Source organism: Triticum aestivum, chromosome 2A (genome assembly GCF_018294505.1).
Source record: "Triticum aestivum cultivar Chinese Spring chromosome 2A, IWGSC CS RefSeq v2.1, whole genome shotgun sequence".
NCBI classification, from domain to species: Eukaryota; Viridiplantae; Streptophyta; class Magnoliopsida; order Poales; family Poaceae; genus Triticum; species Triticum aestivum.
Genome location: NC_057797.1, coordinates 149,945,623 through 150,017,711, shown reverse-complemented (window position 1 = coordinate 150,017,711; position 72,089 = coordinate 149,945,623).

Here is a 72,089-nt window from a genome sequence, read left to right as displayed (position 1 = left end):
TAAGGGCATTCACTTGACTCCTCCTAGGCACATGCCTAGATACATACTTAATCCTTTTCCCTTATGGGGTGGTGAGATAAATCGACTTACTAGCACAGTCAATGCTTCCTACAAATTTTGACATCCAGTCCATACCCAATATCACATCCAATCCTTGTGACTCCAAGATAATTAGGTCGGACGGAAAAACATGTGTACCAGTGGTTAAGGGTATCTGGTCACACCATCGACTAGCCATATACTCTGCTCCGGGTGAACTCACTAAAAGAGGGGTCCTAAGGGTTTGGGTTGGTAGTTTAAACTTATCCACGAATCCCCTTGATATGTATGAATGCGGTGCACCAGTATCGAAAAGAACAAGAGTGGTAAATGACTTAACCAAAAACTTACCTATTACCGCGTCCGGCTGCTCTTCAACCTCCTCCATGTTAACATGGTTCACTTGTCCTTTGTTGAATGGGTTTGGCTTCTTCCCAGCGCTCCCATTTCCATTTCCATTCTTTCCTTCAGGGCACTCCATGGCGTAGTGTCCAGTCTTCCCGCACTTGAAACGAGTAACATGACTTAAGTCCCTTTTGGCGGGTGTGGCTGGGTTGGGGCGGTTATGATTATTGTTGGTTCCGTTCCCATTCACATTCTTAGATCCATTGTGGTTATGCGATCCTCCTCCAGTGTGGTTGTGACCTCCATGGTTATGAACAAGTCCTCCCGAGTTCGGGGTTAGGCGAGGTTTCTGCTGAGCTCCTGAGGTATACTTTCCTTGTCCATACTTCCTCTTGCGGCTCTCAATCTACTGCTGCTTCCCTTCAATCATAAGAGCCTTATCTACCAACTCCTGGTAGTTGTTGAAGGTTGCTACCATCAACTGCATACTCATCTCATCATTCAGCCCTTCCATAAACTTCTCCTGCTTCGCGGCATCTGTGGCCACATCATCAGGGGCGTAGCGAGATAACTTGCTAAACTCATCCATGTACTGAGACATAGTACGGTTCCCCTGGCGTAGGTTGCGGAACTCCCGCTTCTTCATTTACATAGCTCCAGTGGAGACATGGGCTGTGCGGAAAGCTTGCTGAAACTGGTCCCAAGTGACATTGGCTATAGGAGAAGTGGTTGTGTAATTCTCCCACCACGAGGCTGCTGGTCCATCCAATTGATGTGCGGCAAAGTGCACTCTCTCAGCATCTGTGCAACCTGCGGTGGTCAACTCCCTTCCAATACGGCGTAGCCAATCGTCCGCAACTATGGGCTCGGTGCTACTGGTAAAGACCGGTGGCTATAACCTTAGAAAACGGGCTAGGTTGTCCACAGGAGGCGGGTTGTTGTTGTTGTTGCCCTGATTCTGAACTAGCAATTGCATCAACATATTCTGCTGTTGGATCAACTGGGTGAGCTCCGGTGGGAAGGTAAAACCGGTGTCACGTCTCGGAGGCATCTGAGGGTTTAGATGGAAGAGATTAGAATAGAGAAGGGGTCTAATGAGAGAACACTACCAATATGCACATGAGACAAACACAATCATTTCACTCAATCAATCAAGCAAGGGCATACAAACGATCTAGAACTATCACACAAGTGCTCAACTACTACTAAATACATGGGGGAATACTAGTGATATATGGTAGTCATCTAGAAATTTTGATCGGTGGAAGACTCCATGATGTCTGCTCCAGCTTCGTCTTCATAGTCATCATCACTAGGATCGGAATCGGCATCGTCGATGATGATGTAGTCCTCAGGGCGTATCTCCTTGGGTTCTTCTTCTTCTTCTATTGGTGCTGGTCCTCCCATGAATACTCCGATCTTCTTGACTTGGTCATCATTCTTCTCCAGTAGTGTCTTGATTTCCTCCTCATATCCATCGCGTACAAACTTGAGTTCTTCCTCCAGCTCGAGGATTCTAGTCTTCGCCTTCTTTAAGTCCATCATGTCCGCGCACATCTGGTTTTCCTGACGTCGGATGTGTTGGTTTAACTCCTGGATGAAAGTTGCAATGGATCTATCCTTCCTGGTGCTGATTACTTCCCATTGCTCATCTCGGCGCCCACATATTTGGTAAATAGTGTCCTTAAGCTCCCTATTGTAAACTTCTCCAATGCGTCCAATGGTAATGTGGGCTGCCATGCTCTTGCCTAGACTCCAGGTGGGTGCTTCTAAAGAAAACTCTATGGGTTTAGAAGTTGGCGAGAACGTCCTTCCTGGAACTTGTACTTGAACCCTCCAGCGCTCCTCTTCAGGTAAAGTGGCGTTGTATGTCCTGGTGAAGCTTGGTATTCCAATGTTCAAGTACCTAGTGACTTCCTTCAAGTCGCGTTCAAAAGGTGTGTCTTCATCCGGTTGTGCAAACTTGTTCTTCATCTCCGTCATCCTAAAGAGTAGAAAATGGAGAGGAGTCAGAAATGAGAAGAGAAATGTGACCTAGGGTTTATCTTAGTGGTCGTGTCCTACACTCAGCGTGTACTCTGATACCATCTTGTAGCGACCCAACCTCAGATGGTCAAGTCTCTGTGCTTCAGTGTCATCCCTAGATCGGTAATGCCGACACACACAGTACTCGAAGAATTTATAACAGAGTAGCAATCACACACTTATTGCATCGAACGTCTCAAGAGAGAACTTATTACAATAATATGGCTTAAGGCCATCTAATACGATAACAGCGGAAGGCTTGGAAGATAAAGTGAGTCCATCAACTCCAACGGCATAGCTGAACTGCACGGCAACGACCTAACAAACCTTACTCCTCGTCTGAAAAGTCTGCAACATAATACGTTGCAGCCCGAAAACGGGTCAGCACATGGAATATGCCGGCAAAGTAACACAGTAGAGCAAGAACAGAATAATGCTATCACTACATGCATATTTGGCTGGTGGAAAGCTCTATGGTTACAGTTTTGCGAAAAGCCAATTTTCCCTACAACAAAGGAATAGACTTTAATTTAACTATCATGGTAGTTGAAACATCATTGAGAAGGTTCCTCCAACTCAATCCCAATTAAAGTGATTAACAACCCAACAATATTAGTTAAACATGATGAGATACTTTTGATAACCCAAGTACTAGATACTCAAGAATTGTCCATAACTGGGGACACGGCTAACCATGATTAGATTGTACACTCTGCAGAGGTTTATGCACTTTTCCCCACAAGACTCGATCTCCTCCGTTGGATTTCTCGCACTACAGGGTGTTTGAGAAACGGATGACCGAGACACAGTCTTTCAGAAAGATTAACTCTCTACTCCGGACAGACCATACCAAACCTACATCCCACTACCTGCTGATCTGCCTCTTTAAGAGCTTCACGTAACTTACTCAACTATGCTAGAGCCCATAATAGCTTGTGGCTGCACACGGAAGTTTCTAGCATGAATCACCTCAGTTCCCTTTGAGCCTGGGTGGCGGTCCATAGGAAGATCACACGGGTACTCCGGGATTTCCAAAAAAATACAGGCAACACTGGGTACTCCAGGTGCCTCAATCCACCCAGTTGTTTGATTAAGTTGCCACCTTAAGTTGAACCATTAATTTAACAAGCTCACATCTGTCATGTATTTCACTCAAACCCAAACCACGTCTACGAGCATAACATATCATAGTATATAAGCAACGCGTAGAGTAACTCCCAAGGGTTTGAATGTAACAGGGCAATAGGTTCTACCTCATCAACTACTTCCCAACCCACAAGTTAATGACATCCTAATCATGCAATGTTTGAGGATTGGAACTAATGCATAAAAACTGGGTGATAAAAGGGTATGATCAAAGTGTTACTTGCCTTGCTGACGATCTGCGAAACCTAGGGACTCGTAGTAGCACGCTTCGCACTCCGGATGTTCTATCGCAAGCAAACAATAGCATACATAAGTAACAAGCAACGATGCACAAGCAAAACTAAAATAAAATAGGTTGACCAGAAAGTTCAAATTAAGAATTACGGTTCGCAAAAAGAATCAAATCAAACGGAGCAACGAAACTCAAACAGCGAAAGAAAGAAGCTTCGTTTACTAATCTGAAACTAGGTCAAATTTTACAGTAGAGAAAACTTGTTTGAGTTGGTTAAACGGAAAGAGGGTTTCGAGACGAACCTCTAGGCGCTTGAATCGCCTGATTCCAACTAACCAGCGAAAAGATAAACAGAAACTAAGACCAGATCAGAAATCGCGATCAGAGAAATTCATGGAATAAATCTGATAAAAGAAAACTGACGAACAGACTAACGAACGAGCGTTCGTTAGCTGTATCTAACGGGTGAAGAACCGTTCATTAAAACGAACGTCCGGACGAACGTCCGCTAACTAGAAGAACCGAGAAAAACCGGCGAATCCGAAAAAAAAAACGGATCTAGGGTTTCAAAAAAACCGAATGGTCTTTATAAAAAAAACGGCGGCGAGGCGCGACGGCTACCTCCGGCAAGAGGTCCAGCGAGGTGAGGCAGCGGCGGGGCGGCGGCTTGCGGGCCGGCGGCGCGGGCTACGGCGGTGGCGGCGGTGACAACGGCAAGCAGCGCGACGGCTAGGCAGCGCAGGCGGCGGGGCTAGGCGGCGCGGGCGGTGGTGGTGCGGTGGGGTGTTGGGGCGGCGGGGCGGCGGTATATAAAGGGCGGGGCGGGGCGGCTTGGAGGAGGGGGCAAGGCGCGGCAGCGGAGAGGAGTCCGGCTCGGACTCCTAGTCCGAGTCGGCGGCGGCGGCGCTCGCGGGGAAGGCGGCGGCGGTGGCCTGGCTCGGCTGGGCCTTAGGCCCAGTCGGCGCGGGAACCCTTTTTTTAAAATAGTTTCACCGACCGAAATAAAATCCTAGATAAATAAATAAAAATCTAAAAATGCCAAAATAAATTTTCACCGTCTAAATAAAATATTTAGAACGAGATGAACATTTTCTTGGCCCTAAAATGCAATTTTGAAAAACGTGCAATTTTTCTAATGCAAACAAAATTGCAATAAAAAAATCCAATAAAACAAATATTTGATTTTAATATTTTTCCTCCAATATTTCAATTATCTTGGAGAAGTCATATTATCTCCTCTCATATATTTTTGTATGAAATATTTTTTTGGATAGAAAATAATTAAAATCAAAAATCCTCGCTTCAAAATTTGATAAAGATCAAATTTGAAAACCGGGAAATCCCCAACTCTCTCCGAAGGTCCTTGAGTTGCTTAGGATTTTGAGGATTGCGAGACGAAATGCGAATAAAATATGATATGCATGGATGACTATGTATAACATTCCAAATTAAAAATTTGGGATGTTACAAGGATGCAGAAAACAGTCCATCCGATAAACGCCAATCATTGAAGGCAAGCCAAGATATTTGTCGGATAAAGTTCCTATCATGATATCCATAATTTGGCATACATGTGATTTCATCTCAAAACGTGTATTAGTACTGAAATAAATGGATGATCTGGCCACACTCGCCAATTGTCCCGAGGCTGCACGATAAGCATGTAATATCCTCTTCAGAGACACAACATTTGTAGTGTCTGCCTTCATTAAGATCAAAGAGTAATCATCAAATAATAGGTGGGAATTTTTTGGAGAGTCTCCGCAAACCTGGACTCCCATCAATCCCCCCTGATTCTCTTCATGTTCGATTAAAGAAGTTAGTCCTTTGGTACAAAGAAGAAATTATAATGTTAAGAGATTGCACTAGTGAAAGTATGAACACCAGGCCTTGTTTCTAGGCATTGATACATCATTTTCACACACTTTTGTTACTTGCTACCTTGCTGTTTTTATTTGTTCAAAATATAAAAAGCTATTTCTGCCATTCATATTACACATCTATCATCACCTCTTCGCCGAACTAGTGCACCTATACATATGACAATTGTATTGGGTGTGTTAACGTTGGGGACACAAGAGACTACTTTTATTTGCTCGCAGGATTGTCTAAGAGAGAATCATCTTCATCCTACACATCCCACAGACTGATAAACCTTAGGTCATCCACTTGAGGGAAATTTGCTATAGTCCTACAAAACTCTGCCTTGGAGGCCCAACCAAGTCTATAAGAATAAAGTTGCATAGTAGACATCAGATTCTTGCCTTTTTCCCTAGAGGTGGCCCTGACTTATCGAACCCACGAGTGGCTGGTGCCCTTTAAGCTAGGGTTTCAAACAAGCTTTTGGAAGAGAATAAATTCTAGCTTTTGACCGGATCGTATATATGGCTGACACTGAAAACACTTATAATAAAAAATAGGCATGAGCATGAGGTCTTATGCTTACAACCATATATTTGTGCCGGCATCATCATGATCTTAATTTGTGCTCTGGAAGTCACCCATCAATATGTGCTTGCTGCGTATCAAAGTGGGTGGGTGTCCAAATTACGTCTTGACCGGCACAAATCCTCCATCAAGAGTCTATTGTCAATCGGAAGCCCTATCCATTGCACGGGGTTTGCCCCACCATCGGTCATTGAACAAAAGGAGTTTTCTTCATGTCTATGTTTTACCGAAACTACCGGGTCACAAGCTTAAGGGAATCACGATCATTGTGCTAAGCTAACGGATGGGTCATGTCAATCATATCATTCTCTAATGATGTGATCCCGTTTATCAAATGACAACTCATGTCTATGGTTAGGAAACTTAACCATCTTTGATTAACGAGCTAGTCAATGTAGAGGCATACTAGTGACACTCTGTTTGTCTATGTATTCACACATGTACTAAGTTTCTGGTTAATACAATTCTAGCATGAATAATAAACATTTATCATGATATAAGGAAATATAAATAACAACTTTATTATTGCCTCTAGGGCATATTTCTTTCAAAAACTTGATACATGTGTGAATACATAGACAAAACAAAGTGTCCCTAGTGTGCCTCTACTTGACTAGCTTGTTAATCAAAGATGGTTAAGTTTCCTAACCAATGAAATGTGTTGTCATTTGATGAACGGGATCACATCATTAGGAGGAGGATGTGATGGACAAGACCCATCCGTTAGCTTAGCATAATGATCATTAAGTTTATTGCTATTGCTTTCTTCATGACTTATACATATTCCTCTGACTATGAGATTATGCAACTTCCGAATACCGGAGGAACACCTTGTGTGCTATCACACATCACAACATAACTGGGTGATTATGAAGATGTTCTACAGGTGTCTCCGAAGGTGTTTGTTGGGTTGGCATAGATCGAGATTAGGATTTGTCACTCTGAGTATCGGAGAGGTGTCTCTGGGCCCTCTCGTTAATGCACATCACTATAAGCCTGGCAAGCAATGTGACTAATGAGTTATTTACGGGATGATGCATTACGGAAGGAGTAAAGATACTTGCCGGTAATGAGATTGAACTAGGTATGATGACACCGACGATCGAATCTCGGGCAAATAACATACCGATGACAAAGGGAATAACGTATTGTTGTTATTGCGGTTTGACCGATAAAGATCTTTGTAGAATATGTTGGAACCAATATGAGCATCTAGGTTCCGCTATTGGTTATTGACCGGAGATGTGTCTCAGTCATGTCTACATAGTTCTCGAACCCATAGGGTCCGCACGTTTAACGTTCGATGATGATTTGTATTATGAGTTATGTGTTTTTGTGACGGAAGATTGTTCGGAGTCCCGGATGAGATCACAGACATGACGGAGAGTCTCGAAATGGTCGAGATGTAAAGATTGATATATTGGACGATAGTATTCGGACACCGGAATGGTTTGGGGACGTTTTGGATATTTATCGGAGTACCGAGGGGTTACCGAAACCCCCCGGGGAAGTAACGGGCCTTCATGGGCCATAGGGGAGAAAGAGAGGGGAGCCTGCAGGGTGCCCCCCCAAGGGTGTCTGAATTGGACAAGGGGGAGGGGGCACGGCCCCCTTTCCTCTTTCCCTCTCCCTCTCCCTCTCCTTCCCTTTTCCCTTCCGATGAGAACGAAAAACAAGGGGGCGAATCCTACTAGGAGTGGAGTCCTAGTAGGACTCTGATACGTCTCCGTCGTATCTACTTTTCCAAACACTTTTGCTCTTGTTTTGGACTCTAACTTGCATGATTTGAATGGAACTAACCCGGACTGACGCTGTTTTAGCAGAATTGCCATGGTGTTATTTTTGTGTAGAAATAAAAGTTCTCGGAATGACATGAAAATCAACGGAGATAATTTTTGGAATATATAATAAATACTGGAAGAAAGTCCATGTCAGGGGGCCCACACCCTGTCCACGAGGGTGGGGGCGTGCCCTACCCCCTGGGCGCGCCCCCTACCTCGTGGGCCCCCTGATGCTCCACCGACGTCCACCTTGACTCCATATATTCACTTTCAGGGAGAGAAAAATCAGAGAGAAGGATTCATCGCGTTTTATGATACGGAGTCGCCACCAAGCCCTAAACTCTCTCAGGAGGGCCAATCCGGAGTCCATTCGGTGCTCCAAAGAGGGGAATCCGTCGCCATCATCATCATCAACCTTCCTCCATCACCAATTTCATGATGCTCACCTCCGTGTGTGAGTAATTCCATCGCAGGCTTGCTGGACGGTAATGGGTTGGATGAGATTTATCATGTAATCGAGTTAGTTTTGTTAGGGTTTGAACCCTAGTATCCACTATGTCCTGAGATTGATGTTGCTATGACTTTGCTATGCTTAATGCTTGTCACTAGGGCCCGAGTGCCATGATTTCAGATTTGAACCTATTATTTTTTCATGAATATATGTGAGTTCGTGATCCTATCTTGCAAGTCTATAGTCACCTATTATGTGTTATGATCCGTTAACCCCGAAGTGACAATAATCGAGATACTTCCCGATGATTACCATAGTTTGAGGAGGTCATGTATTCACTATGTGTTAATGCTTTGGTCCGGTACTCTATTAAAAGGAGGCCTTAATATCCCTTAGTTTCCAATAAGACCCCGCTGCCACGGGAGGGTAGGACAAAAGATGTCATGCAAGTTCTTTTCCATAAGCACGTATGACTATATTCGGAATACATGCCTACATTACATTGATGAACTGGAGCTAGTTCTGTGTCACCTTAGGTTATGACTGTTACATGATCGATCGCATCTGGCATAATTCTCCATCACCGATCCAATGCCTACGAGCTTTTCATATACTGTTCTTCGCTTATTTACTTTTCCGCTGCTACTGTTACAATCACTACAAAACCCAAAAATATTACTTTTGCTACCGTTACCTTTTGCCACCGTTACCACTACTATCATATTACTTTGCTACTAAATACCTTGCTGCAGATATTAAGTTTCTAGGTGTGGTTGAATTGACAACTCAATTGCTAATACTTGAGAATATTCTTTGGCTCCCCTTGTGTCGAATCAATAAATTTGGGTTGAATACTCTACCCTCGAAAACTATTGCGATCCCCTATACTTGTGGGTATCAAGAACATTTTCTGGCGCCGTTGCCGGGGAGCATAGCTCTATTCTTTGAGTCACTTGGGATTTGTATCTGCTTATCATTATGAAGAATTTGAAAGATCAAAGAACCAAGATTTTTCCCTCAACTACGAGGGGAGGTAAGGAACTGCCATCTAGCTCTGCACTTGATTCACCTTCTGTTTTGAGTAAGCTTGCGACACCTAAACCTGCTTCTGCTATTAATTCTGATATGTCGCAATGTTATTGATGATGCCACTTCTGCTATGCATGATACTTATGATGAAACTACTTCTATGCTTGATACTACTGTGCCACTAGGTGAATTTCTTAATGAACAACTTGCTAGGGCTAGAGAGAATGAAATTATTGAAACTGATAATATTAATGAAAGTGATGACGAAGATTCTCCCCTAGATATGAATTGCCTGTTGTTCCTGAGGGTTATGTTATGGATGAAGAAACTGCTAGAGACTTTCTTGCGTGCAATGATAGAAGTGATCTTAAGAAACTATTAGCTAAGCTGAAAGAAAAATCTCTGAATGCTAGAATGAAATATAATCCTGCTTATGCTACTTCACCTATCTTTATTACTGATAAGGATTATGATTTCTCTATTGATCCTGAGATAATTACTTTGGTTGAATCTGATCCTTTTTATGGCTATGAATCTGAAACTGTTGTGGCACATCTTACTAAATTAAACGATATAGCTACCCTGTTCACTAATGATGAGAAAACTCGCTACTATTATATCCTTCAATTATTTTCGTTCTCATTAAAGGGTGATGCTAAGATATGGTTTAATTCTCTTGATCCTGGTTGTGTGCGTAGTCCCCATGATATGATTTACTACTTCTCTGCTAAATATTTCCCCGCTCATAAGAAACAAGCTGCTTTAAGGGAAATATATAATTTTGTGCAAATTGAAGAAGAGAGTCTCCCACAAGCTTGGGGGAGGCTTCTCCAATTACTTAATGCTTTGCCTGATCATCCTCTCAAGAAAAATGAAATACTTGATATCTTATAATAGACTAACCGATGCTTCCAGAGACCACCTGGATAGTTGTGCTGGTTGTGTTTTCAGGGAAAGAACAGTTGATCAAGCTGAAATTCTATTGAATAATATGTTGACCAATGAAAATAATTGGACACTTCCTGAACCAACTCCTAAGCCAACTCCGAAGAAAAGGGGTATTCTACTTATCAGTCCTGAAGATATGCAAGAGGCAAAGAAATCTATGAAAGAAAAAGGTATAAAAGCTAAAGATGTTAAGAATTTACCTCCTATTGAAGAAATACATGGTCTTAATTCACCACCTATTGAAGAAATATCCGGTCAAGATAACCCGACACGGGTAGTAAAGGTAAACTCTCTCAATAGATATGATAAAGCTGAAATCCCTCCTGCTAAGTTTGCTAGCCAATGTTTGGATGAATTTGATAACTTTATGGTTAAACAAGAAAACTTCAATGCTTATGTTGGTAGACAATTGAAACATAATGCTTATATGATTGAACACTTGAGCGATTATATGGCTAGTGTTAAAGGTGAACTTAAACTTATTAGTAAACATGCTTCTATGGTTACCACTCAAGTAGAACAAGTACTTAAAGCTCAGAATGATTTGCTCAATGAATTGAGTAGTAAGAATAATGAATTTTCTGTTAGAGTTGCAACTAGAGGAGGTAAAGTGACTCAGGAACCTTTGTATCCTGAAGGCCACCCTAAGAGAATTGAGAAAGATTCTCAGAGAAATAACATTGATGCACCTAGTCCTTCTAAGAGGAAGAAAAAGAAAAATGATAGGACTTTGCCTGCTTCTAGTGAACCTGTTGTAGACACACCTGAGAATCCCAATGATATTTCTATTTCTGATGCTGAAACACAATCTGGTAATGAACATGAACCTAGTGATAATGTTAATAATGATGTTCACGTTGATGCTCAACCTAGCAATAATAATGATGTAGAAATTGAACCTGTTGTTGGTCTTGATAACCCACAATCAAAGAATCAATGTTATGATAAGAGAGACTTTGTTGCTAGGAAGCACGATAAAGAAAGAGAACCATGGGTTCAGAAACCCATGCCTTTTCCTCCTAAACCATCCAAGAAAAAGGATGATGAGGATTTTGAGCGCTTTGCTGAAATGGTTAGACCTATCTTTTTGCATATGCGTTTGACTGATATGCTTAAAATGGATCCTTATGCTAAGTATATGAAGGATATTGTTACTAATAAAAGAAAGATACCGGAAGCTGAACTTCCACCATGCTTGCTAATTACACTTTTAAGGGTGGAATACCAAAGAAACTAGGAGATCCAGGAGTACCAACTATACCATGCTCCATTAAAAGAAACTATGTTAAAACTGCTTTATGTGATCTTGGAGCCGGCGTTAGTGTTATGCCTCTCTCTTTATATCGTAGACTTGATTTGAATAAGTTGACACCTACTGAAATATCTTTGCAAATGGCTGATAAATCAACTGCTATACCTATCGGTATTTGTGAGGATGTGCATGTTGTGGTTGCAAACGTTACTATTTTAACGAACTTTATTATTCTTAATATTCCCGAGGACGATAGTATGTCTATTATTCTTGATAGTATGTCTATTATACTGCAGGGGCTATTATTGATTGCAACAAAGGCAATGCCACTTTTCATGTTAATGGTAATGAGCATATGGTATACTTTTCGAGGAAACAACCTCAAGTCCATAGTATCAATTCTATTGGAAAAATTCCATTGATTACTATTGGAGGTTTTAAATTTCCTCTTCCTATTGTCAAGAAGAAATATGATATTCTTATTGTTGGGGATGTGCATATCCCCGTTGAGGTAACCTAGTGTTATTCGAAAATTCTCCGGTTTCATGTTATTCGAAATGAGTTTGTTAACAAGACCTGATCAACCTTGTTAGTGGATTCCTTTTTATGAGCATGAGATGGATGAATTTAGAAAACACAACTCTCTGTACCCTCTTTTTACTTTCTGTTATTTATATTAAATAAAGCAAAAATAGTATTTTCTGTCTGTTTTCCGAATTATCCGTGCAATAAAAAATACCTCGAAAATAAAATTTCTTCAAATGCCCTAAAAATTAAATATGATTTTTTCTAGAATATTTGAGAATATCTGGCACTGAGAACTCATCAGGGGGAGCAAGCACCTGGCCACAAGGGTCCAGGGCGCGCCCACCCCCTGGGTGCGCCCCCTGCCTCGTGGGCCCATGGTGGCTCCCCTCCACTTATTACATCCACCACACACTCCTTCTGCCTCCCAAAAAATCACCAACCAGCTCAAGCATGAGTTCTAGCTCATCTTGCTGCCATTTTCGATCTCCTAGCTCAGAGCTCCATCCACAAAACTACTTTGGGGGATTGTTCTTTGGTATGTGACTCCTCCAATGGTCCAATTAGTTTTTGTTCTAGTGCTTTATTAGTTGCAATTTTTTGCTGCTTAGGTGACCCTGTTCTTGATCTTGCATGTCAAATTTATATGGTCAAAAGTAGCTTTAATGCATGATATTGCCTCTAGGCACTTGTAGGAGTAGTTGCTATCAATTTTGTTGAGTTTGGTTCACTTTTATTTTGAGTTGCTAAAAATTTCAGAAAATTTCAAAAAAAGATGAAGAGATTTTTGAGGGGCTCATTGATACGTCTCCAACGTATCTATAATTTTTGTTTGTTCCATGCTATATTATATTCCGTTTTGGACATTAATGGGCTTTATTATACACTTTTATATTATTTTTGGGTCTAACCTATTAACCGGAGCCCTAGCCCAGAATTGCTGTTTTTTTTGCCTATTTTAGGGTTTCGCAGAAAAAGAATATCAAACGAGTCCAAATGGAATGAAATCTTCGGGAACGTGATTTTCGGAACGAACATGATCCAGAGGACTTGGACCCTATGTCCAGCAATCAACGAGGAAGGCACGAGGTAGGGGGGCGTGCCTACGCCCCAGGCGCGCCCTCCACCCTCGTGGGCCCCCTGTTGCTCCACCGACGTACTCCTTCCTCCTATATATACCTACGTACCCCCAAACTACCAGATACGGAGCCAAAACCCTAATTCCACCACCGTAACTTTTTGTATCCACGAGATCCCATCTTGGGGCCTGTTCCGGAGCTCCGCCGGAGGGGGCATCGATCACGGAGGGCTTCTACATCAACACCATAGCCTCTCCGATGAAGTGTGAGTAGTTTACCTCAGACCTTCGGGTCCATAGTTATTAGCTAGATGGCTTCTTCTCTCTTTTTGGATCTCAATACAATGTTCTCCCTGAGGGAGTCCTGGATTAGGGGGTGTCCGGATAGCCGGACTATACCTTCGGCCGGACTCCTGGACTATGAAGATACAATATTGAAGACTTCGTCCCATGTCCGGTAGGGACTTTCCTTGGCGTGGAAGGCAAGCTTGGCGGTACGGATATGTAGATCTCCTACCATTGTAACTGACTCTGTGTAACCCTAGCCCTCTCCGGTGTTTATATAAACTGGAGGGTTTTAGTCCATAGGGACAACAATCATACCATAGGCTAGCTTGTAGGGTTTAGCATCCTTGATCTCGTGGTAGATCTACTCTTGTACTACCCATATCATCAATATTAATCAAGCAGGAGTAGGGTTTTACCTCCATCGAGAGGGCCCGAACCTGGGTAAAAACATCGTGTCCCTTGTCTCCTGTTACCATCCGCCTAGACGCACAGATCGGGACCCCCTACCCGAGATTCGCCGGTTTTGACACCGACATTGGTGCTTTCATTGAGAGTTCCTCTGTGCCGTCGCCATCAGGAAGGATGCCTCACCCCGTCTTTAAAGACGGCACCGTTGCTAAGGGAGCTTTGGCTGTCGGCCAAACTCTCCGGCTAGGTGGTTTCCTTATGACCGCCTGTTCGGCTGCTCTGCCGACGATGACCTCTCGGGTCATTGAAAGCAATCTTCACGTCAGCTCGGAATTCGCCGAGCAGCTAGACCCAATGGAGCTCTCTTCCCTAAACGAGCTCTTGGATCGCATCGCCGCCCTAGGAGTCGCTACGGATTACGACCAGATTGGGCCTAAACCCGATCTGAGAGAGATTAACTCTCCCCAGGTCACCCATCACGTTGCCGTGGTAGAGGCACAGTGCGGCGACCCTTCATCTATCTTAAGGACTAGCTATGTCTGGATTCCCGATCCCTCCAAGCCGGATATCCGCGGAGGGGAGGACATCACCCAAGACCTGAACTTAAAGTCAGGCGACGGGCTAGATTCATTGGACAGCATCCAAGAATCCAAACTTCTAAGTTCGGAAACTCCTTGGCCTCTGGGTCTCAGATTGGGTGAGGTTTCGGATTTGATTCCACCCACCCACCCGTACATAAGCGATCTAACCCAAATTAGGCAAGAGCCCGAAGAAACAGTACATCATTACTGGGCTAGATTCCTCCTGGTTATGAATAGGATAAAGGACTGCCGCGAGGAAGACGCAATTTCATTCTTCTGCAATAATTGAACGGACAAGGGAATCCTCAACGCCATAAGTCGCCGTGATATTACACGCTTCGCTGACTTGGCGTCCATAGTACGAAAGTACTGTGTGATGGAAAGCGCCTGGAAAACCGGAATAAAATTTTGGGACAATCCGGCCCTGAATACAAACCCAGTCCGAAATAAAAGGGTGCATCATCGCCAGACACTCGGGTTCAATACCAAGAAGCAAAAGCCCTCTACAGGGCACGGAACCGTACTGGAAGGATGGCTTAATGGACCCTGTAAAATTCACAGTGCAGAGGGCGCCACACCAACTCACAGCCTTAGAGCATGTTGGATACTCCGGCAGGTGGCAAAAATTGGCGAAGATCTTCTAATTCCAGAAGCCACAGAAAGCCACCCTAGAGACACCAGTACGGTATTAACAGTCTTCGAGACTTTCGCATCAAATAATATGCGAAAAAGAACACTCCACAGCCTTGCCGAAGTCTACCAAGTAGCAACAATAAACCCATGGAGTGACACGACTATTACTTTTAATGCCAGTGATGAACCTAAATTCCGAACAGCCCGAGCACCAGCCGCATTGGTCCTCAGTCCAATAGTGGATGGCTTTCGTCTTACCAAGGTACTCATGGATGGCGGCAGCGGATTGAACCTCATTTATGAGGAAACCCTTCAAAAATGGAAATAGACTGGAACCGCATTGAGCGAAGCAGCACAACCTTTAGAGGAATAATCCCCAGTCAGGAAGCGCGCTATACAGGAAAAATCACACTAGATGTGGTGTTCGGCACGCCGGATAATTACAGGTCCGAAGAGGTCACGTTCCAAGTGGCCCCGTTCAGTAGCGGATATCACGCTCTGCTAGGGCGGGAAGCGTTTACAATCTTCCAAGCAATACCCCATTACGGGTACATGAAGCTGAAGATGCCCGGGCCTAACGGAATCACCACTCTCGCTAGTGATCCGCACATAGCACTTCGCGCCAAAAACAAGACAGCCGCACTGGCCCTCGAGGCGCTATCCGAAGCCCTAGCGGCTGAGGAACTGACTGCACTGCGCTCCACAGTGAATAGGGACGATGTGATACTCGACAAAAGATCCAAGTCCACCTCCTTTAAACCAGCGGACGAAATAGTCAAATTCTAGGTCCATCCAACGGACCCCAATAAAACAGCTTCCATCGGGGCGCAATTAAACCCTGATGTAGACGCCGCATTGCGAGAGTTCCTACGAGAGAACCGGGACATTTTCGCCTGGCACCCTTCAGACATGCCAGGAATCCCACGCATGCTGGCCGAACACAGCTTAAATATCCTAAAAGGATTCAAGCCAGTCAAACAGGCTCTTCGGCGTTTTTCCGAACCTAAGAGACAGGCCATGGGAGAGGAACTAGCCAAGCTATTGGAGGCCGGATTCATCAAAGATATAAAACACCCGGACTGGCTAGCAAACCTGGTGATGGTACCAAAGAAGGACAAATCCTGGCGCCTGTGCGTTGATTTTAAAGACCTTAACAAGGCTTGCCCAAAGGATCCCTTCCCTCTCCCCTGCATCGATCAAATTATCGACGCTACCGCAGGACACGATTCGTTGTGTTTCCTCGACGCATACTCCGGCTACCATCAAATAAAGATGGCAGAGTCAGACCAAGCCGCAATGGCATTCATCACACCATACATCCCATTCTGCTTCAACACAATGCCCTTCGGGCTCAAAAACGCCGGCACAACATATCAGCGCATGATTCAGACATGTCTGGCAAACCAGATCGGCAAAAAAGTGGAGGCATACATAGATGATGTGGTCATTAAAACAAGACATGTCGAATCTCTAGTAGACAACTTGAGGCTAACATTCGATAACCTCCGAACATACGACATCAAGCTCAACCCGGAAAAATGCATTTTCGGTGTTCCAGCCGGAAAGCTCTTGGGCTTCATTATATCCGGTAGAGGAATTGAAGCAAATCCATCCAAGATCCGAGCTCTGTCACAATTGGATATCCCGAAGGACCTCAAACAAATACAAAAATTAACCGGATGCATGGCGGCTCTAAGCCGCTTTATCTCCTGCTTGGGAGAAAAGGCCCTACCCCTTTACCGCCTCCTTCGGTGCAACGAACACTTCGAGTGGACGGATGCAGCCACGGCCGAACTCGATGAAATAAAAGCCATCTTGGCAACAAACCCAGTCCTGGCCGCGCCAAACATTGGCGAACCAATGCTATTATACTTGCAGCAACCCATCAGGTCGTAAGCGCAGTGCTCGTCGTCAAACGAGAAACGGACGGACACAAATTCCCCCTTCAAAAGCCGGTATACTATGTGTCCACTGTCCTTATTCCGTGCAAGTCACGGTACCCGCATTATCAAAAGATTGTGTACGTGGTATTTATGGCATCCCGAAAGCTGTGACACTACTTTCAAGAGTGTTCAATAACAGTAGCCACGGAAGTGCCACTTAACGATATTATAAACAACCGCGACGCGACGGGCCGGATTGCAAAATGGACCATTGAGCTCCTCCAGTTCGACATAACTTACAAGCCACAGCGAGCTTTCAAGTCGCAAGTTTTGGCCGACTTCGTCGCAGAATGGACGGAGGCCGAACTCCCTAAAGAGTACGACACATATTCAAACTGGGTCATGCACTTCGACGGCTCCAAAATGTTGGCCGGTCTAGGGGCTGGCGTCGTTTTGACGTCCCCCACAGGAGACACAGTTCAATACGTACTCCAGATAAGGTACACATACTCCAACAATGCAGCCGAATATGAGGCCCTTTTACATGGTCTCCGGATGGTAGTATCCATGGCCATTCAACGCCTAGAGGTGCGCGGGGACTCGAACCTCGCAATATCCCAAATAAATGGAGACTTTGATGCCAAGGATCCAAAAATGGCAGCTTATCGCAATGCCGTCCTAAAAATGTCAGCTCGGTTCGAAGGGCTCGAATTTCCCATATAGCCTAGGAAAATAATCAGGCGGCAGATGTCCTAGCACGCATCGGCGCAAAACGCGATGTAGTCCCCCCCAACATCTTCTTGGAATGGCTGTTCAAGCCATCCGTAGTATGGGAAGGGGAACCCGGCAATAACAGCCCGGACCCAACCGCACTGCCCGACACCGAACACTCTGACATAATTGGAGGCTCTGCCAATGAAATAACACCTTCAGCCCACGTAATAATGGTCGTCATCGCCCCGTGGACAGAACCATTCCTCGCCTACCTTACTAGGCAGGAACTCCCCGAGGACCAAAATGAGGCATGCTGCATAGTACGGCGATCTAAATCCTATAAAGTCCATGAAGGAGAGCTTTATAAGAAAAGCACTACCGGAGTCCTTCAAAGGTGCATCTCCGAAGAGGAAGGGCGGAACCTCCTGGCTGAAATTCATGCCGGACTCGGCGGTCATCACGCTGCAGCTCGGTCCCTTGTAAGCAAGGCCTTCCGTACAGGCTTTTATTGGCCGACGGCCCGGGCAGACCCCCAGGACTTAGTCCAACGATGCGTCGGTTGCCAGCCTTTTGCAAACCAAAGCCATATGCCACCCACCGCCCTCCAAACTATCCCCATCACTTGGCCCTTCACGGCCTGGGGGCTTGACATGGTTGGACCCCTTAAAGGCGGAACCCACAAGAAAAAATACTTACTGGTCATGGTGGATAAGTTCACCAAATGGATAGAAGCCAAGCCTGTTAAGACGGCCGAATCCGGACTGGTGATAGACTTTATATCCGGGGTTGTACACCATTACGGCGTCCCCCACAGCATCATCACTGATAACGGCACGAACTTTACGGCCGACGAGGTAAAACTCTGGTGCAAAAACATGGGCATCAAGCTCGATTATGCTTCCGTCTATCACCCACAAACTAACGGCCAGGTCGAACGTGCAAATGGTCTTATCATGAGCGGCATCAAACCCAGAGTAGTGTGGTCCCTTAAGGAATCTAATACGCACTGGGTAGAGGAGCTCGACTCCGTACTCTGGGGGCTGCGGACCACGCCGAATCGCACCACCGGATACACACCATTCTTCATGGTGTATGGCGCAGAGGCAGTTTTGCCCTGTGACATAATTCATGACTCACCTCGAGTGCGCATGTACGAAGAAAGAGAAGCCGAGCTCGATCGGCAGGACAGTTTGGACGCCTTGGAGGAAGAGCGTGACGTGGCAAAAGCCCGTTCCGCATTCTATCAACAACAGGCTTGAAGATACCAAAGCAGAGAAGTACGGGCCAAAAATTACAATGTTGGCGAATTAGTTCTACGCCTGTCGGACAAGAAAAAGGACAAACTCAAGCCCAAGTGGGAAGGTCCCTTCATAATTGACCAAGTCCTGACTGGTGGAGCGTACCGCCTGCGAGATGCATCGGATAACCGACTCGAGCCAAACCCATGGAACGCAGCCCGTCTCCGAAGATTCTATGCCTAACGCCGGACTCTGTGTTCGTCTCCTTCCTCTGTCCATTTTTTATATACTTTCTGTCGTACATTTCTCTCCTTCTCCCCCTCTCTCTCTCTCTCTTATAGCCTTTAAAGGCTCATAAAGTGACACGCTATCCGCGCTCATTAAACCTGAGGGCTTCTTTAAACAAAAGCTTATTTATACGGGCTTCATGCCCAACACATGTGTCACACTTCCGCATGTACCTTTTATTCACCATTATATGCATCGATATGACTTAAGTTTTAGCCAAGCTGGGTTGCCTGGCTCCTGTTCTTACCCCTACGTTCCTGATTGTTTGGCTAGGTGGTAAAGGGAGCACCTCTGCGATTGTTACTACCGGGTCAGCCGGATGTGTACCTCAGACTGGGTGAAGCCGAAAGCTAGCGTTCTTAAGGGAATATTCGGTCGGTGAACTAAAGATGATCTTTTTTCACTTGTTTATCTATACGCCCCCAGATGTTTTTCCTGCGTCTCTTTTCGCAGAATGGACATGCACTTTAGGGCATTCCTCCCAGGGAAAGGAACCCCTAACGGAACTATTCTCCCTAGAAGATGTTTCTTACTAACCATGTAATATAAAATAACTAGTTGGGCACTTGTCTGTTCAAGCACTAATGACCCCTACGCCTGGTCTCCATGCATACCCCGGTTCTTATATAACCGCGAGGGACCGCCAGGTCCCGAGGTTGAAGCGAAAAGGTCGGCCATGACAAACGATCTACAATCCGTCTAGAAGGCATTACACATGTCAATTAAAATTACATAGTCAACCTGACTGATTGTATTCCTCTTCAATACCATCTAACAGGCTGTCTAGCTTACAGTCCTATTGGGAATACTTTGCGGCCAATTCTACTTGGCCGTATACTAAGCTCACAGGGATCTCCTTCCCATCAGGCCCCACGGGTCCGACCTCGGCCATGTGGTTTGGGTCAGCCTTCGTGTACCGCGTCTTCACCATGGCCCAGGCCTCCCTAGCGCCTTGATGGCAGGCCGACATCTTCCACAATCGGAAGCGCTGCTGCGCTCCCTTCAGCTTCTCTACAAGCTCTCCAAGGCCTTCGGGCTTGGAGACGGATGGCCACAAGGCCTGGGCGACGCCTTGCATCACCTGCCGAACTCGCTCGTGCAGTTGTGAGAGCTCGGGAAGAAGGTCACCCGTAGAACCGGGCATTTCCTCTGCAGGCCGACCTATTAGCATACCTACAGACATTACTCAGTTAGTCGACTTCCTCGCCGAACTCCTTTTTCAAAGTTCGTTTAAGCACTTACTAAATATGCCACGTCGAAGCCGCTGATTCTCCTTAACGGAGCCCAACAGCTGGGCACGAACATCCTTCAGTTCAACGCCCAGCTTGGTGTTGGCATCTTGGAGATCGTTCTTCTCCCGCCTCACCTTTGTCAGCACACTCTCACCAGCCTTCAGCTGGCGTAGGAGTTGTTGCTTTTCCGGATTTAATCCGGCGCCATCTGCAATTTCATTTGTCAGATTTGCACCCACGCCGCACTTCGCAAAATACTTATCTTTCGAAGCGTATATTACCAGAGGGGGTCTCCTTGGGCTCCCCTGCCGCGGCTAGTGCGGCCTCAAGTTGGGCTTTGCACTCTTCTAGCTCCTGGGACAGTAGAGTATTCTTTTATGTAAGAATCTGCATAACAAATGATCCTTAAATCAGTTATTCTAACTGTTTCAAGTCTCGGGGGCTACTGGTATATATATATAATTACCAAAATTTTCTTACCCGTATGTCTTTTACATATTGCTCCGTGGCTCTGGCTAGACCATTTTGAGCGGCATGGAGGTACGCATCTCCCGAATTGAAGGCATCCAATGCCTCTTGGAAGAAATAAGCGTCGCGAAGAACTATCCGGCGACGCCTGTGGTTCATGGCACTCTCCACCTCGGAATTGGTGGCAGACAACCTGTCCGCATCCTCTATTGGAGGAGCGTCCGGTGCGCGCCTTGTGTTCGCCTCCGCTTCTGGACCAGGCTTTGGAGCCTGGCTGGTGGAGGCGCGATTGGCAACCTCTCCGGATATAGTCCGGCGAGGTCTCTTCATCCTGAAGAGAGCACGAGCGTTAATATGCATTGAAAGAATAACACCTGGGAATAAGATGGCGTGCTATACCTTTGCGCCGGCGTCTCAGTCTGGACGGCACTTCTTTTCAGCCCGCGGGGCCTTGCCGCCCCTCGTTGGCTAGTCGCCGCAGGCTCGGCCTCCCGTCTCAAGGACCTTCCCTGCAAAACACGCAAGGATAGATCCCTTTTCAAAGTGCTGGGACTTCGGTCTCAGTTACCTGTGAGGCTGGGAGTAGCCCTGGGTAATCGGCCGTAATGGCCACCAAGGCGTTGTCCTTGCTCAATTGATGAAACACCCCATCAATCAGCTCCACAGATAAGTCCGGATCCTCTTGAGAGGCTGGGTCGAGGGACCGTCCTGGATCCTTGGGTTGTGGAGGAGGGCTGTTTATTTCTTTAACAGCCTGGCGCAGTTCCTGCGTTGAAGTCGTTAGACTGAATATTAACGATGGGAATATAAAACAGATGGGCAAGTAAAAGTGTCCACTTACCCAACTTGGGGGATTGTACATAGAAAATCCACCCTGTGGGTTGACGCGGAGAAATTCCTCCTCTTCTCCCTTGTACAAAGCGGACAAGATCTTTATTAGAGCGGCAGACGAATCCGACCCCTTACGACCGTGGCTGGTGGCGCCGTCCTCCCCGTTGAAGTCCCACATGGGGTGGCCTCTATACTGGAGCGTATGCACCCCTCGCATGATGCATGCGGCCATGACCCCGATCATGGTCAGTCCGGAATGAGCTAACAATCTTATCCGGCCCATCAGGTAAAGAACGTCCTTGTCGCTTTCCCTCTGAGGGCTCCGTGGACGCCAGCTTAGGCGCTTCTTTAGGGGAGCACTGTCGAACTCAGGGAGGCCGATCCGGACAGGATCCAGCAGCGGGACATCCTCTATATAAAACCATTCTGAAGGCCAGTCCTCGGACGCTTTCTTTGGGGTTCCGGATAGATATCCGGTCCCGGCGATGTGCCACACTTCGGCTCCGCCCACTCGATATATTGACCCCTTCTGAGAACGGGGCACAAGGCAGAATAGCCTTTTCCACAGCGTGAAATGAGCTTCGCAGCCCAAAAACAGCTCGCAAAGGGCTACAAAGCCCGCGATATGCAATATGGAGGCAGGCGTGAGGTTGTGCAGCTGGAGGCCATAGAACTCCAGGAGCCCCCGGAGAAACGGATGAATTGGAAATCCGAGCCCTCTTATTAAGTAAGGGACAAGGCATACCCGCTCTCCTTTGGAGGGATTGGGGGTGCTCTCCGCTTGCTCTCCGCCATTATAGGTGGCAAGTCCGGCTCGAACCGGGACCATATAGGCCGGGGGGAGAAATCCCTTGGTCTGGAGCGTCACTAGCTCGCTGTGCAGGATGGAGCATCTCTCCCAATCTCTAGGCTGAGGGCTGGAAGGGCGAGAGGAGGAGCTGCGGCGGTCGGCCATGATAGAATGGACCTCTGTCGGATACGCTCTGATGAATACTCGCGGAGGGGAGAAGGTGTGGTTTGGATCTAAATCCTCGTCCCCTTAAATAGGCGGCTCATTCACGCAGCTAGGGGTGTAAATATAAAAACACCCTGACTTTTCGTATTCGTTTGACACATGGAAGACGGCCATTATTGGGCGTAGAAGCCAAGGAGCGCTACATTTACAAGAAACCGGACATTATTCAACAGGTACACAGAATTTGGAGGAACCCGCCTTGCAATGCCGAAGACGATCTGCGCGCCGGACTCGTCGTCATTGAAGCCTGGTTCGGGGGCTACTGAGGGAGTCCTGGATTAGGGGGTGTCCGGATAGCCGGACTATACCTTCGGCCGGACTCCTGGACTATGAAGATACAAGATTGAAGACTTCGTCCCTTGTCCGGAAGGGACTTTCCTTGGCGTGGAAGGCAAGCTTGGCGGTACGGATATGTAGATCTCCTACCATTGTAACCGACTCTGTGTAACCCTAGCCCTCTCCGGTGTCTATATAAACCGGAGGGTTTTAGTCCGTAGGGACAACAATCATACCATAGGCTAGCTTCTAGGGATTAGCCTCCTTGATCTCGTGGTAGATCTACTCTTGTACTACCCATATCATCAATATTAATCAAGCAGGAGTAGGGTTTTACCTCCATCGAGAGGGCCCGAACTTGGGTAAAAACATCATGTCCCTTGTCTCCTGTTTCCATCCGCCTAGACGCACAGATCGGGACCCCCTACCCGAGATCCGCCGGTTTTGACATCGACACTCCCCCTCTCTCATGGAGATCTATTCGATGTAATATTCTTTTGCGGTGTGTTTGTTGAGATCGATGAATTGTGGGTTTATGATCAAGTTTATCTATGAACAATATTTGAATCTTCTCTGAATTCTTTTATGTATGATTGGTTATCTTTGCAAATCTCTTCAAATTATCAGTTTGGTTTGGCCTACTAGATTGATCTTTCTTGCAATGGGAGAAGTGCTTAGCTTTGGGTTCAATCTTGCGGTGTCCTTTCCTAGTGACAGTAGGGGCAGCAATGCACATATTGTATTGTTGCCATCAAGGATAACAAGATGGGGTTTATATCATATTGCATGAGTTTATCCCTCTACATCAGGTCATCTTGCTTAAAGTGTTGCTCTGTTCTTATGAACTTAATACTCTAGATGCATGTTGGATAGCGGTCGATGTGTGGAGTAATAGTAGTAGATGCATGCAGGAGTCGGTCTACTTGTCTCGGACGTGATGCCTATATACATGATCATACCTAGATATTCTCATAACTATGCTCAATTTTGTCAATTGCTCAACAGTAATTTGTTCACCCACCGTAAATACTTATGCTCTTGAGAGAAGCCACTAGTGAAACCTATGGCCCCCGAGTCTATCTTCCATCATATTAATCTTCCAATACTTAGTTATTTCCTTTGCCATTTATTTTACTTTGCATCTTTATCATAAAAATACCAAAAAAATTATCTTATCATATCTATCAGATCTCACTCTCGTAAGTGACCATGTAGGGATTGACAACCCCTTATCGCGTTGGTTGAGAGGATTTATTTGTTTGTGTAGGCGTGAGGGACTCATGCGTGGCCTCCTACTAGATTGATACCTTGGTTCTCAAAAACTGAGGGAAATACTTATGCTACTTTGTTGCATCACCCTTTCCTCTTCAAGGGAAAACCAATGCAAGTGCTTAAGAGGTAGTAAGAAGGATTTCTGGCCCCATTGCCGGGGAGGTCTACGCAAAAGTCAACACACCAAGTACCCATCACAAATCCTTATCTCCCGCATTACATTATTTGCCATTTGCCTCTCGTTTTCCTCTCCCCCACTTCACCCTTGCCGTTTTATTCGCCCTCTCTCTCTCCATCCTCCCTCTCTTTCTCTATTTGCCTCTTTTTTGCCCGTCTATTGTTTGCTCGTGTGTTGGATTGCTTGCTTGTCACGATGGCTCAAGATAATACTAAATTGTGTGACTTTACCAATACCAACAACAATGATTTCCTTAGCACTCCGATTGCTCCTCTTATCGATACTGAATCTTGTGAAATCAATGCTGCTTTGTTGAATCTTGTCCTGAAAGATCAATTCGCCGGCCTTCCTAGTGAAGATGCTGTTACCCATCTAAATAGCTTCGTTGATTCGTGTGACACACAAAAGAAGAAAAATTTGGATAATGATATTGTTAAATTGAAGCTATTTCCTTTTTCGCTTAGAGATCGTGCTAAAGCTTGGTTTTCGTCTTTGCCTAAAAATAGTATTGATTCTTGGAATAAGTGCAAAGATGCTTTTATCTCTAAGTATTTTCCTCCCGCTAAGATTATCTCCCTTAGAAACGATATTATGAATTTTAAGCAACTTGATCATTAACATGTTGCACAAGCTTGGGAGAGGATGAAATTAATGATACATAATTGCCCTACGCATGGTTTGAATTTGTGGATGATTATACAAAAAAATTTGCCGGATTGAATTTTGCTTCTATAAATCTTTTAGATTCGGCCACGGGAGGCACTTTTATGGAAATCACTTTAGGAGAAGCTACTAAACTCCTAGATAATATTATGGTTAATTATTCTCAATGGCACACTGAAAGATCTACTAATAAGAAAGTGCATGTGATAGAAGAAATTAATGTTTTGAGTGGAAAGATGGATGAACTTATGAAATTATTTGCTAATAAAAGTGTTTCTTCTAATCCTAATGATATGCCTTTGTCTACTTTGATTGAGAATAATAATGAATCTATGGATGTGAATTTTGTTGGTAGGAATAATTTTGGTAACAACGTGTATAGAGGAAACTTTAATCCTAGGCCGTATCGTAGTAATTCCTCTAATTATGGTAATTACTACAACAATTCTTATGGAAATTATAATAAGATGCCATCTGATTTTGAATCTAATATTAAAGAATTTATTACTTCGCAAAAGAATTTCAATGCTTTGATTGAATAAAAATTGCTTAAGATTGATGAGTTGGCTAGGAACGTTGATAGAATTACTCTTGATGTTGATTATTTGAAACTTAGATCTATTCCACCTAAGCATGATATCAATGAGTCTCTCAAATCCATGAGAATTTCCATTGATGAGTGCAAAGAAAGAACCGCTAGGATGCGTGCTAAGAAAGGTTGCTTTATAAAAGCGTGTTCTTCTAGTTTCCATGATAATAAAGATGAAGATCTGAAAGTTATTGATGTGTCCCCTATAAAATCTTTGTTTTGCAATATGAATCTTGATAATGATGGGACTGAATATGATCCACCTTTACCTAGACGGCGTTCCAAAAATTCGGAGTCTTTAGATCTTGATGCTAAAATTGTTAAAAGTGGGATTGAAGAGATCAAAACTTTAAATATTAATGAACTCACTATTTTGGATTTCAAGGATTTAATTATGATAATTTCTCTTTGATAGATTGTATTTCCTTGTTGCAATCCGTGCTAAATTCTCCTTATGCTAATAGTCAAAATAAAGCTTTTACTAAACATATCGTTGATGCTTTGATGCAATCTTATGAAGATAAACTTGAGTTGGAAGTTTCTATCCCTAGAAAACTTTATGATGAGTGGGAACCTACTACTAAAATTAAAATTAAATATCATGAATGCTATGCTTTGTGTTATTTGGGTGCTAGTGTTTCCACGATTCCAAAGACTTTGTGTGATTTGCTAGGTTTCCGTGATTTTGATGATTGCTCTCTTTAAACTTGCAACTTGCGGATTCCACTATTAAGAAACCTATGGGAAGAATTAATGATGTTCTTATTTTTGCAAATAGGAATTATGTGCCCGTAGATTTTATTGTTCTTGACATAGATTGCAATCCTTCATGTCCTATTATTCTGGTAGACCTTTCCTCAGAACGATTGGTGCAATTATCGATATGAAGAAGGGAATATTAGATTCTAGTTTCCGTTAAGGAAAGACATGTAAAACTTCCCTAGAAAGAAAATCAAATTACCTTATGATTCTATTATGAGAGCCACTTATGGATTGCCTACCAAAGATGGCAATACCTAGATCTATCCTTGATTTTTTATGCCTAGCTAGGGGCGTTAAACGATAGCGCTTGTTGGGAGGCAACCCAATTTTATTTTTATTCCTTGCTTTTTTCTACTGTTTAGTAATAAATAATTTATATAGCCTCTTTTTTGGTTGTTTTTTTGTATAATTAGTGTTTGTGCCAAGTAGAACCGTTGGGAAGACTTGGGGAAAGTCTTTTTAATCTTGCTGTAAAAAACAGAAACTTTAGCGTTCACGAGAATTGCTGCCATTTTTATTTTAAAAGTGCTATCTAGTTAATTCTTTTTAAATATGATTAATAGATAAATTCCTCACGTCCACCAATTTATTTTATAATTTTTGGGGTTCCAGATCTTGCGTTAGTTACAGATTACTACAGACTGTTCTGTTTTTGACAGATTCTGTTTTTCGTGTGTTGTTTGCTTATTTTGATGAATCTATGGCTAGTAAAATAGTTTATAAACCATAGAGAAGTTGGAATAAAGTAGGTTTAACACCAATATAAATAAATAATTAGTTCATTATATTACCTTGAAGTGGTGTTTTGTTTTCTTTTGCTAATGAAGCTCACGAGATTTTCTGTTAAGTTTTGTGTTGTGAAGTTTTCAAGTTTTGGGTGAAAGATTTGATGGATTATGGAACAAGGAGTGGCAAGAGCCTAATATTGGGGATGCCCATGGCACCCCAAGATAATCTAAGGACACCTAAAGACAAATCTTGGGGATGCCCCGGAAGGCATCCCCTCTTTCGTCTACTTCCATCGGTAACTTTCCTTGGAGCTATATTTTTATTCACCACATGATATGTGTTTTGTTTGGAGAGTCTTGTATGATTTGAGCCTTTGATTTTTAGTTTACCACAATCATCCTTGCTGTACAAACCTTTTGAGAGAGACACACATGATTCGTAAATTATTAGAATACTCTATGTGCTTCACTTATATCTTTTGAGTTATATAGTTTTTGCTCTAGTACTTCACTTATATCTTTTAGAGCACGGTGGTGGTTTTGTTTTATAGAAACTATTATTCTCTCATGCTTCACTTAGATTATTTTGAGAGATTTAAATAGCATGGTAATTTACTTAAATAATCCTAATATACTAGGTATTCAAGACTAGTAAAAACTTTCTTATGAGTGTGTTGAATACTAAGAGAAGTTTGATACTTGATGATTGTTTTGAGACATGGAGGTAGTGATATGAAAGTTGTGATAGTTGAGTAGTTGTGAATTTGAAAAATACTTGTGTTGAAGTTTGCAAGTCCCGTAGCATGCACGTATGGTAAACGTTATGTAACAAATTAGAAACATGAGGTGTCCTTTGATTGTCCTCCTTATGAGTGGCGGTCGGGGACGAGCGATGGTCTTTTCCTACCAATCTATCCCCCTAGGAGCATGCACGTAGTGCTTGGTTTTTGATGACTTATAGATTTTTGCAATAAGTATGCGAGTTCTTTATGACTAATGTTGAGTCCATGGATTATACGCACTCTCACCTTTCCATCATTGCTAGCCTCTTCGGTACCGTGCATTGCCCTTTCTCACATTGAGAGTTGGTGCAAACTTCGCCGGTGCATCCAAACCCCGTGATATGATACACTCTTTCACACATAAACCTCCTTATATCTTCCTCAAAACAGCCACCATACCTACCTATTATGGCATTCCCATAGCCATTCCGAGATATATTGCCATGCAACTTTCCACCGTTCCATTTATCATGACACGTTCATCATTGTCATATTGCTTTGCATGATCATGTAGTTGACATAGTATTTGTGGCAAAGCCACCATTCATAATCCTTTCATACATGTCACTCTTGGTTCATTGCATATCCCGATACACTGCCGGAGGCATTCATATAGAGTCATACCTTGTTCTAGTATCGAGTTGTAATCATTGAGTTGTAAATAAATAGAAGTGTGATGATCATCATTTTCTAGAGCATTGTCCCAAGTGAGGAAAAATAAAAAAAAAGTGAGAGAAAGGCCATAAAAAAGAGAGAAGGCCCAAAAAAAGAGAGAAAAGGAGAGAAGGGACAATGTTACTATCTTTTTACCACACTTGTGCTTCAAAGTAGCACCATAATCTTCATGATAGAGAGTGATGACCCACAAGTATAGGGGATCTATCGTTGTCCTTTCGATAAGTAAGAGTGTCGAACCCAACGAGGAGCAGAAGGAAATGATAAGCGGTTTCCAGCAAGGTATTCTCTGCAAGTACTGAAATAAGTGGTAACAGATAGTTTTGTGATAGGATAAGTTGTAACGAGCAACAAGTAACAAAAGTAAATAAAGTGCAGCAAGGCGGCCCAATCCTTTTTGTAGTAAAGTACAACCCTGGACAAACTCTTATATAGAGAAAAGCGCTCCCGAGGACACATGGGAATATCGTCAAGCAAGTTTTCATCACGTTCATATGATTCGCGTTCGGTACTTTGATAATTTGGTATGTGGGTGGACTGGTGCTTGGGTATTGTCCTTACTTGGACAAGCATCCCACTTATGATTAACCTCTATTGCAAGCATCGGCAACTACAACAAAAGTATTAAGGTAAACCTAACCATAGCATGAAACATATGGATCCAAATCAGCCCCTTACGAAGCAACGGATAAACAAGGGTTTAAGCCTCTGTCACTCTAGCAACTCATCATCTACTTATTACTTCCCAATTCCTTCCTCTAAGCCCAAATAATGGTGAAGTGTCATGTAGTCGACGTTCACATAACACCACTAGAGGAGAGACAACATACATATCATCAAAATATCAAACGAATACCAAATTCATGACTACTCATAGCAAGACTTCTCCCATGTCCTCAGGAACAAACGTAACTACTCACAAAGCATATTCATGTTCATAATCAGAGGGGTATTAATGTGCATATAGGATCTGAACATATGATCTTCCACCAAATAAACCAACAAGCATCAACTACAAGGAGTAATTAACACTACTAGCAACCCACAGGTACCAATCCCGGACTTGGAGACAAGCATTGGATATAAGAGATGAACTAGGGTTTTGAGAGGAGATGGTGCTGGTGAAGATGTTGATGGAGATTGCCCTCTCCCGATGAGAGAAGCATTGGTGATGACGATGGCGATGATTTCCCCCTACCGGAGGGAAGTTTCCCCGACATAATAGCTTCGCAGAACCCCAGATTGGTTCCGCCAAGGTTCCGCCTCGTGGCGGCGGAGTTTCGTCCGAGAAGATGGCTTATGATTTTTTTATCATCGAAAGACTTCATATAGCAGAAGATGGTCATCGGAGGGCCACCAGGGGGCCCACGTGGTAGGGGGGCGCGCCCAGGGGGGTAGGGCACGCCCCCACCCTCGTGGGCAGGGTGTGGCCCCATTGGTGAACTTCTTGTGCTCAATATTTTTTATATATTCGGAAAACGTCTTTCGTGAAGTTTTAGGACTTTTGGAGCTGTGCAGAATAGGTCTATAATATTTGCTCATTTTCCAGCCCAGAATCCCAGCTGCCGGCATTCTCCCTCTTTATGGAAACCTTTTAAAATAAGAGAGATAGGCATAAGTATTGTGACATAATGTGTAATAACAACCCATAGTGCAATAAATATCGATATAAAAGCATGATGCAAAATGGACGTATCAACTCCCCCAAGCTTAGACCTCGCTTGTCCTCAAGCGAAAGCCGAAATCAAAAAATATGTCCACATGTTTAGAGATAGAGGTGTCGATAAAAATAAAATACAGACATGAGGGCATCGTGATCATTCTTAGAACAACAACTTATATAATTCTTGTCATATGATCTCTTATACTAGAGTAACAATTCAATCACAATTTCAAGTATGAATCATAAACTTCATTGAAAGTAATAAAATTTCTATGCTTGTAGATCATGAAAAGAATGCTTTATGTGATAGATATATTGTTGAATTCATTCATGATGCTATTGAAAATTATTATGAGGGAGGAATATATGCTTGTAGGAGTTGCAATAATATCAAGTTTCCTCTCTACATGTTGAAAATCTTGAAGTGTTGCTTGCTTTACCTTCCTATGCAAGTTGATTCTTGTTCACATAAATTGTTTGCTCACAAAATCCCTATGCATAGGAAGTGGGTTATACTTAAATGTGCTAGTCATATTCTTCAAGATGCTCTCTTTATGTTACAATTCTTATCTTTAATGTGAGCATCGTTGAAATCATCATGCCTAGCTAGGGGCATTAAACGATAGCGCTTGTTGGGAGGCAACCCAATTTTATTTTAGTTCCTTGATTTTTTTTCTCTTGTTTAGTAATAAATAATTCATCTAGCCTCTGTTTAGATGTGGTTTTATGTGTTTAATTAGTGTTTGTGCCAAGTAGAACCTTTGGGAAGACTCGTGGAAAGTCTTTGCGATCATGCCGTAAAAAACAGAAACTTTAGCGCTCACGAGAATTGCTGCTAGTTTTTATTGGAGAGTGCTATTGAGTTAATTATTTTTGAAGATTATTAATAGATAAATTACTCAGGTCCACCAATTTATTTGAGAATTTTATGAGTTTCAGAAGTATACATTAGTTACAGATTACTACAGACTGTTCTGTTTTTGACAGATTCTGTTTTCTATGTGTTGTTTGCTTATTTTGATGAATCTATGAGTAGTATCGGAGGGTATGAACCATAGATAAGTTGGAATACAGTAGGCTTAACACCAATATAAATAAAGAATGAGTTCATTACAGTACCTTGAAGTGCTGTTTTGTTTTCTTTCGCTAGCGGAGCTCACGAGTTTTCTACTTCAAGTTTTGTGTTGTGAAGTTTTCAAGTTTTGGGTAAAGATTCGATGGACTATGGAATAAGGAGTGGCAAGATCCTAAGCTTGGGGATGCCCAATTCACCCCAAGGTAATATCCAAGGACACCAAAAAGCCTAAGCTTGGGGATGCCCCGGAAGGCATCCCCTCTTTCGTCTTCGTTCATCGGTAACTTTACTTGGAGCTATATTTTTATTTACCACATGATATGTGTTTTGCTTGTAGCGTCATTTTATTTTGCTTTGCTTGCTGTTTGAATAAAATACGAAGATCTTAAATTATTAAATGTTAGAGAGTCTTCATATAGTTGCATAATCATTCGACTACTCATTGATCTTCACTTATATCTTTCGGAGTAGTTTGTCATTTGCTCTAGTGCTTCACTTATATCTTTTTAGAGCACGGTGGTGATTTTATTTTGAAGAAATAATTGATCTCTCATGCTTCACTTATATTATTTGAGAGTCCTAAATAGCATGGTAATTTTCTTAAGTAATCCTAATATGCTAGGTAATCAAGACTAGTAAAAAACTTTCATATAGAGTGTTGAATACTAAGAGAAGTTTGATGCTTGATGATTGTTTTGAGATATGGAGGTAATAATATCAAAGTCGTGCTTGTTGAGTAGTTGTGCATTTGAGAAGTGCTTGTGTTGAAGTTTGCAAGTCCCGTAGCATGCACGTATGGTAAACGTTATGTAACAAATTTGAAACATGAGGTGTTCTTTGATTGTCTTCCTTATGAGTGGCGGTCGGGGACGAGCGATGGTCTTTTCCTACCAATCTATCCCCCTAGGAGCATGCGCGTAGTGCTTGGTTTTTGATGACTTGTAGATTTTTGCAATAAGTACGTGAGTTCTTTATAACTAATGTTGAGTCCATGGATTATACGCACTCTCACCCTTCCATCATTGCTAGCCTCTTCGGTACCGTGCATTGCCCTTTCTCACATTGAGAGTTGGTGCAAACTTCACCGGTGCATCCAAACCCCGTGATATGGTACGCTCTTTCACACATAAACCTCCTTATATCTTCCTCAAAACAGCCACCATACCTACCTATTATGGCATTTCCATAGCCATTTAGAGATATATTGCCATGAAACTTTCCACCGTTCCGTTTATTATGACACGCATCATCATTGTCATATTGCTTTGCATGATCATGTAGTTGACATTGTATTTGTGGCAAAGCCACCATTCATAATTTTTCATACATGTCACTCTTGATTCATCGCAATCCCGGTACACCACCAGAGGCATTCATACAGAGTCATACTTTGTTCTAGTATCGAGTTGTAATCATTGAGTTGTAAATAAATAGAAGTGTGATGATTATCATTTTTTAGAGCATTGTCCCAAGTGAGGAATAAAAAAAGAAAGGCCATAAAAAAGAGAAGGCCCAAAAACAAGAGAAAGGCCATAAAAAAAGAGAAGGCCCAAAAAAATGGGAGAAAAAGAGAGAAGGGACAATGCTACTATCCTTTGCCACACTTGTGCTTCAAAGTAGCACCATAATCTTCATGATAGAGAGTCTCTTGTTTTGTCACTTTCATATACTAGTTGGAATTTTTCATTCTAGAACACGGCTTGTATATTCCAACAATGGGCCTCCTCAAGTGCCCTAGGTCTTCGTGAGCAAGCAAGTTGGATGGACACCCACTTAGTTTCTTTTGTTGAGCTTTCATACATTTATAGCTCTAGTGCATCCGTTGCATGGCAATCCCTACTCCTTGCATTAACATCAATCGATGGGCATCTCCATAGCTCATTGATTATCCTCGTTGATGTAAGACTTTCTCCTTTTTGTCCTCTCCACATAACCCCCATCATCATATTCTATTCCACCCATAGTGCTATATCCATGGCTCGCGCTCATATATTGCGTGAAAGTTTATAGGTTTGAGATTACTAAAGTATGAAACAATTGCTTGGCTTGTCATCGGGGTTGTGCATGATGAGAGAATTCTTGTGTGACGAAAATGGAGCATGACTAAACTATATGATTTTGTAGGGATGAACTTTCTTTGGCCATGTTATTCTGAGAGGACATAATTGCTTAGTTAGTATGCTTGAAGTATTATTATTTTTATGGCAATATGAACTTTTATCTTGAATCTTTCGGATCTGAATATTCATACCACAATTAAGAAGAATTACATTGAAATTATGCCAAGTAGCACTCCACATCAAAAATTCTGTTTTTATCATTAACCTACTCGAGGACAAGCAGGAATTAAGCTTGGGGATGCTGATACGTCTCCAACGTATCTATAATTTTTTATTGCTCCATGCTATATTATCTTCTATTTTGGATGTTTATGGGCTTTATTATACACTTTTATATTATTTTTGGGACTAACCTATTAACCCAGAGCCCAGTGCCAGTTTCTGTTTTTTCCTTGTTTTAGAGTATCACAGAAAAGGAAAATCAAACGGAGTCCAATTGACCTGAAACTTCACGGAACTTATTTTTGGAAGGAAAGCAACCCGGGGGACTTGGAGTCCACGTCAAGGAATCCTCGAGGAAGCCATGAGGTAGGGGGCGCGCCCACCCCTTGGGCGCGCCCTCCACCCTCGTGCGCCCCTCGTGGCTCCCCTGACGTACTTCTTCCGCCTATATATCTCCATATACCCTAAAACGACCGGGGAGCACAATATATCGGGAGTTCCACCGCCAGAAGCCTCCGTAGCCACCGAAAACCAATCTAGACCCGTTCCGGCACCCTGCCGGAGGGGGAATCCTTCTCCGGTGGCCATTTTCATCTTCCTGGTGCTCTCCATGACGAGGAGGGAGCAGTTCTCCCTCGGGGCTGAGGGTATGTACTAGTAGCTATGTGTTTGATCTCTCTCTCACTCGTGTTCTTGAGATGGTACGATCTTGATGTATCGCCAGCTTTGCTATTACATTTGGATCCTATGATGTTTTGTCCCCCCACTACTCTCTTGTAATGGATTGAGTTTCCCCTTTGAAGTTATCTTATCGGATTGAGTCTTTAAAGATTTGAGAACACTTGATGTATGTCTTATCGTGCATATCTGTGGTTACAATGGGATATCACGTGATTCACTTGATGTATGTTTTGGTGATCAACTTGCGGGTTCCACCCATGAACCTATGCATAGGGGTTGGCACACGTTTTCGTCGTGATTCTCCGGTAGAAACTTTGGGGCACTCTTTGAGGTTCTATGTGTTGGTTGAATAGATGAATCTGAGATTGTGTGATGCATATCGTATAATCATACCCACGGATACTTGAGGTGACATTGGAGTATCTAGGTGAAATTAGGGTTTTGGTTGATTTGTGTCTTATGGTGTTATTCTAGTACGAACTCTAGGGCTGTTTGTGACACTTATAGGAATAGCCCAACGGATTGATTGGAAAGAATAACTTTGAGGTGGTTTCGTACCCTACCATAATCTCTTCGTTTGTTCTCCGCTATTAGTGACTTTGGAGTGACTCTTTGTTGCATGTTGAGGGATAGTTTTATTATCCAATTATGTTATTATTGTTGAGAGAACTTGCACTAGTGAAAGTATGAACCCTAGGCCTTGTTTCAACGCATTGCAATACCGTTTACGCTCACTTTTATCATTAGTTACCTTGCTGTTTTTATATTTTCATATTACAAAAACTATTATCTACCATCCATATACCACTTGTATCATCATCTCTTCACCGAACTAGTGCACCTATACAATTTACCATTGTATTGGGTGTGTTGGGGACACAAGAGACTCTTTGTTATTTGGTTGCAGGGTTGCTTGAGAGAGACCATCTTCATCCTACGCCTCCCACGGATTGATAAACCTTAGGTCATCCACTTGAGGGAAATTTGATACTGTCCTACAAACCTATGGACTTGGAGGCCCAACAACGTCTATAAGAAGAAGGTTGTGTAGCCATCAAGCTCTTTTCTGGCGCCGTTGCGGGGGAGGTTAGCGCTTGAAGGTATATCTTTAGATCTTGCAATCGAGTCTTTTAGTTTCTTGTTTTATCACTAGTTTAGTTTATAAAAGAAAACTACAAAAAAATGGAATTGAGTTTGCCTCATACGCTTCATCTTTTTAATATCTTTCGTGAGTATGATGGAAAGGAAAATTGTGCTCAAGTGCTAGAAGAAGAAGTCTATAAAATGTTTGGCACTAAATCTTTGAATGATGAGCATGATTGCAATGTTGTCAGTATGAACTCCTTGAATATCCATGGTACTAATGATGATTGCACTAGTTATGATGAAAATGTCTCCTATAAACATGTCAACTTTTGTGGAGTGCATTGGGTTTGTAAGTACACACAAAATAGGGAAGATAGATATTGCATGAGGCATAAGTACTTAGAAACTAAATTGTTGCAAGAAAGGCTAGATGATTGTGCTGAAAATTTAAATTTTCTTGGCTGTACTTGTGGACTTTGCAATGAACAGGGTCATATAGCTATCCGATGCAAATTGTTTCATGATCTTATCGTGTCCAAAAATTGTGATGACTTGATTTCCCTTGCACATTATAATGAACTCAGGTTGCTTATGGGTTACGAAGAAATGAAACGTATAACTAAGCATCTTCCAGAATTTGCCCGTTATAAACTTCTTGGTTTTGATCTAGAGGAAATTTATATATATTGTGCGGTGAATTGCATTGAAAATCCTTATATTGCCAATTACATAAAGAAAAGAAAGCAAATAGAATATGAAGAGAACACTAATGAAAGGGAAGAGACTTCCCAATATCCTCCTATTATTTCTTATGATAAATCAGGTAACGAGGAGGAGCCTCCTATTCAACCAATCTCATTAATAAGGAGCTCAAAAAAGAGGATTGAACCCACACATGATGTGGTGAAGAAGAATAAAAGAAAAAGGAAGAGAGGTAAAAAGATATCTCTCCCAAATAATAATGCTCCTATCACTATTGTGCCTCATGAAAATATAATTGTGGAAGATAATGATACTTCTTATGATCTTGAAAATCTTTTTGGCACTTGCTTGGAAGAATATGATAATTGCTATACTATTGGTGCTATCCATACTATTAATGATGAGAGTGATTATGCTTATGATATGAAAAGGCCCAAGCTTGGGGATGCTATGTTTGATGAAGATGATGTTTTTGAGAATATATTTGCTGCAATTAATGTTTGTCCCAAGCTTGGGGATGCTCCGTTTAATGAAGATGATATTTTTAGTCCTCCAAGTTTTGATATGCAAATTGATAATGATGATAGCATGCCTCCTACTTATGATGATTATATTTATTAAAGTCGATTTGGAGAGGTCATGACTTTATTTAGTAATGATTCCACTATCTTGGAAGAGGTTTCAATTGATTATGATGAGAACAAAGTTGCTACTTATGATGATTATTGTGATGAATCTTATGCAAAAGTAGTGATGATTATATTTATAAAACTTGTCATGATTATGATTACCCTTTCTCTGAACATTACTCTTTTAATGTGGAAACAATTTATAGTATTCGAGTCTCTTATGATACTCCCACTATTCCGATTGAGAAGAATTTTGCTTGTGTGCAGAGTAATAAAATTTCTATGCTTGTAGATCATGAAAATAATGCTTTATGTGATAGTTATATTGTTGATTAATTCATGATGCTACTGAAAATTATTATGAGGGAGGAATATATGCTTGTAGGAGTTGCAATAATATCAAGTTTCCTCTCTACATGTTGAAAATCTTGAAGTGTTGCTTGATTTACCTTCCTATGGAAGTTGATTCTTGTTCACATAAATTGTTTGCTCACAAAATCCCTATGCATAGGAAGTGGGTTATACTTAAATGTGCTAGTCATATTCTTCAAGATGCTCTCTTTATGTTACAATTCTTATCTTTTATGTGAGCATCGTTGAAATCATCATGCCTAGCTAGGGGCATTAAACGATAGCGCTTGTTGGGAGGCAATCCAATTTTATTTTAGTTCCTTGATTTTTGCTCCTGTTTAGTAATAAATAATTCATCTAGACTCTATTTAGATGTGGTTTTATGTGTTTAATTAGTGTTTGTGCCAAGTAGAACCTTTGGGAAGACTCGTGGAAAGTCTTTGCGATCATGCTGTAAAAAACAGAAACTTTAGCGCTCATGAGAATTGCTGCTAGTTTTTATTGGAGAGTGATATTGAGTTAATTATTTTTGAAGATTATTAATAGATAAATTACTCAGGTCCACCAATTTATTTTAGAATTTTACGAGTTCCAGAAGTATACGTTAGTTACAGATTACTACAAACTGTTCTGTTTTTGACAGATTCTGTTTTCTATGTGTTGTTTGCTTATTTTGATGAATCTATGAGTAGTATCGGAGGGTATGAACCATAGATAAGTTGGAATACAGTAGGTTTAACACCAATATAAATAAAGATATGGAGGTAATAATATCAAAGTCGTGCTTGTTGAGTAGTTGTGAATTTGAGAAGTGCTTGTGTTGCAGTTTGCAAGTCCCGTAGCATGCACGTATGGTAAACGTTATGTAACAAATTTGAAACATGAGGTGTTCTTTGATTGTCTTCCTTATGAGTGGCGGTCGGGGACGAGCGATGGTCTTTTCCTACCAATCTATCCCCCTAGGAGCATGCGCGTAGTGCTTGGTTTTTGATGACTTATAGATTTTTGCAATAAGTACGTGAGTTCTTTATGACTAATGTTGAGTCCATGGATTATACGCACTCTCACCCTTCCATCATTGCTAGCCTCTTCGGTACCGTGCATTGCCCTTTCTCACATTGAGAGTTGGTGCAAACTTCACCGGTGCATCCAAACCCCGTGATATGGTACGCTCTTTCACACATAAACCTCCTTATATCTTCCTCAAAACAGCCACCATACCTACCTATTATGGCATTTCCATAGCCATTCCGAGATATATTGCCATGAAACTTTCCACCGTTCCGTTTATTATGACATGCATCATCATTGTCATATTGCTTTGCATGATCATGTAGTTGACATTGTATTTGTGGCAAAGCCACCATTCATAATTTTTCATACATGTCACTCTTGATTCATCGCCATCCCGGTACACCACCAGAGGCATTCATATAGAGTCATACTTTGTTCTAGTATCGAGTTGTAATCATTGAGTTGTAAATAAATAGAAGTGTGATGATTATCATTTTTTAGAGCATTGTCCCAAGTGAGGAATAAAAAAAGAAAGGCCATAAAAAAGAGAAGGCCCAAAAAAAAGAGAAAGGCCATAAAAAAAGAGAAGGCCCAAAAAAAGAGAGAAAGATCATAAAAAAGAGAAGGCCCAAAAAAATGGGAGAAAAAGAGAGAAGGGACAATGCTACTATCCTTTGCCACACTTGTGCTTCAAAGTAGCACCATAATCCTCATGACAGAGAGTCTCTTGTTTTGTCACTTTCATATACTAGTGGGAATTTTTCATTATAGAACTTGGCTTGTATATTCCAACAATGGGCCTCCTCAAGTGCCCTAGGTCTTCGTGAGCAAGCAAGTTGGATGGACACCCACTTAGTTTCTTTTGTTGAGCTTTCATACATTTATAGCTCTAGTGCATCCGTTGCATGGCAATCCCTACTCCTTGCATTAACATCAATCGATGGGCATCTCCATAGCTCATTGATTAGCCTCGTTGATGTAAGACTTTCTCCTTTTTGTCCTCTCCACATAACCCCCATCATCATATTATATTCCACCCATAGTGCTATATCCACGACTCGCGCTCATATATTGCGTGAAAGTTTATAGGATTGAGATTACTAAAGTATGAAACAATTGCTTGGCTTGTCATCGGGGTTGTGCATGATGAGAGCATTCTTGTGTGACGAAAATGGAGCATGACTAAACTATATGATTTTGTAGGGTTGGACTTTCTTTGGCCATGTTATTTTGAGAGGACATAATTGCTTAGTTAGTATGCTTGAAGTATTATTATTTTTATGGCAATATGAACTTTTATCTTGAATCTTTCATATCTGAATATTCATACCACAATTAAGAAGAATTATATTGAAATTATGCCAAGTAGCACTCCGCATCAAAAATTCTGTTTTTATCATTTACCTACTCAAGGACGAGCAGGAATTAAGCTTGGGGATGCTGATATGTCTCCAACGTATCTGTAATTTTTTATTGCTCCATGCTATATTATCTTCTGTTTTGGATGTTTAAGGGCTTTATTATACACTTTTATATTATTTTTGGGACTAACCTATTAACCCAGAGCCTAGTGCCAGTTTCTGTTTTTTTCTTGTTTTAGAGTATCGCAGAAAAGGAAAACCAAACGGAGTCCAATTGACCTAAAACTTCACGGAACTTATTTTTGGAAGGAAAGCAACCCGGGAGACTAGGAGTCCATGTCAAGGAAGCCTCGAGGAAGCCACGAGGTAGGGGGGGCGCCCACCCCCTGGGCGCACCCTCCACCCTTGTGGGCCCCTCATGGATCCCCTGACGTACTTCTTCCGCCTATATATCTCCATATACCCTAAAACGATCTTGGAGCACAATAGATCGGGAGTTCCGCTGCCAGAAGCCTCCATAGCCACCGAAATCCAATCTAGACCTGTTCCGGCACCCTGCCGGAGGGGGAATCCTTCTCCGGTGGCCATCTTCATCATCCTGGTGCTCTCCATGATGAGGAGGGAGTAGTTCTCCCTCGGGGCTGAGGGTATGTACCGGTAGCTATGTGTTTGATCTCTCTCTCTCTCTCTCGTGTTCTTGAGGTGGTACAATCTTGATGTATCGCGAGCTTTGCTATTATATTTGGATCCTATGATGTTTTGTCCCCCCTCTACTCTCTTGTAATGGATTGAGTTTCCCCTTTGAAGTTATCTTATCGGATTGAGTCTTTAATGATTTGAGAATACTTTATGTATGTCTTGCCGTGCATATCTGTGGTGACAATGGGATATCACATGGTTCACTTGATGTATGTTTTGGTGATCAACTTGCGGGTTCCACCCATGAACCGATGCATAGGGGTTGGCACACGTTTTCGTCGTGATTCTCTGGTAGAAACTTTGGGGCACTCTTTGAGGTTCTATGTGTTGGTTGAATAGATGAATCTGAGATTGTGTGATGCATATCGTATAATCATACCCACGGATACTTGAGGTGACATTGGAGTATCTAGGTGACATTAGGGTTTTGGTTGATTTGTGTCTTAAGGTGTTATTCTAGTACGAACTCTAGGGCTATTTGTGACACTTATAGGAATAGCCCAACGGATTGATTGGAAAGAATAACTTTGAGGTGTTTTCGTACCCTACCATAATCTCTTCGTTTGTTCTCCGCTATTAGTGACTTTGGAGTGACTCTTTGTTGCATGTTGAGGGATAGTTTTATGACCCAATTAAGTTATTATTGTTGAGAGAACTTGCACTAGTTCAAGTATGAACCCTAGGCCTTGTTTCAACGCATTGAAATACCGTTTACGCTCACTTTTATCATTAGTTACCTTGCTGTTTCTATATTTTCAGATTACAAAAACTATTATCTACCATGCATATACCACTTGTATCATCATCTCTTCGTCGAACTAGTGCACCTATACAATTTACCATTGTATTGGGTGTGTTGGGGACATAATAGACTCTTTGTTATTTGGTTGTAGGGTTCCTTGAGAGAGACCATCTTCATCCTATGCCTCCCACGGATTGATAAACCTTAGGTGATCCACTTGAGGGAAATTTGTTACTGTCCTACAAACCTCTGCACTTGGAGGCCTAACAATGTCTACAAGAAGAAGGTTGTGTAGTAGACATCAGTATACTCCAAGGAAAACTAGAATTGCCAAAACTTCTGCAAATGAGCTCCGAATTGAGCAAACTCAAGCTTGTTGGATACAAGACGATGCTACCTCTTGAGCCCTGCGTTGATTTTCCCTTGAAGAGGAAAGGGTGATATAGCAAAGTAGCATAATTATTTCCCTTAGTTTTTGAGAACCAGGGTATCAATCCAGTAGGAGATCACGCTCAAGTCCCACGCACCTACACAAACAAATAAGAACCTCGCAACCAACGCGATAAAGGGGTTGTCAATCCCTTCACAGTCACTTATGAGAGTGAGATCTGATAGATAAGATAAGATAATGTTTTTGGTATTTTTATGATAAAGAGAAATAAAGATGCACAGTAAAATAAACGGCAATAGAAATAACTAAGTATTGGAAGATTAATATGATGCAATATAGACCCGGGGGCCATAGATTTCACTAGTGGCTTCTCTCAAGAGCATAAGTATTACGGTGGGTAAACGAATTACTGTCGGGCAATTGATAGAATTGTGCATAGTTATGAGAATATCTAGGTATGATCATGTATATAGGCATCACGTCCGTGACAAGTAGACCGAAACGATTCTGCATCTACTACTATTACTCCATACATCGACCGCTATCCAGCATGCATCTAGAGTATTAAGTTCATAAGAACAGCGTAATGCTTTAAGGAAGATGACATGATGTAGAGGGATAAACTCATGCAATATGATATAAACCCCATCTTTTTATCCTCGATGGCAACAATACAATACGTGTCGGTTCCCTTTCTGTCACTGGGATCGAGCACCGCAAGATTGAACCCAAAGCTAAGCAATTCTCCCATTGCAAGAAAGATCAATCTAGTAGGTCAAACCAAACTGATAATTTGAAGAGACTTGCAAAGATAAACCTATCATACATAAAAGAATTCAGATGAGAATCAAATATTGTTCATAGATAATCTAGATCATAAACCCACAATTCATCGAATCTCGACAAACACACCGCAAAAGAAGATTACATCGAATAGATCTCCAAGAAGATTGAGGAGAACTTTGTGTTGAGATCCAAAGAGAGAGAAGAAGCCATCTAGCTAATAACTATGAACCCGTAGGTCTGAAGTAAACTACTCACACATCACCGGAGAGGCCATGGAGTTGATGTAGAGGCCCTCCATGATCAATGCCCCTCCGGCGGAGCTCCGGAAATGGCCCCAAGATGGGATCTCTCGGGTATAGAAGGTTGAGGCGGTGGAATTAGGTTTTTGTGGTGCTCCTGGATGTTTGGGGGGTACGTGGATATATATAGGAGGAAGAAGTACGTCGGTAGAGCAACGGGGGGCCCACGAGGGTGGAGGGCGCGCCTAGGGGGGTAGGCGTGCCCCCCTGCCTCGTGCCCTCCTGGTTGTTTCTTGACGCACACTCCAAGTCTCCTGGATCATGTTTGTTGAGAAAATCACGTTCCCAAAGGTTTCATTCCGTTTGGACTCCGTTTGATATTCCTTTTCGGTGAAACTCTAAAACAGGCAAAAAACAGCAATTTGGGTTGGGCCTCCGGTTAGCAGGTTAGTCCCAAAAATGATATAAAAGCGTAAAACAAAGCCCATTAACATCCAAAATAGATAATATAATAGCATGGAGCAATAAAATATTATAGATACGTTGGAGACGTATCAAGCATCCCCAAGCATAATTCCTGCTCGTCCTCGAGTTGGTAAATGATAAAAAAGAAGAATTTTTGATGTGGAATGCTTCCTAACATATTTCTCAATGTAATTTTTCTTTATTGTGGCATGAATGTTCAGATCCATAAGATTCAAGATAAAAGTTTAATATTGACATAAAAATAATAATACTTCAAGCATACTAACTAAGCAATCATGTCTTCTCAAAATACTAGTGGCCAAAGAAAGTTATCCCTACAAAATCAAATAGTCTGGCTATGCTCTATCTTCACCACGCAAAATATTTAAATCATGCACAACCCCGATGACAAGCCAAGCAATTGTTTCATACTTTTGATGTTCTCAGACTTTTTCAATCTTCATGCAATATATGAGCTGAGCCATGGATATAGCACTATATGTGGAATAGAATGGTGGTTGTGGAGAAGACAAAAAGGAGAAGATAGTCTCACATCAACTAGGCGTATCAATGGGCTATGGAGATGTCCATTAATAGATATCAATGTGAGTGAGTAGGGATTCCCATGCAACTGATGCACTAGAGCTATAAGTGTATGAAAGCTCAACAAAAGAAACTAAGTGGGTGTGCATCCAACTTGCTTGCTCATGAAGACCTAGGGCAATTTGAGGAAGCCCATCATTGGAATATACAAGCCAAGTTCTATAATGAAAAATTCCCACTAGTATATGAAAGTGATATCATATGAGACTCTCTATCATGAAGATCATGGTGCTACTTTGAAGCACAAGTGTGCAAAAAGGATAGTAGCATTGTCCCTTCTTTCTTTTTCTCTCATTTTTTCCTCTTTTTTGTGCCTTCTTTCTTTCTTTTTCTTTTTGGCCTCTTTTTTTTATTTTTTTTCGTCCGGAGTCTCATCCCGACTTGTGGGGGAATCATAGTCTCCATCATCCTTTCCTCACTGGGACAATGCTCTAATAATGATGATCATCACACTTTATTTACTTACAACTCAAAAATTACAACACGATACTTAGAACAAAATATGACTATGTGAATGCCTCCGGCGGTGTACCGGGATGTGCAATGATGCATGAGTGACATGTATGAAAATTATGAACGGTGGCTTTGCCACAAATACGATGTCAACTACATGATCATGCAAGCAATACGACCATGATGAAGTGTGTCATAATAATGGAACAATGGAAAGTTGCATGGCAATATATCTCGGAATGACTATGGAAATGCCATAATAGGTACGTATGGTGGCTGTTTTGAGGAAGGTATATGGTGGGTTTATGGTACCGGCGAAAGTTGCGCGATACTAGAGAGGCTAGCAATGGTGGAAAGGTGAGGGTGCGTATAATCCATGGACTCAACATTAGTCATAAAGAACTCACATACTTATTGCAAAAATCTACAAGTTATCAAAGCAAATATTACGCGCATGCTCCTAGGGGGATAGATTGGTAGGAAAAGACCATCGCTCGTCCCCGACCGCCACTCATAAGGAAGACAATCAATAAATAAATCATGCTCCGACTTCATCACATAACGGTTCACCATACGTGCATGGTACGGGAATCGCAAACTTTAACACAAGTATTTCTCAAATCCACAACTACTCAACTAGCATGACTCTAATATCACCATCTCCATATCTCAAAACAATTATCAAGTATCAAACTTCTCATAGTATTCAATGCACTTGTATGAAAGTTTTTATTATTGCCATGTTGTTCTAAAGGACTCTCAAAATAATATAAGTGAAGCACGAGAGAACAATTATTTCTATAAAATCCATCAAATCTCTACCCAAAACTTGAAAACTTCACAACACAAAACTTAAATAGAAAATCTCGTGAGCTCCGTTAGCGAAAGAAAAGAAAACACCACTTCAAGGTACTGCAATGAACTGATTCTTGATTTATATTGGTGTTAAACCTACTGTATTCCAACTTCTCTATGGTTTATAAACTCTTTTACTAGCCATAGATTCATCAAAATAATCAAACAACACACGAAAAACAGAATCTGCCAAAAACAGAACAGTCTGTAGTAATCTATAGCTAACGCAAACTTCTGGAACCCCAAAAAATTTAAAATAAATTGCTGAACGTGTTTAATTTATCTATTCATCATTTGCAAAAATAATTAACTAAATAGCACTTTCCAAATAAAAATGACAGCAATTCTCGTGAGTGCTAAAGTTTCTGTTTTTTACAGCAAGATCTCAAAGACTTTCCCCAAGTCTTCCCAACGGTTCTACTTCGCACAAACACTAATTAAACACAAAAAACACAACCAAAACAGAGGCTAGATAAATTATTTATTACTAAACAGGAGCAAAAAGCAAGGAATAAAAATAAAATTGGATTGCCTCCCGACAAGCGCTATCGTTTAACGCCCCTAGCTAGGCATAAAAGCAAGGATAGATCTAGGTATTGCCATCTTTGGTAGGTAATTCTTCAATAACACACCTATAACCCATAGGAGTTTCTTTCTTTTTATTAATTTTCAAACCCCTAGGTATGAAATCAAGAAAATCATTTGTAGCAAAAGGTTCCTTAAGGATAGTGAGAAAGTTGGGGTGAACACTTATGGATTTGAGGTCCGCATTTTCCTTACTAGGAGTTTCACCCTTATTTTTAGGAACATACATCAATTTGGAAATCTTAGCATTAGGAGGAGTGTTTTTCACGGAAGAAAAGGCAGACCCAAGGTTGGTAATAATATCCTCACTTTTATCAACTCTAGTGGAATCTTGATCTATCTTTTCATTAACCATAGGTCCCTTTTCTTTAAAACTTTTAAGAGCAACTCCTACCGTAGATCCGTATTGGGTAATTTCGTTATGGATCTTTCTATCCAAATTTTCAATTAACTCTACGGTGGCAACTTTATTTTCAATAATTTCAAGCCGTTGCATCACATGTTCCAAAGTTAAAATAGTTCCATTAACCAAAAGAGGTGGTGGGCCAAACAGATCTATCATAGCATTATAAGAATCAAAATTATGGCTACCCAAGAAATTCGCTCCGGTAATGGTATCAAGAATATATCTATTCCAAGGAGTGATGCCTACATGAAAATTGCGAAGAAGAACGAAAGTAGATTGCTTCCTAGTAGATCTATTTTGCGCATTGCAAATTATGTACCAAGCATCTTAGATTTTCTCCCTCCCTTTGTTTAAAATTAAGAACATCATTCTCGAGAGACAAAGGAGTAGATAAAGGACTAGCCATAACAACAAAGCAAGGGGAAAAGAGGCGAATGGAAAAAGAGAGGGTGGATAAATTGCAAGGGTGAAGTGGGGGAGAGGAAAACGAGAGGCAAATGGCAAATAATGTAATGCGAGGGATAAGAGTTTGTGATGGGTACTAAGAATGTCTTGACTTGTGCGTAGACTCCGGCAATGGTGCCAGTAATGGATCGCTGTCGGGAGTCAAATCTTGACTTGACTTGGTGTGAATCTCCCCGGCAACGACTCCAGAAATCCTTCTTGCTACCACTTGAGCACTGCATTGGTTTTCCCTTGAAGAGGAAAGGGTGATGCAGCAAAGTAGTGTAAGTATTTCCCTCAGTTTTTGAGAACCAAGGTATCAATCCAGTAGGAGATCACGCTCAAGTCCCATGCACCTACACAAACAAATAAGAACCTTGCAACCAACGCGATAAAGGGGTTGTCAATCCCTTCACGATCACTTACGAGAGTGAGATGTGATAGATATGATAAGATAATATTTTTGGTATTTTTATGATAAAGAGAAATAAAGATGCAAAGTAAAATAAACGGCAATAGAAATAACTAAGTATTGGAAGATTAATATGATGGAAGATATGTTGGGGAACGTTGCAGGAAACAAAATTTTTTTCTACGGTTTCACCAAGATCCATCTAGGAGTTCATCTAGCAACGAGTGATTGGATTGCATCTACATACCTTTGTAGATCACGCGCGGAAGCGTTCAAAGAACGGGGATGAGGAAGTCGTACTCGACGTGATCCAAATCACCGGAGATCCTAGCGCCGAACGGACGGCACCTCCGCGTTCAATACACGTACGGCCAGCGTAACGTCTCCTCCTTCTTGATCCAGCAAGGGGGAAGGAGAGGTTGAGGAAGATGGCTCCAGCAGCAGCACGACGGCGTGGTGGTGGTGGAGCTGCAGTACTCCGGCAGGGCTTCGCCAAGCTCTATGGAGGAGGAGGATGTGTTGGAGAGGGAGAGGGAGGCACCAAAGGCAAAGGTAAGAAGTCCTCCATCCCCCCACTATATATAGGGGGTCCTAGGGGGGGCGGCGTCCCTAGGAGATGCAATCTCCTAGGAGGGCGGCGGCCAAGAGGTGGGGGGCTTGCCCCACAAGCAAGGGGGCGCCCCCTTTAGGGTTTCCCCCACCCTAGGCGCATGGGCCCTAGGGGAAGTGGCGCCCCAGCCCACTTTGGGCTGGATCCCTTCCCACTTCAGCCCATGGGGCCCTCCGGGATAGGTGGCCCCACCTGGTGGACCCCCGGGACCCTTCCGGTGGTCCCGGTACAATACCGGTGACCCCGAAACTTGTCCCGACGGCCGAAATAGCACTTCCTATATATAATTCTTTACCTCCGGACCATTTCGGAACTCCTCATGACGTCCGGGATCTCATCCGGGACTCCGAACAACATTCGGGTTACTGCATATACATATCCCTACAACCCTAGCGTCACCGAACCTTAAGTGTGTAGACCCTACGGGTTCGAGAGACATGTAGACATGACCGAGATCGCTCTCCGGTCAATAACCAACAGCGAGATCTGAATACCCATGTTGGCTCCCACATGCTCCTCGATGATCTCATCGTATGAACCATGATGTCGAGGATTCAAGCAACCCCGTATACAATTCCCTTTGTCAATCGGTATGTTACTTGCCCGAGATTTGATCGTCGGTATCCCAATACCTTGTTCAATCTCGTTACCGGCAAGTCACTTTACTCGTACCGTAATGCATGATCCCGTGACCAGACACTTGGTCACTTTGAGCTCATAATGATGATGCATTACCGAGTGGGCCCAGTGATACCTCTCCATCATACGGAGTGACAAATCCCAGTCTTGATCCGTGTCAACCCAACAGACACTTTCGGAGATACCCGTAGTATACCTTTATAGTCACCAAGTTACGTTGTGACGTTTGGTACACCCAAAGCACTCCTACGGTATCCGGGAGTTACAGGATCTCATGGTCTAAGGAAAAGATACTTGACATTGGAAAACTCTAGCAAACGAACTATACGATCTTGTGCTATGTTTAGGATTGGGTCTTGTCCATCACATCATTCTCCTAATGATGTGATCTCGTTATCAATGACATCCAATGTCCATAGTCAGGAAACCATGACTATCTGTTGATCAACGAGATAGTCAACTAGAGGCTTACTAGGGACATGTTGGTGTCTATTATTCACACATGTATTATGATTTCCGGATAACACAATTATAGCATGAATAAAGACAATTATCATGAACAAGGAAATATAATAATAATGCTTTTATTATTGCCTCTAGGGCATATTTCCAACAGTCTCCCACTTGCACTAGAGTCAATAATCTAGTTACATTGTGATGAATCGAACACCCATGGAATTCTGGTGTTGATCATGTTTTGCTCTAGGTTGAGGTTTAGTCAACGGATCTGCCACATTCAGGTCCGTATGTACTTTACAAATATCTATGTCTCCATCTTGAACATTTGCACGAATGGAGTTGAAGCGACGCTTGATGTGCCTTGTCTTCTTGTGAAACCTGGGCTCCTTGGCAAGTGCAATAGCTCCAGTGTTGTCACAGAAGAGTTTGATTGGCCCCGACGCATTGGGTATGACTCCTAGGTCGGTGATGAACTCCTTCACCCAAATTGCTTCATGCGCTGCCTCCGAGGCTGCCATGTACTCCGCTTCACATGTAGATCCTGCCACGACGCTCTGCTTGCAACTGCACCAGCTTACTGCCCCACCATTCAAAATAAACACGTATCCGGTTTGTGACTTAGAGTCATCCAGATCTGTGTCGAAGCTAGCATCGACGTAACCCTTTACGACGAGCTCTTCGTCACCTCCATAAACGAGAAACATTTCCTTAGTCCTTTTCAGGTACTTCAGGATATTCTTGACCGCTGTCCGGTGTTCCTTGCCGGGATTACTTTGGTACCTTCCTACCAAACTTACGGCAAGGTTTACATCAGGTCTGGTACACAGCATGGCATACATAATAGAACCTATGGCTGAGGCATAGGGGATGACACTCATCTCTTCTATATATTCTACCGTGGTCGGACATTGAGCTGAGCTCAATTTCACACCTTGTAACACAGGTAAGAACCCCTTCTTAGACTGATCCATATTGAACTTCTTCAATATCTTATCAAGGTATGTGCTTTGTGAAAGACCTATGAGGCATCTCGATCTATCTCTATAGATCTTGATGCCTAATATATAAGCAGCTTCTCCAAGGTCCTTCATTGAAAAACTCTTATTCAAGTAGGCCTTAATGCTGTCCAAGAGTTCTATATCATTTCCCATCAAAAGTATGTCATCTACATATAATATGAGAAATGCTACAGAGCTCCCACTCACTTTCTTGTAAACGCAGGCTTCTCCATAAGTCTGTGTAAACCCAAATGCTTTGATCATCTCATCAAAGCGAATGTTCCAACTCCGAGATGCTTGCACCAGCCCAAAAATCGAGCGTTGGAGCTTGCACACCTTGTTAGCATTCTTAGGATCGACAAAACCTTCCGGCTGCATCATATACAATTCTTCCTTAAGGAAACCATTAAGGAATGCCGTTTTGATGTCCATTTGCCATATCTCATAATCGTAGAATGCGGCAATTGCTAACATGATTCGGACGGACTTTAGCTTCGCTACCGGTGAGAAAGTCTCATCGTAGTCAACCCCTTGAACTTGTCGATAACCCTTAGCGACAAGCCGAGCTTTATAGATGGTCACATTACCATCCGCGTCTGTCTTCTTCTTAAAGATCCATTTATTTTCTATGGCTCGCCGCTCAACGGGCAAGTCAGTCAAAGTCCATACTTCGTTTTCATACATGGATCCTATCTCGGATTTCATGGCTTCCAGCCATTTGTCAGAATCCGGGCCCACCATCGCTTCTTCATAGTTCGAAGGTTCACCGTTGTCTAACAACATGATTTCCAAGACAGGATTGCCGTACGACTCTGGTGCGGAACGTGTCCTTGTGGACCTATGAAGTTCAGTAGCAACTTGATCTGAAGTTTCATGATCATCATCATTAACTTCCTCTCTAGTCGGTGCAGGCACCTTAGGAACATTTTCTTGAGTTGCGCCATTTTCTGGTTCAAGAGGTAATACTTCATCAAGTTCTACTTTCCTCCCACTTACTTCTTTCGAGAGAAACTCTTTCTCTAGAAAGGATCCATTCTTGGCAACAAAGATCTTGCCTTCGGATCTGAGGTAGAAGGTATACCCAATAGTTTCTTTAGGGTATCCTATGAAGACGCATTTTTCCGACTTGGGTTCGAGCTTTTCAGGTTGAAGTTTCTTGACATAAGCATCGCATCCCCAAACTTTTAGAAACGAAAGCTTAGGTTTCTTCCCAAACCATAATTCATACGGTGTCGTCTCAACGGATTTCGACGGAGCCCTATTTAAAGTGAATGCGGCAGTCTCTAAAGCATAGCCCCAAAAAGATAGCGGTAAATCGGTAAGAGACATCATAGATCGCCCCATATCTAATAGAGTGCGATCACGACATTCGGACACACCATTACGCTGAGGTGTTCCAGGCGGCGTGAGTTGTGAAACTATTCCACATTCTCTTAAGTGTGTGCCAAACTCGTGACTCAAGTATTCTCCTCCACGATCTGATCGCAGGAACTTGATTTTCCTGTCACGTTGATTCTCAACCTCACTCTGAAATTCCTTGAACTTTTCAAAGGTCTCAGACTTGTGTTTCATTAAGTAGACATACCCATATCTACTCAAGTCATCAGTGAGGGTGAGAACATAACGATAGCCACCGCGAGCCTCAACACTCATTGGACCGCACACATCAGTATGTATGATTTCCAATAAGTTGGTTGCTCGCTCCATTGTTCCTGAGAACGGAGTCTTGGTCATTTTACCCATGAGGCATGGTTCGCACGTGTCAAATGATTCATAATCAAGAGACTCTAAAAGTCCATCAGCATGGAGCTTCTTCATGCGTTTGACACCTATGTGACCAAGGCGGCAGTGCCACAAGTATGTGGGACTATCATTATCAATCTTACATCTTTTGGTACTCACACTATGAACATGTGTAGCATTACACTCGATATTCATTAAGAATAAACCATTCACCATCGGAGCATGACCATAAAACATATCTCTCATATAAATAGAACAACCATTATTCTCGGATTTAAATGAGTAGCCATCTCGAATTAAACGAGATCCTGATACAATGTTCATGCTCAAAGCTGGCACTAAATAACAATTAAGGTTTAAAACTAATCCCGAAGGTAAATGTAGAGGTAGCGTGCCGACGGCGATCACATTGACCTTGGAACCATTCCCGACGCGCATCGTCACCTCGTCCTTCGCCAGTCTCCGCTTATTCCGCAACTCCTGTTTTGAGTTACAAATGTGAGCAACCACACCGGTATCAAATACCTAGGAGCTACTACGAGTACTGGTAAGGTACACATCAATTACATGTATATCACATATACCTTTCGTTTTGCCGACCTTCTTGTCCGCTAAGTATTTGGGGCAGTTCCGCTTCCAGTGACCACTTTCCTTGCAATAAAAGCACTCAGTCTCGGGCTTGGGTCCATTCTTTGGCTTCTTCCCAGCAGCTTGCTTGCCGGGCGTGGCAACTCCCTTGCCGTCCTTCTTGAAAGCTTTCTTTCCCTTGCCCTTCTTGAACTTAGTGGTTTTATTCACCATCAACACTTGATGTTCCTTTTTGACTTCTACCTCTGCTGATTTCAGCATTGCAAATACTTCAGGAATGGTCTTTTCCATCCCCTGCATATTGAAGTTCATCACAAAGCTCTTGTAGCTCGGTGGAAGCGACTGAAGGATTCTATCAATGACCGCGTCATTCGGGAGATTAACTCCTAGCTGAGTCAAGCGGTTATGCAACCCAGACATAGTGAGTATGTGCTCACTGACAGAACTGTTTTCCTCCATCTTACAGCTGAAGAACTTGTCGGAGACTTGATATCTCTCGACCCGGGCATGAGCTTGGAAAACCATTTTCAGCTCTTCGAACATCTCATATGCTCCGTGTCTCTCAAAACGCTTTTGGAGCCCCGGCTCTAAGCTGTAAAGCATGCCGCACTGAATGAGGGAGTAGTCATCGGTACGTGCCTGCCAAGCGTTCATAACGTCTTGTTCTGCAGGGAGAACAAGTGCGTCACCTAGCGGTGCTTGTAGGACATAATCTTTCTTGGCAGCTATGAGGATGATCCTTAGGTTCCGGACCCAGTCCGTGTAGTTGCTGCCATCGTCTTTCAGCTTGGTTTTCTCTAGGAACGCGTTGAAGTTGAGGACTACGTTGGCCATTTGATCTACAAGACATATTGTAAAAAATTTAGACTAAGTTCAGGACAATTAAGTTCATCTAATCAAATTATTCAATGAACTCCCACTTAGATAGACATCCCTTCAGTAATGTAAGTATAACATGATCCGAGTTAACTAGGCCGTGTCCGATCATCACGTGAGACGGACTAGTCAACATCGGTGAACATCTTCATGTTGATCGTATCTTCTATACGACTCATGCTCGACCTTTCGGTCTTCTGTGTTCCGAGGCCATGTCTGTACATGCTAGGCTCGTCAAGTCAACCTAAGTGTTTGCATGTGTAAATCTGTCTTACACCCGTTGTATGTGAACGTTGGAATCTAACACCCGATCATCACGTGGTGCTTCGAAACAACGAACTGTCGCAACGGTGCACAGTTAGGGGGAACACTTTCTTGAAATTATTATGAGGGATCATCTTATTTACTACTGTCGTTCTAAGTAAACAAGATGCAGAAACATGATAAACATCACATGCAATCAAATAATAATAGTGACATGATATGGCCAATATCACATAGCTCCTTTGATCTCGATCTTGGGGCTCCATGATCATCTTTTCACCGGCATGACACCATGATCTCCATCATCATGATCTCCATCATCGTGTCTCCATGAAGTTGCTCGCCAACTATTACTTCTACTACTACGGCTAACGCGTTTAGCAATAAAGTAAAGTAATTTACATGGCGTTTCTCAATGACACGCAGGTCATACAAAAAATAAAGACAACTCCTATGGCTCCTACCGGTTGTCATACTCATCGACATGCAAGTCGTGATTCTTATTACAATAGCATGAACATCTCATACATCACATATATATCATTCATCATTCATCACAACTTGGGCCATATCACATCACAGAACACTTGCTGCAAAAACAAGTTAGACGTCCTCTAATTGTTGTTGCAAGTTTTACGTGGCTGCAATAGGGTTCTAGCAAGAACGTTTTCTTACCTACATGAAATCCACAACGTGATTTGTCAACTTCTATTTACCCTTCATAAGGACCCTTTTCATCGAATCCGCTCCAACTAAAGTGGGAGAGACAGACACCCGCCAGGCACCTTATGCAACTTGTGCATGTTAGTCGGTGGAACTGGTCTCACGTAAGCGTACGTGTAAGGTTGGTCCGGGCCGCTTCATCCCACAATACCGCTGAAGCAAGATAAGACTAGTAGCGGCAAGAAAGTTGACAACATCTACGCCCACAACAAATTGTGTTCTACTCGTGCAAAAGGAACTACGCATAGACCTAGCTCATGATGCCACTGTTGGGGAACGTTGCAGAAAACAAAAAAATCTACGGTTTCACCAAGATCCATCTAGGAGTTCATCTAGCAACGAGTGATTGGATCGCATCTACATACCTTTGTAGATCACGTGCGGAAGCGTTCAAAGAACGGGGATGAGGAAGTCGTACTCGACGTGATCCGAATCACCGGAGATCCTAGCGCCGAACGGACGGCACCTCCGCGTTCAACACACCTACGGTCAGCGTAACATCTCCTCCTTCTTGATTCAGCAAGGGGAAGGAGAGGTTGAGGAAGATGGCTCCAGCAGCAGCACGACGGCGTGGTGGTGGTGGAGCTGCAGTACTCCGGCAGGGCTTCGCCAAGCTCTATGGAGGAGGAGGATGTGTTGGAGAGGGAGAGGGAGGCAACAAAGGCAAAGGTAAGAAGTCCTCCATCCCCCCACTATATATAGGGGGGCCTAGGGGGGGGCGCCGGCCCTAGGAGATGCAATCTCCTAGGGGGGCGGCCGCCAAGGGGTGGGGGGTTTGCCCCCCAAGCAAGGGGCGCCCCCTTTAGGGTTTCCCCCACCCTAGGCACATGGGCCCTAGGGGAAGTGGCGCCCCAGCCCACTTTGGGCTGGATCCCTTCCCACTTCAGCCCATGGGGCCCTCCGGGGTAGGTGGCCCCACCCGGTGGACCCCCGGGACCCTTCCGGTGGTCCCGGTACAATACCGGTGACCCCGAAACTTGTCCCGACGGCCGAAATAGCACTTCCTATATATAATTCTTTACCTCCGGACCATTCCGGAACTACTCGTGACGTCTGACATCTCATCCGGGACTCCGAACAACATTCGGGTTACTGCATATACATATCCCTACAACCCTAGCGTCACCGAACCTTAAGTGTGTAGACCCTACGGGTTCGAGAGACATGTAGACATGACCGAGATCGCTCTCCGGTCAATAACCAGCAGCGAGATCTGAATACCCATGTTGGCTCCCACATGCTCCTCGATGATCTCATCGTATGAACCACGATGTCGAGGATTCAAGCAACCCCGTATACAATTCCCTTTGTCAATCGGTATGTTACTTGCCCGAGATTTGATCGTCGGTATCCCAATACCTTGTTCAATCTCGTTACCGGCAAGTCACTTTACTCGTACCGTAATGCATGATCCCGTGACCAGACACTTGGTCACTTTGAGCTCATAATGATGATGCATTACCGAGTGGGCCCAGTGATACCTCTCCATCATACGGAGTGACAAATCCCAGTCTTGATCCGTGTCAACCCAACAGACACTTTTGGAGATACCCGTAGTATACCTTTATAGTCACCCAGTTACGTTGTGACGTTTGGTACACCCAAAGCACTCCTACGGTATCCGGGAGTTACACGATCTCATGGTCTAAGGAAAAGATACTTGACATTGGAAAAGTCTAGCAAACGAACTATACGATCTTGTGCTATGTTTAGGATTGGGTCTTGTCCATCACATCATTCTCCTAATGATGTGATCTCGTTATCAATGACATCCAATGTCCATAGTCAGGAAACCATGACTATCTGTTGATCAACGAGCTAGTCAACTAGAGGCTTACTAGGGACATGTTGGTGTCTATTATTCACACATGTATTACGATTTCTGGATAACACAATTATAGCATGAATAAAGACAATTATCATGAACAAGGAAATATAATAATAATGCTTTTATTATTGCCTCTAGGGCATATTTCCAACAAGATAGACCCGGGGCCCATAGGTTTCACTAGTGGCTTCTCTCAAGAGCATAAGTATTACGGTGGGTAAACGAATTACTGTCGAGCAATTGATAGAATTGAGCATAGTTATGAGAATATCTAGGTATGATCATGTATATAGGCATCACATCTGTGACAAGTAGACCGAAACGATTCTGCATCTACTACTATTACTCCACACATCGACCGCTATCCAGCATGCATCTAGAGTATTAAGTTCATAAGAACAGAGTAATGCTTTAAGTAAGATGACATGATGTAGAGGGATAAACTCATGCAATATGATATAAACCCCATCTTTTTATCCTCGATGGCAACAATATAATACGTGTCGGTTCCCTTTCTGTCACTGGGATCGAGCACCGCAAGATTGAACCCAAAGGTAAGCACTTCTCCGATTGCAAGAAAGATCAATCTAGTAGGCCAAACCAAACTGATAATTCGAAGAGACTTGCAAAGATAAACCAATCATACATAAAAGAATTCAGAGGAGAATCAAATATTGTTCATAGATAATCTGGATGATAAACCCACAATTCATCAGATCTCGACAAACACACCGCAAAAGAAGATTACATCGAATAGATCTCCAAGAAGATCGAGGAGAAATTTGTATTGAGATCCAAAGAGAGAGAAGAATCCATCTAGCTAATAACTATGGACCCGTAGGTCTGAAGTAAACTACTCACACATCACCGGAGAGGCCATGGAGTTGATGTAGAGGCCCTCCGTGATCAATGCCCCCTCCGGCGGTGCTCCGGAAAAGGCCCCAAGATGGGATCTCTCAGGTACAGAAGGTTGCGGTAGTGGAATTAGGTTTTCGTGGTGCTCCTGGATGTTTGGGGGGGTACGTGGATATATATAGGAGGAAGAAGTACGTAGGTGGAGCAACAGGGGCCCACGAGGGTGGAGGGCACGCCCAGGGGGGTAGGCGCGCCCCATGCCTTGTGCCCTCCTCGGTTGTTTCGTGACCCACACTCCAAGTCTCCTGGACCACGTTTGTTGAGAAAATCATGTTCCCAAAGGTTTCATTCCGTTTGGACTCCATTTGATATTCCTTTTCGGCGAAACTCTAAAATAGGCAAAAAACAACAATTTGGGATGGGCCTCCGGTTAGTAGGTTAGTCCCAAAAATGATATAAAAGTGTAAAATAATGCCCATTAACATCCAAAATAGATAATATAATAGCATGGAGCAATCAAAAATTATAGATATGTTGGAGACGTATCAGACGACGAGTAGCATCAAAACAGCAACTGGTTATAGTAAGAAGAGGGAGGGGAGGTATGCCTAACAAATAGAGGAGTGAAACCTCCAAAAAGGAAGAACCGACATAACCTCCAACATCGAAAACATCATAGAAGATGCACGTGAACTCCGTTTGTGATGAAAACGAGCTTGTCATTAAAATGACCTTAAGCTCCAAATCTCACAAGGAGAAGAACCAAAAAAGAACCAAAAAAGATGATGCAAGGATGCAATGGTTTAATCTCTCTATGAACGATACGATCAAGCTACTCATCGAGAGCCCCCCTAGATAGTACGACAATCGATCCTATAAACCGATCTCCCAACTACCACCATGAGACCGAAAAATAGAAAACCTATCAAGGGGGGCTCTCGACACAAACCTATCAAGGGCAAACCTTTGGCTTGCACATGGTCCACTTGAGCTAGATGATGACGATCTTGACTCCCTCAAGTTGGACCACCTTTCTTGATTGCGTTGGCTCGATGAAGACTAGTTGATTGCTCCCCATACTCCATTATGGGTGAGCCACTCTTCCACACATCTTCATGAATCCATTGTTACCACAATGGACGGCAAGCTTCAAGCATTTGATCTCTTCATGATGCTCCACTTGAACTTGCACACCGCAACCTAAGCCCACAAAGAACTCTCACGAAGACCATGGGTTAGTACACAAAGCGTAATTAACAATGCTTACCATACCATGGGATCACTTGATCCCTCTCGGTACATCTTCTACGCTTTGTGGGTTGATCAACTTGATTCACTCTTTGACTTAGTCTTGATCAACCTCTCACAAGACCAATCTTTAGGTAATTCCTTGAATAGCACCTTGGTCGACACAAACTCTCCTTGAAACCAACACATGTACTCTAAGAAAAGCCTCTGGACAAAACCTTCAAATATAACTCAAGGCAACCATTAGTACATAGAGATCGTCATCAATTACCAAAACCAAACATGGGGGCACCACATGTTCTTTCAACTGCAAACAAAACTCTCGGAACTCTTCTTAGTTGGAGGCACTCGTTGTTTCGAGCAAGCCATGGATTGATGCTTGTTGGTGGAGGGGGAGTATAAACTTTACCATTCTGTTTGGGAACCGCCTGTAATGTGTGTAGCATGGAAGATATCGAGATATCTCGGTTGTTATGTTGACAATGAAAGTATACCGCTAAAAATATTATTCATATCTATTTCAAGACCGAGCTCTGGCACCTCTACAAATCCCTGCTTCCCTCTGTGAAGGGCCTATCTATTTACTTTTATGTTGAGTCACCATCCTCTTATTAAAAAGCACTAGTTGGAGAGCACCTATGTCATTTGCATCCATTACTGTTAGTTTACATTGAGTATGACTTGACTGGATCTCTTTTACCATGAATTACAATGTCTAGTCAGTACTTGGTCTTTAAAGGTGCTCTGCATTTATGGTTTGCGGTCTTAGAAAGGGCTAGCGAGATACCATCTTGTCATATCATATCATGATTATTTTGAGGAAGTGTTGTCATCCGAGATTTATTATTATTGCTCGCTAGTTGATTATGCCATTGATATGAGTAAACATGAGACCTAAATGTTATTGTGAATATGGTTAGTTCATAATCTTTGTTGAAAACTTGAATGCTCGCTCTACATATTTACAACAAAAAGAGCAAACAGAGTTTGTAAAAGTTTTTTTATCACTTTCAGTTTATCAACTGAATTGCTTGAGGACAAGCAAAGGTTTAAGCTTGGGGAGTTGATAGGTCTCCGTCGTATCTACTTTTCCAAACACTTTTGCCCTTTTTTGGACTCTAACTTGCATGATTTGAATGGAACTAACCCGGACTGACGTTGTTTTCAGCAGGATTGCCATGGTGTTATTTTTGTGCAGAAATAAAAGTTCTCAGAATGACCTGAAAATCAACGGAGATTATTTTTGGAATATATAAAAATACTAGAAGAAAGATCCATGTCAGGGGCCCACACCATGTCCACGAGGGTAGGGGCGTGCCCTACCCCCTGGGCGCGCCCCCTGCCTCGTGGGCCCCCTGATGCTCCACCGACGTCCACCTTGACTCCATATATTCACTTTTGGGGAGAAAAAATCAGAGAGAAGGATTCATCGCGTTTTACGATACGGAGCCACTGCCAAGCCCTAAACTCTCCCGGGAGGGCTGATCTGGAGTCCGTTCGGGGCTCCAGAGAGGGGAATCCGTCGCCATCGTCATCATCAACCTTCATCCATCACCAATTTCATGATGCTCACCGTCGTGTGTGAGTAATTCCATCATAGGCTTGCTGGACGGTGATGGGTTGGATGAGATTTATCATGTAATTGATGATCCCTAGTATCCACTATGTTCTGAGATTGATGTTGCTATGACTTTGCTATGCTTAATGCTTGTCACTAGGGCCCGAGTGCCATGATTTCAGATCTGAACCTATTATGTTTTCATGAATATATGTGAGTTCCTGATCCTATCTTGCAAGTCTACAGTCACCTATTGTGTGTTATGATCCGTTAACACCCAAGTGACAATAATCGGGATACTTACCGGTGATGATCGTAGTTTGAGGAGTTCATGTATTCACTATGTGTTAATGCTTTGGTCCGATACTCTTTTAAAAGGAGAAGATAGTCTCACATCAACTAGGCGTATCAACGAGCTATGGAGATGCCCATTAATAGATATCAATGTGAGTGAGTAGGGATTGCCATGCAACGGATGCACTAGAGCTATAAGTATATGAAAGCTCAACAAAAGAAACTAAGTGGGTGTGCATCCAACTTGCTTTCTCATGAAGACCTAGGGCAATTTGAGGAAGCCCATCATTGGAATATACAAGCCAAGTTCTATAATGAAAAATTCCCACTAGTATATGAAAGTGATATCATAGGAGACTCTCTATCATGAAGATCATGGTGCTAGTTTGAAGCACAAGTGTGGAAAAAGGATAGTAACATTGTCCCTTCTCTCTTTTTCTCTCATTTTTTTTTCTTTGGGCCCTTTTTTGCCGCTTTTCTCTTTTTTTATTTTTTTATTTTTCGTCCGGAGTCTCATCCCAACTTGTGGGGGAATCATAGTCTCCATCATCCTTTCCTCACTGGGGCAATGCTCTAATAATGATGATCATCACACTTTATTTACTTACAACTCAAAAATTATAACTCGATACTTAGAACAAAATATGACTCTATGTGAATGCCTCCGGCGGTGTACCGGGATGTGCAATGATGCATGAGTGACATGTATGAAAATTATGAACGGTGGCTTTGCCACAAATACGATGTCAACTACATGATCATGCAAGCAATATGACAATGATGAAGCGTGTCATAATAATAGAACGATGGAAAGTTGCATGGCAATATATCTCGGAATGGCTATGGAAATGCCATAATAGGTATTATGGTGGCTGTTTTGAGGAAGGTATATGGTGGGTTTATGGTACCAGCGAAAGTTGCGCGATACTAGCGAGGCTAGCAATGGTGGAAGGGTGAGAGTGCGTATAATCCATGGACTCAACATTAGTCATAAAGAACTCACATACTTATTGCAAAAATCTACAAGTTATCAAAGCAAAGTATTATGCGCATGCTCCTAGGGGGATAGATTGGTAGGAAAAGACCATGGCTCGTCCCGGACCGCCAATCATAAGGAAGACAAAAGATAAATAAATCATGCTCCGACTTCATCACATAACGGTTCACCATACGTGCATGCTACGGGAATCACAAACTTTAACACAAGAATTTTTCAAATTCACAACTAATCAACTAGCATGACTCTAATATCACCATACACTACTAGGAAAAGGCTAATTAGTGGCGCACCTGTTTTGGACATTAATGGCGCACTACAGGTGCGCCACTATTATCACGCCACTAGTAACAAATACTAATGGCGCACCCCTGGTGCGCCATTAGTATCACAAATAGTAATGGCGTACCTGGCAGTGTGCCATTAATATGTCCCCTGGTGCGCCATTACTATGCCTCCCAGGGGGCCATATTTACCTTGTGCTCTGGGTTACTAATGGCGCACTTCTTGGTAATGCGCCACTAGTATGTTTATTGCAGTTCGCCACTAAAGTGCAGTATGGTGCGCCACTAGTATGAATATTAGGAATTTTTTTCTTTTCTGATATTTGCACAGGTTACAAAATATATTACTGCATAGAATATAGACAGCACAACATATAAACAACAGATTTATCGAATACAAATAGAAGATTAGTCTCCGAATACAATATCATATTAGTCTCTGAATTCAAAAGACCGAACAAAGTTAGAACACTACAAGTCTTGAGACCGCGAGTAGCGAGTTTGTCTTCACATTACAAGTCGATATCGATCATCTAAACTACCATCACATAGAAGAGAGCTGCGGTCATCACGATGAGCATCATTGTGATGAAATTGGTCTTCATCCGGTTCCTCCTCCGCTCCCTCCTCTCTCCCGCTAGATAGCGCGCGTATCTAGCTTCCGCCTCCTTCCTAGTGGTGTACCCTTTGTAACTGTTACCGCTAAAACGGTGAACTTGTCTCCGACACTCCTCCCAATCGTCGTAGACTCCGGGAACCTTACCCTTGTACACGACATACGACAACATCTCTATGCACTAGACGAACAAAACGTTAGTAGCAATTCATAGACAATACATAAGCAATATATAAGTATGCAACAAAAGGATCGGAAGAGAAAAGCAACACATTAATAGCAGGATTCATGGTCCTACTAATAAATAGCATCGATTACATATAAGTTGAACGACTGTCCAAACCAAAGAGACATACAAGTTCATTAAAGTTTAATTACAACATGAGCTAATCGATATTTCAGAACTACATAGCATCACTACTTTCGACTCGACTCAGGGACCGGAGCGTGAATGAAGCCGCCGTCTTTCGTGATGGTCATGAAATCGCGATCGTTGTCAGCCTACATTTGTAGCGTTGTTTCTATCTCACTGTTGGACGGTTGATATCTGAGGTAGAACTGCCCCGAGGTGCGAAGGACATCTTGATGGATGATTTCCACAAACTCCGACTGGATGCGGAAGAATTCTTGTCTGAGGTCCACGTCCTGGATTGCCGACAAGCGTGCGGCCCATTCTTTGAGACTATTTGGTATCAGAAGTTGATTATGGTCCTGTACGATCGCCCGCATGTGATGGAGGGCGTAGTAGGCATCCTTCTGACCGCCAGGCGTCTGCTTGATGCAGGGGAACGTCGTTACGTGGGTGAACACGTGCTTGCCATACCTAAGAATTGGCCTCTTGAAGGTGTCTCCAGATTTGGCGTAGCCAGGGAGAACATGATCAAGAACTTTCTTGATATTTGTGTAGTCTTTATTCGACTGACGGTCTGCGTCGAAATACGTGGCCATGGAATAGTTCGGGCTTAAGAGGATGAGTGTGCAACGTGTGTCACTGCACAAAACACGGAATGTTAGAAAAAAAGAACGATCGAAATCTAAGAAATCATATGTTATGGGGCAGTGAGGGGATGACTTACTCGGGAAAGTAAGGCACGAGGAAGTTATCCTTATCTGGGTTTGCCAGAATGACGCCTTCGAGGTATGAACTCGCGACTAGCCAGTCCCCAGCGCTGCCCAAGATCTTGGCACGCATGTAGAATGGGTCGACTATCACGATGTCAGGGGTCTTGTCTCTAATGATCCGCATCTCCATACTCAGCGAAAATAGCCGAACGAAGGTGTAGTACAACGGATGAAGGTTAAACATAGCGAAGATGTCATCAAACCGCAGGACGATCATACCCCCGATGGCGCTACCGACAAAGCCCTTGCCCTCTGGCACCTTGGCCACGTGAAAGATCGTGGATGTCGCCTAGAGGGGGGGGTGAATAGGCGTTTTAAAATAATTACAGTTTAGGCTTGAACAAATGCGGAATAAACCTAGCGGTTAATTTGCCAAGCACAAAACCTAAAACAACTAGGCTCACCTATGTGCACCAACAACTTATGCTAAGAAAGATAAGCAACTATGTGATAGCAAGATATATGACAAGAAACAATAAGGCTATCACAAAGTAAAGTGCATAAGTAAAGGGCTCAGGTAAGAGATAACCGAGGCACGAGGAGACGACGATGTATCCCGAAGTTCACACCCTTGCGGATGCTAATCTCCGTTTGGAGCGGTGTGGAGGCACAATGCTCCCCAAGAAGCCACTAGGGCCACCGTAATCTCCTCACGCTCTCGCACAATGCAAGATGCCGTGATTCCACTAAGGGACCCTTGAGGGCGGTCACCGAACCCGTACAAATGGCAACCCTTGGGGGCGGTCACCGAACCCGTACACTTTGGCAACCCTTGGGGGCGGTCACCGAAACCCGTCAAATTGCTCGGGGCGATCTCCACAACCTAATTGGAAACCCCGACGCTTGCCCGGAGCTTTACACCACAATGATTGAGCTCCGAACACCAACAACCGTCTAGGGCGCCCAAGCACCCAAGAGGAACAAGCTCAAGGGTACCAAGCACCCAAGAGTAATAAGCTTCTCAACTTGTAACTTCCACGTATCACCGTGGAGAACTCAAACCGATGCACCAAATGCAATGGCAAGGGCACACGTAGTGCCCAAGTCCTTCTCTCTCAAATCCCACCGAAGCAACTAATATAATACTAGGGAGGAAAATGAGAGGAAGAACAAGAAGGAGAACACCAAGAACTCCAAGATCTAGATCCAAGGGGTTCCCCTCACATAGAGGAGAAAGTGATTGGTGGAAATGTGGATCTAGATCTCCTCTCTCTTTTCCCTCAAAAACTAGCAAGAAACCATGGAGGGATTGAGAGTTAGCAAGCTCGAAGAAGGTCAACAATGGGGGAAGAACACGAGCTCAAAGCGTAAGGTTCATTGGGGAAGAAGACCCCCTTTTATAGGTGCGGAAAAATCCAACCATTACCCACCAACCAGCCCGCGGCCAGCGGTACTACCGTGCCTGGCCAGTGGCACTACCGCAAGGCCGCGCGGTACTACTGCTTGCATCCAAGCGGTACTACCGCACGGCTGTGCGGTACTACCGTACCCACCCATGGTACTGCCGCAACCCCAGCACAGAACCGATAAACAGACGCACAGGAGCTGGGGGCGGAACTTCCGCACGCGCGGTACTACCGCGCCCCCCATGCGGTACTACCGCGAGGCAAAAGTCCCAGCCAGGGGAAAAGGAAAACTTCCGTGCCTACTTCCGCAAAGAAACGGAAGTAGCAAAAACCCGACACAGTAGTACTGCCGAGGGGCGGTACTACTGACTGACCGCATAGCGCGGTACTACCGCACGGCGAAAGCGGTACTACCGCGGTAGGTGCGGATGTAAAAAATTACATCCGCTCCTACTACCGCAAAGGGGTGGCACTAGCCTGGTGGGCAGCGGTAGTGCGGCTCCAGGGGAGCGGTACTACCGTGGGCACCTGCGGTACTACCGTGCCACTGCACGGTACTACCGCTGATGCCTACGGTACTACCGCTTTCCTGGGAGCAGTACTACCGCAACCAACAACGGCAGCCACACAAGGGAGGCAAGAAAACGGAGGAAGCTCCAAGGAAGAAGGAGGGGAAAAGAAGGAGACGTGAACGTGATGAATCCACCCAAACCTTTCCAACGCGGACCCTGACAAAACCACACTCAAGAGAACAAGAACTGCCATAACTTCTGCATATGAGCCCCGAATTGAGCAAACTCAAGCTTGTTGGAAACAAGACGACGAGTAGCATCAAAACAACGAAACCTCCAACCGAACAAATAGAGGAGTGAAACCTCCAACCGAGAAGAACCGGCAAAACCTCCAACAACGAAAACATCATAGAGTATGCAAGCGAACTTCGTTTTTGATGAACTCAAGCTTATCATCAAGATGACCAAAAGCTCTAAGACTCTCAAAGAGAACCAAACAAGAACCAAGAAAGATGATGCAAGGATGCAATGGTTTGAGCTCTCAGCGAACGATACGATCAAGCTACTTATCGAGAGCCCCCTTGATAGTACGGCAATCGATCCTATAACCCAGTCTCCCAACTACCATCATGAGACCGGTAAAATAGAAAACCTATCAAGGGCAAACCTTTGCCTTGCACATGGTCCACTTGAGCTAGATGAAGACGATCTTGACTCCCTCAAGTTGGACCACCTTTCTTGATTGGGTTGACTTGATGAAGACTAGTTGATTGCTCCCCCATACTCCACTATGGGTGAGCCACTTTTCCGCACATCTTCACAAGTCCATTGTCACCACAAAGGACGGCAAGCTTCAAGCATTTGATATCTTCGTGATGCTCCACTTGAACTTGCACACCGCAACCTAACCCCACAAAGAACCCTCACGAAGACCATGGGTTAGTACACGAAGCATAATTGACAATGCTTACCATACCATGGGATCACTTGATCCCTCTCGGTACATCTTCTACGCTTTGAGGGTTGGTCAACTTGATTCACTCTTTGACTTAGTCTTGATCAACCTCTCACAAGACCAATCTTTAGGTAATTCCTTGAATAGCACCTTGGTCGACACAAATTCTCCTTGAAACCAACACATGTACTCCAAGAAAAGCCTATGGACAAAAACCTTCAAATATAACTCAAGGCAACCATTAGTCATAGAGATTGTCATCAATTACCAAAACCAAACATGGGGGCACCACATGTTCTTTCAATCTCCCTCATTTTGGTAATTGATGGCAATTACTTTCAAGAGAGTTTAATACAAGGAATTATGCATCACCATGCAATGCAACAACCAATAATGCATGCGTATGAGATGCAAATGCTTAGGAACAAAACCGAGAAAACTCTAAAGACTTCTCCACAAAACTCTCCGAAACCTCCACAAAACTCTCTGAAACTTCTCCCCCATTGGCATCGATTGCCAAAATGGGCGAAAATCTTAGAAGGCCAATATAGATTGAGTTCCTCCAAAAGTTGTGTATTTCTCAACAAGAGAGTGGAATGCACTACACATATCCAACGGTAAATACTTGGAGGAAGACAAACTATATTGAGGCCCAAAGATTGCAAAAGAAAGATATGCCACAAAGACATAACAAAGAGGGACACAAGCAATCAAGCAATCAAAAGGTACCAATTGAAGCAAGCAATCAAAAGATACCAATTGAACCAACTAGGCCAATGATCCTATGAGCCACAAGAAAGAAAGATATTATGACATGAGTAGAGGAGTGTTCTAAAGAAACTAGAGAAGCTCCCCATGATTTGTGCACATTAAGAATTTTGTATTTGGATACAAAGTGCACGAAATAGGATCATAGCTCCCCCAAAATCAATAGAAACTCACACCAAGTGCAAGTGAGAATATAGGAAACTAAGCCTAATACATGCAACTAACACATGGTTGAGCAACAAGTGAAAGAGGCAACTTAAGAATGGGCTCAACCAAAATGATGTGTGAGAGTCAAGGCAATGCACTTGAGAAGACTTAATGTACGGATGAGCATTAAGCATCAATAAAGTCTTGAAAGAATGAGGCACACGGTGCAAGGCCTATCATTCCCACACACAACTAGCAGATGGGTTCACAAGCTTACTAATAAGCATAAAAAGAACCTATGCTTGTGACAACCCGTGGTGAAGATAGAAGATGAAAGCCTCATCAAGACGAGGGATACTAATAAGATGGCAAAAGCCTCGTAAAGATAAGCATGAGGAAAGTAATCTTCACCACACAAGAGTGCATCAAGATGCAACGAGATAAGACACGCACTCAAGTCAAAAGATTTCACGGAGCCACCAAAGAAATAACATAAGAAAGGCAAGGTGGACGTGAAAGAAAGGATATCAACTAGATATGCAACTTTTCTCAAGTGTATAAGATTCTAGGCAGACGAAATCATGAAGATATATATCTACAAAGAAGGATGTACACCCGAAATAGTTGCAACACAAGGAACAAGATATCCACAAGGAAATCATAAATATACCAATAAGATATTTGCTTGAAAGCATAGCACATGGCTAGATACAGTCTTATTGTATACAAATGAATTCCTACTACACAACTATCAAAGACATCACAACTAGCAACATGAGATCATCATTGAGATGCTTTGAGAAAGGAAACAAGTATCACAAGAATAAAAAAACATGCTAAGATGCAACCTACACAAGGTTGATGCAAGAAATGTGTGCATGAAGTATATGAAGATACTTGTTACCGAGATAACATTGGAAGGATGTAGTAGATACCAATTGAAGGTACAAAGTAGTTCATTGATCATCCTAGCTTGACTCCAATAAGCACATGGTGACAACACCTTCCTTGTGAGTGAGCCGAGCATCCAATGCATCTCCACTTGTTCCTAGAACAACAACACAAACAAAATGGTACCCAAACTCATTGGGACCAAAGAGTTAGAGAACCAACAATACATAGGACAAACTCCACATAAATATGTGCATATAGATATGAAAAAGAATTTCATGCACATCTCATCCAATTTGAGACTTGGTGGAGTTTCCCCTATATATTGGGTCTAAGAAAGAAAGCATGCCAAAGATACTACACGAAGCTAATATGCATGCTCAAGACTTTCAAGAACTGAGACCAAAAGGCAAAAAAATACCAAGCGAAGAAAAGATACCAAATGAATAAATCATCACTTGGAGGATATCCATAATGGATACAACAAGGAATGAGATATCCATTGATATACTCAAATAAGAGACATCAAACTCCCAAAAGAGAGGATGGTTCCAAACAAACCAAGATCTCTACAAAGTTTCATGATGGCACAAAGCACCAAAAAGAAACGGCTTGCCTTCCACAAACACACACTTGATAAGGATCACAAGATGAGTGTTTTATAGAGAATAGGATAGCTCCCCCAAGACTAGTGCATTAAAGAGAATTTTCATTTGAATACAAAATGCACGAGGTGGGATCACCACTTTCACTATATCTAGAAAACACTACACAAGGTCAAGAAATAAACAAGATCCACAAGTGGTATGGAAGACAAAGGGAGTTGATACAAACCTTGGCAAGAGAAAAGGCAAAAAAATAGCAAAGGCCAATGTAAAGATGATCAATAATTTCTACCACACATAAGTGAGTACCAATTATCAAAAGACAAGAAGTGTTTGGAAATAATTCCCGGTGGTAGATAACAAGGATATCCGACATCATCTTCACACCAACAAAAAGCAAATTGCAACTTGTAGAGCTAACATGCCACCTAGGAACAAGATAATTTACAATATCAATTCTAGGTGACAATATCTCAAATGTACACATTTTCTAGGCTAGTAATATACACATAGCATATTACTCCCCCATAATGTGATACCAATTAAACACTTAACAAGAGGCAATTAGAGGATCCAGCAAGAGATAATTAATGGACTATTTAGAATTTGAATTTCTCATGAGAAGACATACCACATAGCGACTAGATAAGCTTGCAATATCAATACTAAGTGGTATTCCCCATGTACCCACCTTTATAGGATTGTGAAGTGCACAAGGCACATCACTCCCCCATAATGGGATATTCCATTAATCTCTCACAAGAGCCACCTAAGATACAAGAAGAAGCAAGAAGGCTCTACGCACGACACACACGTACATGATGTCCAAACCAACACACAAGTTGGAAGCACAACATATACAAACACATGCAAGGAACAAAGCCAAACATGCAAAGGGGCAAGTAACTTTCAATGTAAACAATTTAAGCACGAGTTACCACAAGGAGGAACATTGGATATAAGATAGAAACTTGATAATCCGAATGACTTGGCTTGATACAATAAGTATGATGAAGTCCCCTTAATTCTTCATGATATAGCCAAGTCTCCATGACCTCCAACAACACCTATTGATAAAGTATGAGATAGTTGGTCCCCAACCAAGTTGGGTCCTAAGAGGTTAGTCACAATAGGCTTGGCTACCCAAACGGTTCTTTTCTTGACACCACTTTGAGCACCAACAAATTTGGCGAACACATTGCCAACCTTATCCTTCCCAAGAGAATAGACATCATCAATAATAATTGAGTTGGATAAGTTACCACTAGTGCATGAGGAAGCGAGGTGACCTTTCTCACGACATAGGTAGCAACGTCTACTCTTCACTTTCTTCTCACTTGATTTCTCAACTTGAGAAGCATTAGCTTGAGTCTTCATGGGAAGAGGCCTTTCTTCAACTTGAGGTTGAGAATGAGAGTGAACTTGTGGCCGCTTCCCTTGTTGCTTGTCACTAATGGGCTTCTTCTTCAATGGGCAAGATCTAACATGATGCCCTTCTACTTTGCACTTGAAGCAAATAATCTTGGCCGAATTCTTGTCTTGTTCTTGGCCCTTCTTCTTGATCATCTTGGACTTCTTCTTCTTATTGGAGTTGAATCCAAGTCCACCTTTGTCATTGGGGGATTTTTGCACACTCAAGATATTGTTGAGTGTGGGTTTCCCTTCATGACTCTTTTCCAAGTCTTTCTTCAAAGAAGTGACTTGGGCCTTGAGCTCTTTGATTTCCTCTACATGGTTAGTCTCAACACAAGTACTAGAGGAAGTATAAGCTTCATCGTTAGAGCAACAAGGCAAGAAAAGCAATTCATCACAAGATGTACCAACATTGTGAGTAGATGAATTACAAGGACTAGCACCTGGAAATATAGCATTTTAACTAGAAGTAGTGCTAGTATCCACATGAGGCTCACTAAATGTTACCTTAGCAAGCATGGCCTCATGAGCTAATTTTAGCACATTATGGGATACTAGAAGATCATCATGAGAGCTTGTGAGCTTTACATGATTTTCTTCCAACATTCCATAATTGCTAGATAGCAACTCAAGTTGAGCCCTTAGCTCAACATTCTCCTTCAATATGGATGCTTCACAAGAGATAGAGTTAGTAGCACAAGCATCATCATTAGCAACAAGAGGAGAAGACAACTTGGCAAGCTCTTTAGAATATGAAGCTTTAAGTTGAGCATGAGACTCGGTGAGTTTCATGAGCTCACTCTTAATGACCCTTGAGCCATTTTCGAGGTGCTCAAAGTCCTCAAGGAGTTTAGCATGCACAACTTCAAGCTCCTCATTTTTAGTTTCAAAATCATTGGCCACCTCAAGAGCTCTATCATGAGATTCCCTCACTCTAGATAATTCCAGAGCAAAAGTCTCCTCAAGAGATTCCTTGGTGGTTTGTTCAAGTTCAAGAGCTTGAGAGAGGTCCACAATTTCATTTGCGTAATCACGCTCATAACCTTCCATTTTATCAATGGTGACCTCATGCTCCTCAAGACGAGATTCCAACTCGTCAAGACGAGATTCCAACTCCTCAAGACGAGCTCTATCAGGAGAGTGCATGGAACGTCGGCGGCGCCCTGCGAAAACATTTAGGGCGTCAGGGATGCCCAGTCAAAGGCAAGGAGATGAAGTCATCGGCCGAGAGGCTTAGTGTCGGTGTCAAAACCGGCGGATCTCGGGTAGGGGGTCCCGAACTATGCGTCTAAGGCGGATGGTAGCAGGAGGCAGGGAACACGATGTTTTACCCAGGTTCAGGCCCTCTTTATGGAGATAAAACCCTACGTCCTACTTGATTTATTCTTGATGATATGAGTATTACAAGAGTTGATCTACCACGAGATCGGAGAGGCTAAACCCTAGAAGCTAGCCTATGGTATGATTGTATGTTGTCCTACGGACTAAAACCCTTCGGTTTATATAGACACCGGAAAGGGCTAGGGTTACACAAGGTCGGTTACAAAGGAGGAGATATACATATTCGTATTGCCTAGCTTGCCTTCCACGCCAAGTAGAGTCCCATCCGGACACGAGACGAAGTCTTCAATCTTGTATCTTCATAGTCTAACAGTCCGGCCAAAGGATATAGTCCGGCTGTCCAGAGACCCCCTAATCCAGGACTCCCTTAGTAGCCCCTGAACCAGGCTTCAATGATGATGAGTCCAGCACGCAGTATTGTCTTCGGCATTGCAAGGCGGGTTCCTCCTCCGAATACACCACGGAAGAATTTGAATACAAGGATAGTGTCCGACCCTGCAAAATAAGTTCCACATACCACCGCAGAGAGAATAATATTTCCACAAATCTAATTTGCTGACTTGTGTTGGCAACATGACATTAAGTCATGGCCCGGTGATTATCCGAACTGTTTCCTCTAACTAGCCCCGCACATAACGCGAGGCAGTTTTTTGACATGTCTTGTCAAAGCAGAGATCGTGTCCCCCTTATTACGGGATTCTCATCAATACTGGCGTGGGTAACCCAACCCTGCGTAGGACTCCTAGATTTTAGGAAAGTCCCAAACGGCCACTAGGAGGACGCTTGATATTCACCCTCTTTATAAAGGGACAAGGCTTTTACTTTTTTCCCTCCCGTGCTCAATCGAATCCTTCCCCCGCCTCGAGTTCTAACACCCAAAGCCTAGGTCAGGTGCTTCGGACCTTCAATCATGTCCGGATCCAGCCTTCAAGGCCGGTGGATGCCCTCCTCCGTTGCGGAAGAGGATATCAAGAAGTTGAGGGAGGCCAGATACCTAACCACCGAGGTTTCGCATCGGCTGCCTGCCCGAGGGCAGGTCGTCCCAACTCCCGAACCCAACAAGAATGTTGTGTTCGTCTCCCACTTCCTCTGAGGTCTAGGCCTCACTCTGGATCCCTTCGTTAGGGGTTTGATGTTCTATTACGGGCTAGATTTCCACGATCTAGCCCCGGACTCCTTTCTCCACATCTCGGCATTTATTGTCATATGTGAGGCCTTCCTCCGCATTACCCCTCACTTCGGCCTGTGGCTCAAGACCTTCGATGTGAAGCCGAAGATGGTCGAGGGGCAACATGTAGCGTGCGGAGGCGCATTAATAAGCAAGATCGCTGGAGCTCCATGGCCAAAGGGTTCCTTTCTAGAGGTGTCCAGATTAGGGCAACGGGAGTGGTTTTACATCACAGCTCCCAGAAGTGCCAAGTGGGTGGCTACCCCTGCTTTCCGCTCGGGCCCTCCACCACAACTGATGTCATGGATTAGAAGAGGGCTGAGCTGGGGTCTAGCCAAGGATGTGCCTATACTGCAGAGCCGCATTCAAGATCTCTTCGAAGGAGATTTCAGTCTGGTTACGGTGATGCAAGTTATGCTGGTTCATCGAGTCCAGCCTTACAAACGCCGGCCCCTCCTCATGTGGGAGTTCAACCTAGAAGGACCGCGCACTATTCAGAATTTCCTCGGCCTGA